Source organism: Pinus tabuliformis, chromosome 2_1, assembly GCF_031772625.1.
Source record: "Pinus tabuliformis cultivar Carrire ecotype Pingquan chromosome 2_1, CPIR1, whole genome shotgun sequence".
NCBI classification, from domain to species: domain Eukaryota; kingdom Viridiplantae; phylum Streptophyta; class Pinopsida; order Pinales; family Pinaceae; genus Pinus; species Pinus tabuliformis.
This window is the reverse complement of record NC_142299.1, coordinates 454,157,732-454,229,820: the sequence shown is the minus strand read 5'-3', so window position 1 is coordinate 454,229,820 and position 72,089 is coordinate 454,157,732. Positions and strand designations below refer to the sequence as shown.

Genomic DNA, 72,089 nt, shown 5'->3' with positions numbered 1-72,089 from the left:
CTCTACCATCCTCTTGTTGAAAATTTGAACCTACTACTTCAAGTGTTAATTTTCTTCTTGAAGCTAAGCATTTTTGGATCTTAAGTCTTCCAACTTTTATTTACTTTCATTACCCATGCTAAAGTATGTGATGTTCTCTTTAAAGTTGTAATAATTATGTCATGCCCAAGGATGCAACTACTATGATACAATCTTATCCATAAATGGTAGTATTAAGGTTCATATATTTCACCAACATGGATCTTTTACATAAATATATGTTTATTCCTTTTCTCAACCTTGTACAAAGAACTTTATCTACAAAAAAGATATTATTTTATATTCCCTTCCATGTACAAGTATCTCTATCTTCTTCTTCTTGTAATGACCATAAGGACCATTCTTGGGTGTGACATTCTTAAAACATATTTGAAATTACTACCACTTCATCAACTTCATATGAATCACCTTTTATGGCATCTTTGACATATATTGTATTTAATAGCTTCCATAGTAAACAAATTCTATAACATAAAGCTTCTGAAGTTAACAAAATTTGTAAAAAGATTTTGTATCAATAACAAAGTATTCCACTCTACACTAACAAATATTATACTATAGAAGTGACTATATTCTTCACCCACAAGTTTTTCATCATACTGAGGTAACCATAGAATCCATGAAAGAGGTAATCACTACTTGGCTATGAAAAATGATTTTTGTAGTGCACATTGAAAATAATTGACCAATGAGTGAAAGAAACACCTAAGGGATGAATTAAATCAACCAACAACAAAAGGAACATCCAACGGATAGATAAACACTCACTAACATCTGTGTCAACCAAAAATAAAAGAAAACATTCAGTGGATGTTTTTAAAATGCTTAATGGTAGGGAAGAAAACCAGGGTAGATCTATACACCTAACAGCTACCAAAAATTCCCAAGGGCATATTTAGACATCCAATAGTTGTAAAATATCCCATGGATGTTTTATAGTCACAAAAACAAAGAAAAAAATGTTTGGGGTGAAACTGGACTCTCAACAACTTGGAAAAGCATCGAAGGACATGTTTAGAATTCCAACTGCTTGGAAAAATGTATAGGTACATTTTTGGACATGAGTTTGAAGTCATAAAAACTTCGAAAAACATCTAGGGGCATGTAAATTTTCCCACGTAATAAGTAAAAATCCCAAAAAAAATAGAAAAATGTATGGGAGAAAATTTGGACAAATTTACAAGAGAGAGAAAATGTGTAGTAGTCTAAAAAAATAATTTAGCAAACTCTACGCTTTTGTAACAACATCATAATGGGAACTATTAAATTCCAATCTTTGAAATTAACTAATGGTGGAGAACAAAGAGTTTTTGTAATAGGAATGTACCATTGAACCACTATGCTATGAAGTAAAAACCCCATCACACTAAAAAATAATCAATGCAAAGCTCACGAAATTTGCAACAGAGTTTAGTAATCTATAGAGTAGTCATTATTATAGATCCAATAAATTTAATGAATGAAAAATGTGAGGTAAAAGTGTAAATTACTCTGCACACAAAAGAAAATAGTGCACAAGGAGACATGATTTACACTAGAAACCCAAATGTGAAAGCAGGCTTTGAATAGGGACTCAGTATTTCATTTTGAAAATCTCTAGTTATAATGCAGTGATGCACTCTGTACATCTTCCTTTCCTTAGCCAAAAAACCCAAATAAAATACCCCTAGAGAATGAGATTGGTGAAGGAAATAGAAATATTTGTGGTGTAGGGAAATAGCCACAACCCTTCATTTGATCTTCCTTAGCTTTCTCTCCTATTTTTTTCATATTACTATTTTCTTCGCACATTCTCATTTTGTGTTATTAAACCTTACATAAGCAATGTTTTACAATGTTTACTAAATTTTATTATTTACCAACTTAACTTGTTGGTAGTAAGTCGTACACCCATTCATTAGTTTGGATCCATTTTGAATCATCTTGTTATAGTGAGGAGAGATAAGCTATAGATATTATATCCCATATTTGACTTATTTAAACTTGCTTGAGTTTTTTTGGTGCTTTTACATATTCATGTGTGTATGAATCAATTTAGTAGTTGCTACACTTATTTTATCACTCCATCTAATCAGAAAAGTCCCACTCCAGCATGATAGGTATTATAGAAATAGTTAGTTATGCAAGGTAACAATTTGGTAGCTCTTACTTAACAGTTAATGGAATTTAAGAACTAAGAGTGGTATGATAAATTCATTTTTCCTATATATTATTATCATGAGAAAGTGTGTTTCCTTCATAGATATGAATTATCATTTAATGCTTGAAATCATGTGAAGAATTGTGATTTCCATTCCTTGTAAGATCAATGTTTTCTTGGTAGATAGAGTTATAGTTCTTTCATAGATCAGAGATATTGTCCTCTTTAGAGCTATCATAGCTTAGTATGTTTACATCTTTCTTGGCTCAAAGTTATTACACTTAATTACATTCATCTAGTAGAGTTATATTTCAAATTTGGCTTTACAGGACTTACATTACTTTGATCAATTTCCCAAATGAATGTGCTTAACCCAATAAATACATTTACTATGGTAAGCTATAAACAATGATCATATTCGAAAGGGATAGACTTTAATTTCTATTTAGTTTGTATTCTTTCAAGCAATAGTGAATTTCCTTTTTGGAAAAGTGTGGATTTCCTTTCAAAAAGTGTGAATCTTTATTTTCTTGCAAATTACCTTTATTCCATTTATTCCTGCAAGATTGTTTGTTATTTCCTTTTTGAAGCTTGTACAGTTAAGTAAGACCTTTCCAAAACTTGTGGAACTACATATGCTTTTGTTATAAAGGTAATTGTTGAAATTACAACTAGAGAACAAATCAATGGAAGTAAAAAGTGTATTCTGCATATATAGTGCATGATAGCTCACAAATTATATTTTATCCTTGGGTTGAAAATTTAATGTACAAGACCCTTGATTACCTCGTAATTAGAGATGTGATAAAAGAGGATGTCACTAGCTTTGTCTGTTCTTTTGAAATTAGGAACATACACTTTGATTTTCTACATAAGTATTCCATCTTCTGTTAGGTTATACTCTTTAAAATTATGTGGTACATACACTGATTGATAATGTTCTATAACAACAACCTCTAAAATTATTCCCTTTAGATATGATATGCATATTGATGGCTGTATCATGCATGACATGTTCCCTTCTAAGGGCATTAAAAACTTTATTCTCTTACCTTTTGGTACACTGGATGTTAAATTCATATTAGCTTAAAAATTCCATCCATCATATTTGTTTAGCATTTAAAGTTAGTTGTTCAAACAAATATTTCATCCACTTTGGTCTATTTTCAATTCAAATTTCTTCCCCCATTAGGTAATGCCTCCACATTTTCAATGCATGTACTATGCTAGAAAGATCCAAATCATGTAATGGCATAATTTATATCCTACTCTTTAAGCCTTTTTGTTGTAGGGAAAAGTATCTGATTCGGATGACCCTATCCCACTCTAAGGGTGATAGTACCTCAGCGACAACTGTAAAGAAAACTACTTAAGGTTTACTTCTTTATGAAAGCAAGAGAGAATGAAGAAATGCACTAACCGTTGCCTTGCGCTTAATGTCGAATCCAAACTCTTCTCTTTGCTTGCTTGCTCCCAGCTCCTTGCTCTTTTACTGGCCCAGCTACAATGAGATCCTGTAAAATAACAAAGAAGGAAACTACAAGAAGCATGCAATCATAACTGATTCAAGGATTAGCATAAATCAAATATACAATTATCACAACACATCATTGAAACAAATGTATATAGAAGAACCTCAATAGCTTTTATTAATAGAAGAAGTAAAGTTCTGAGAGTGTTACAACCATTGAAGGCCCCAATCCAGCAACACCTCCCAGCAGAAAGAATTTCTCCTCTTCACCTCCTTCAAGCAATCACCCAATAGTTCTCTAGTGAAACCAACAGCATATCGTTACTATGCACAAAATTCCAGCCTCCTGAGCTCATAGGAGAGAGCTCAATATATAGATGAATTGAGAAAGGATGAGTCAGCTTGCAACTGATGTGTAGCTGCCTTGTGTCCTCTCTCTCTTCAGTTGATCTTCAGTTCTTGAGTCCACTTGGAGAACTTTGCTTCCACTTGGAGAAACAGAGCCTCTGACTCATCACAAGGCGAAATCCCTGATCCAAGTGTCATTTTTGGAAGATTCCAGAGCAATGACTCAGTGTGCCACTTGTCCCATCTCGCTCAGCGCAGGTGGCCTTTGTTCTACCTGCTTTGCAACGCAGGTACACCATGGAGGAGTTGAGTTTCAGCGCAGAAGCCTAGTGGAGCACCTGCTTTGATTTCAGGATTGCTTGTTTTTTAGTGTTTTCAGGTGGAGAACTGATCTGAGAGCTGTTGGTTTGCTGACCTTGTTCCTCTAGGGGTAGGAACATCATGTTTAGGGACTTTGGATCCCTTGGATTATTGACAATTCATGCAAGGCACAAAATTGTCTATAACAGATGCCCCCTAAAGTATGAGGTCGTTTATCGGGTGAAATGCTTTATTAGGAGGATCCGAAGTTCATTCAATCTGCTGAGAAGTGTCATGTAATAAGATACAATACAATACATTATTCTTTCATACTTTTTCATGATCTAGCTGAGGCGGGCATTCCCATGCTCAGCTTTATAAATACATTTTGGTACATAGAACAGACGATTGTCTGATGATAGACTGATAATTCTCTGTTGAAATTATCATCCTTTGAGAAGGATGATCATCTGCTGCAATGATGTACATATCAAATGTCTTTATATCCTGAATATATATCGCAGCCCGGATGGATGAAACTAGATCCGGGGTCTTCAATCTCTTCCGATCTTCACTCGATGTACAAGTCGATCCATGTGAGAATTTCTTGAAGTCGAACATGGAAAGACATCGCTTGATTACCGGTCAATGATGTAAACCGTTAACAAGCGCGAGAGGAATCACCGATAAGGATGATGACCCTCAAGGCACGGCAGTACAATTCACATGGTGGGAATAAAGGACTTGGTGTCGACCACCATGCAAAATCTTCTGGTCGAAGGTCATTGATGTATACCTATCGCCGGAAGTGAGAAACTTGCCATTGAGGCATGCAAGCTTCAAAGTACTGAAGGGGTTGTTCCTAGATCAACTCCTTGGATAATGAGCTGATGTCGACAAGGAGCGATCCGTCAAAGGAGGGCCTTAATGAATCCCACATCAGTGACACGGAACGGAGCTAGTGATTGTGATGAGGTGAAAACAAACTGTGATGTATGATTCAGGGTGGCGGTCATGAAATGGATGAAGGACAATGTATGGCAGTGGATGGGACACGGTTGACTCTTTGCAGAACAACATCTCTTGAACATATAACGACACTGATGTGATGGATCGGTAGCATTACCCCAAATGTGGATGGTGTGGCGAGGACCATGGTGATGAGACCGGTGAATGAAACAACCCAACCCGATGTGATACGGAGGACAAAGTGTCATGTTCAAGAGCGACTTGCTACCATTAAAGCTGTGAGGTTCTCCCAATTTTTTCCCCAGTCATTGCTGACCAGTACCTCTTTATTTTTGTCAAGCTTGAGGAGGATAACATATGCTTGTTCTATAACCTGCCCTTCGGGCAAGCCCATCGCTATGTTTTAACGAGCCTAGCGATAGGGAAACTCGTTCTCGTCTAAAGACAAGTTTGTCGCTATTTAATGAATTTAACGAGTCTAACGACAAGGATAACTCGGTCCTTTTCATTTTTAGAGAGTCTGAAAAGGTACGTAAAGTCAACTCCAAAATTCCTTTTTCGTCATCTAATCCCTTAAGTCCGAAAAAGTATAAAACAATACAGAAGGGATGAATTTTCGATTGCTTTAACGAGCCGAACAAAACAAGCGCTCGATCTTTTTGTGCAATAATCCCTCAGGTCCAAAAAGATTAAAATCTAGAGGAGGGATAGCTCTTCCGGTTGCTTTAACGAGCTGGAAGGCCAAAACTCGGCAAACTTTTCATATTTTACGAGTCAGTGAAAAAAGCTCAAAGAAGACTCGTCTTTTGAGGAACGAGTGATAAACAGGGATAGCAGCAGATTCCAGGTACAGGTTGGAATTTTCCAATCACGGCAGTGTCACAAGGATGGCTAAGTGAAATCACTCTTCGCAGCTGTTCCTCAAAATGGGTAAACAAACATATGGAGATGAACGATTGGCCAAGTGAACGGATGGAGGTGAGACTGCAAGAACACGACCAAGGGCTTTAATATGGCTGTCAAAGGTTACATTTACCAAGGTTATTTACCGGTTCATTTTTTCTGGGTGAGCTTGAACTCTAGGGGAAGATTGCTCACAACTTATGTTTATTTTTTAACGAGCATGAACTATGTGCTAAAACTGCTCGGATCTTGCGTTTATTTTTTAACGAGCATGAACTGTGTGCTAAAACTGCTCGAATCTTGCGTTTATTTTTTAACGAGCATGAACTGTGTGCTAAAACTGCTCGATTCTTGCGTTTATTTTTTAACGAGCATGAACTGTGTGTTAAAACTGCTCGATTATACCAGTCTTAATACAAGGAACGCCTCAGGTGAGGTATTCTTATTTAAGGAGCTATACCTCACTAGCTACTCCAATTTGGCAAGTTTTAACTTTTGCCCCACATCCTTTCTTTATGCAAGCTGGAAACGGCTAATCCTACGAGTTTAACGGGTTAGACCTACAGGTTTAAAGGGAGGACCTAAAAATTTAAAAAAATAAATAGTCGTCCCGTGCTTGCACTCCAAAAGGCTTGCATGCCCCCAGGTATAAAGTATAATTTCAAGGCTCTTCTTCTCCTCTGTCCCACCTCTGTTTTTCTACTTGTCGTCTTGCTATATTTTTAACGATACTTGTCTTCTCGTTATTTTTCGGTGCCGACGGTACTTGTCTTCCCATCAGTTCACTTTTTGATTTTTGCAAGATCGCAACAGATAAAACATTGGTGTTACGGAGGGAGGTCCTCTTACTTATTATCCGAAAAATGGTTTTGTTTGCTGCCGCAAACTAAACTCTCTTTTCGACGATGTCTATCATTAGGTTGCTAAGGATGGTGACTACTTGTTGCAGCAATTTCATCTCTTTCTTTGGAGACTGCCCCTACTTATCCTTCAAAACATATGTTTTAATGGGTGAGGCTTGACTTCAAAGATGGTGGCTACTTGCCGCCACAAATGGATCTCCTCCCTTAGGAGAGCCTACTTTTTTAGACAAAGGGAGCCTATTATTTCGCTCACATAACTTTGACAAAAGAATTTTATCCTAGAACAACCCTCTTTTGACGGGGTACGGACTAGTCCATTCTTCTGCGGAAATTAACTTTATACCCAAGGTTTCCTCTGCCCAAGGCAGGCCAGGGTGCATGCCCCCTGGGTCCCAGTTCTTTCTTTCCGAATCACTCGCATTCATCGGGAAGTAGAACCGGGGGTGGAGGCATTCCTTGAGTGAATAAACCGTTAAGGGATGGTATTTGACTATTTGCGATGCGTGATCCTGGAAATGAAAGTTGGTCTACGAGCTTGACCATTCTTCCTTCGTGCGGAAAACACATGACTCTAAAGAGTGAGGACACTATCGCCTCCATGCAATATATATAGTCCCGTCCAAGGAGTAGGTTATAATCCAAGGGTCCTTGGACGACCATGACGTTCATATGAACTGTCTTCTTCCTCAATGTAATCGGAACATTGGGGAGGATCCCTAAAGGGCGACTGGTTCCTTTATCAAAACCTGATAGATTTCTCATCTCAGGTAAAAGCGCCGGGGAACCCAGTGCTTTCCAAGCAATAGAGGAAAGGATACTCACAGATGCCCCTTCATCAATGATGGTTCCAGCCATTACCATTCTATAGATTTGGACAATGATTCTGAATGGTATACTGGCTGGTAACCGGGGTCTGCCTAGTTGATTCCAATCAAAGGATACAACTAGGTTGCTTGGTGGTGGGACCGAATACACGGCCGGATACGACCCTGACGATGTTCCTTCCTGCGATAAAGGAATGGGCGCATTGCCCTGATGCTCATCAGAGTCTGTGTTGATGAAAAGAATCTGGACGGTGTCATCCTTATTCTCTTCAGTGAGGGTGTCATTTGAAGATGAATCTTCAACGACGGTGTCATTTGAGGATGAAACCTCTGAAGGAAGAACCGGGTCAACTGCCGTTTCGACCTTTAGACTTTCGTCTGGTCTGGATTCAGTTGGTTCATTCTCAATGACCGACACTTCAGCTGACCACTTGAGCGGGCCAGCTGGATTTTCAACTATCGAGGGATTAGGCACGAGTTTTTGGTATCCAGGAGGAAGTCGTAACAGTGATACCGGACGATCTTCCAAAACTCTCTTCGCCTCATCTAAGAATGGACATCGGTGGATGGCGTGATCGCCTTCACACAACATACAGGGTGATCTTGGTCTCCCTTTTCGTCCTTCACTCTCGCTAGTTGATGGACTGCAATCAACATGACTACCAGAGGTTGATGCTACCGGATTGTGCAACCTGGGGGACCAGTCCCTTAGTATCCGGGGAATACAAGGACAATCACGATGGAAGTGGGTCCCTTTGCAAATGACACATGGCGATTTAGGCCCGGTCGGTGCAGTGTGTGGATTTTTGTCAGATGTCTTTTGCTTGCCCCCAGTCGCCTTCGCCATAGGCCCCTTCTGCTTCTTTTCTTTCTTCTTCTTTTCCTTCTTCTCCATGGGAGGCTGACTTCTGCCGGCTCTACCTTGTGAAGATGAAGGATCAGAGGAAGAATTGTAAGAAGTGGAAGGCTGGTGGGCAGCTCTAGACTGGTCTGACTGTTGATTCGACTGCTCAGGATTTGTGGCGATTTGAACTACATTAGTTGAAAAGAGCCATACAGGTAGGCCAATTGTCAATCCTGGAAGTGACAATGTGGCCATATGAGGCGCACCAACATCTCCCCAAGAGGAGAAGGGATTGGGATTTCCACCAAGGTGACTTCCTTGGTTGGTGGGCTCCATACTTTTCAACTGAAAGATCAACGTGGGAATAACAGGTGATTATGTTCCGATTAAAATAAATTTTATTAACGACGCTTTAGACACAACTTTGCTTTTTCATGTTTTAAGAGTCGAGAAAAAGCTAAAGATGACTCTAGTCTCCTTCGATGTATTAACGAGCCCGAAGTGACAAATGCTCGGTTGGACCTTTTCAGTTATAGAGTTTGAAAAGGGCCAAAAGAAACTGCTCTGGAGATCTAGGCAGAGGGTGTGCCAAACCTTTCGCGAAACCACAGAATACGTTTTACGGTACGGGTGGTCGATCTTCGTGAATGCTGTGTTCACTGCATCGCGATCAGTAGGGCGGCCGACACGGCTTCCTAAGGATAAAGGATAAATGCCTATAGGGGTCTCCCAATATATACGCGACGGTACGTGGGAGCACAAGTCCGTATTAGTGCCACCGACTCTCAGGAGGAATCACCCACCTTCGTAGAGATCGACAGTCACTACGTTTAACGACGCCGGAACACGTCTCTACCTAGACCTCTATGTGTTTGTGTTATGTTACAAAGCGTTGTTATGTAAATTGAATTTATTTTAATGTTGATCTTGCTTAGCAGTTTGCCTTTAAGGATCACCACGAGATGTATGTAACAAATTCCTGAATGCAGTCTAAGATGAGAAGCAAACTTTTCAATCTTTCAACTTTGAAAATCTTAACTACTGAGGAGAAGAAAGGCAAATCTTTTCACACAGATCATAGAGCACACACTAATGCAAAATTTCCTAAATCGTCATGCAAACAGTCAAATGCAAAATGCACAATGCATGTATTTTCTTTTCCCTTTCTTAATGTTGATGTATTACAAAAAAGAAAGTTGTTATATAACTTTGATTTCGATTTAAAGCGAAAACAAACAAGTTTGTCCAAAATCAAAAGACACCTTAAGATTTACTTGTTTAATCACTGGAAATACATGAAATCAAACCATAATGACGAAAGTAAAAAGACTAATCAGCTATGGACAGCAAACAAGCTAACTCTTTAGACCAGCAAAATGCCTAACACAGGTTCAGATCTAAGAGGCCAAAGCAAGACTAGTTCACTTTCGTTATGGGAAATTGTAAATGATGTAAGAAATACAAAAGAACAAGTACAATTTCGTTATATAACAGAGGCGGAATGATGGCAAGTAAGGTTGGTTTCAGAACAGGTACAAGACTGGTAACTGGTAGCCAAATCTATAGTGAAAACAGGCAAGAAAAAGGGAGGAAACCCCAACTGCACTAGGCAAAATTGGGCCAACGCAGGTGCTGCACAGCCAGTCTGGCTCTCAGCGCAGGTAGCCCCTTCGGGACCTGCGTTGCAAAGCAGGTAGCCTGTGTACTACCTGCTTTGGAAAACGAAAGTTGCGTTTTCTCAGTTTCCGGGTCACAGTTTTCTCAAAAATGCACAGTTTTTGCTCAAATCAGAAGCAATCAGTCAAGCACACACAAAGGGATGATTAGGAAGATGAAAAGCTATCACTAAGAGCTTACAAGGATCCTTGTAGATCAGCTCTTCAAATCATGAACAAGCTCAGAAATGAGCTAGAGTAGCTGCCCTCTACTTCGCTTTTGATATAGTCAAAAGCTTTTCGATTTGGTACTCTTTTGTTCAGGAAATGAATAGCAAAATACTACAAACAATCAAACAGATACGATCCCCAGCGGAGTCGCCAGTTTGTTGTAGGGAAAAGTATCCGATTCGGATGACCCTATCCCACTCTAAGGGTGATAGTACCTCAGCAACAACTGTAAAGAAAACTACTTAAAGTTTACTTCTTTATGAAAGCAAGAGAGAATGAAGAAATGCACTAACCGTTGCCTTGCGCTTAATGTCGAATCCAAACTCTTCTCTTTGCTTGCTTGCTCCCAGCTCCTTGCTCTTTTACTGGCCCAGCTACAATGAGATCCTGTAAAATAACAAAGAAGGAAACTACAAGAAGCATGCAATCATAACTGATTCAAGGATTAGCATAAATCAAATATACAATTATCACAACACATCATTGAAACAAATGTATATAGAAGAACCTCAATAGCTTTTATTAATAGAAGAAGTAAAGTTCTGAGAGTGTTACAACCATTGAAGGCCCCAATCCAGCAACACCTCCCAGCAGAAAGAATTTCTCCTCTTCACCTCCTTCAAGCAATCACCCAATAGTTCTCTAGTGAAACCAACAGCATATCGTTACTATGCACAAAATTCCAGCCTCCTGAGCTCATAGGAGAGAGCTCAATATATAGATGAATTGAGAAAGGATGAGTCAGCTTGCAACTGATGTGTAGCTGCCTTGTGTCCTCTCTCTCTTCAGTTGATCTTCAGTTCTTGAGTCCACTTGGAGAACTTTGCTTCCACTTGGAGAAACAGAGCCTCTGACTCATCACAAGGCGAAATCCCTGATCCAAGTGTCATTTTTGGAAGATTCCAGAGCAATGACTCAGTGTGCCACTTGTCCCATCTCGCTCAGCGCAGGTGGCCTTTGTTCTACCTGCTTTGCAACGCAGGTACACCATGGAGGAGTTGAGTTTCAGCGCAGAAGCCTAGTGGAGCACCTGCTTTGATTTCAGGATTGCTTGTTTTTGAGTGTTTTCAGGTGGAGAACTGATCTGAGAGCTGTTGGTTTGCTGACCTTGTTCCTCTAGGGGTAGGAACATCATGTTTAGGGACTTTGGATCCCTTGGATTATTGACAATTCATGCAAGGCACAAAATTGTCTATAACACTTTTGGACTAATAGAAAACGGCATTCCCATTCCAATTAAATCTAGTGACTCCTTCCTTGCAAGCATTTGTACATACCACAAATTCTCTATTTGGATCAATAAGTTTTAAATAGGTGCACTAATAAATAACTCTTTCAATCACTGAAAATTTTGTTCACACTCTTCTATCCATTCAACTTGGATCCCTTCTAGAAAGAAGTGATCGGATAAGAAATCCTTGAAAAAAATTTAATAAACATCCTATAATAAACTGCAATTCCCATGAAATACCAAACCTTTGAAAAAATATTTGGTGTTGGCTATCTACTAATGGCTTCTATATTCTCTAGATCAATTTTTATGCATTTCTCTCAAAATGATGTGTTTGTAGGAATTTACAGGGTAAATTCCTTAGACAGAACATCAAAGGACACCGCTCACAAACAGATCACAGATCAATACACTGGTATTCTTGACATGGTTAAAACCCTCAAAGAGGGAAACAGTCCACGGCTTGAGCCAACGCAACCACTTCAGGCAATTTATTAATAAAAGAATGAAAATTTACATAAGCTTCTCTCACTGTTACCCTACAAATGACGCTCCATGCTCTTTAAATAGATATCATGGACCAATCAGGTGTTAAGCCACAAATCAAGTGTCAGCAATCCCGATGAGAGAATATACCGTCGGATCACTACATATCATGACCGTTGGATTGTAAGTTACAAAAGTACATAGTAAAGAAACACATTTTACCTAACTCTACACTAGACCAAGTTATACTTCACTATTTCATATGTGTCGAAATATCCTAACAATGTTCCAAATAGTGAATTTGCTATAGTAGAAAGAGCACGCACTTAGATTGGAATATAGTTGATGCTCCCTTAGCAGGTGTAGCACCAATTTCAAGTGCCCCTGGATTGGGCCTTATGCAACCAATCTGAGCTTGCCACATGTTGGCTTCGGATTGGACCAGAGTATTCCCCAAATATTGCGACATGTCACGCATTGGTTGCCCTGCTAGATGTCGTATTACTAATGTTAGTTGTTGACCCTACTGCCACATGGCAACCTGTGGGGCTACCATTTAGTAGCCTACCTGCAAAATTTTTACTGTTTGGCAAAAACTTCAACAAGCCATAACTTTCGCATACAATGTCGGATTGAAATTTCGTTCACGTCATTGATTCAGAACAACTAGCTCTTCAATTTGAGATAGCTTTTGCTGAGTTTCGAGGACTTCCACATTTTGGCCTACCTCCTAGATCAAAATGGCATAAGGTGGATTGGCCTGCAATAATAATAGGTCCAATCACCATAAAAATATATAAAAACCAAGGATAGGGGGCATTTTTAGTTGGTCCAGAGGAGTTGGTCCAGATTGGGCCCTAACCAATCACAAACAAGGATCAGACAACAAAAAGAGGGGGAATGGAGTTGGGAAAGGACAAGGAAAAAAATGAAGGGAGTTAACAATGAAAGGAAAAGAGAGAGTGGAGGAGAAAGCAGAAGAAAGAAGGAAGACAGTCGAAAAACAGAACTTGGTAGAAAGTTTGTTGTTGGGAGTTAGAGGTGTAAGGCACAAAAGAGCTGCAAGGCACAGATTGTGTGCCCTGTGTAATATCAAGAAGTATCATTGCACAAAGGAACAACATAATATCCAAGTAATCAGCACTTCAACTCATGGCTCTTGGTGTCACGCCTTCTTGGGTAAAATGTGCTTAGTTTGTTTAAAACATATGAATTTTCTTGTATTCCAAGTTCACAATCAGCTTAATCCCCTATTTGTTTTGTAAGGTCACTATGTCAATAAGTTGGGGTGGATGATTCATCCAACATTACTTTTTCTCATTGTTGCATTTGTTTGTATGTTTGCATAAGCCATATGAATTTGGCATTTGGGCAAACTAAAGTTGATACACTTTGTAGTTACACATTCTCAATGTTGCATTGCTTGTGCATTTGCATAAGCCATATGACCTTGGTGGTTGGGAAAACTACTGTTGATAAGATTGTATGTTACCACCTTCTTTCTTTTCAAATTACATTTTAGTCTCCATGTACATGTTGGAGATGATTTCTTTTACAAAAGCCTACAAGGAAAAGCTACACTTTGCAAATCACCTATCAATATATTTCTCTGGTACTTAAACTAATTTGTTTGCATATAGTAACCTCGTAATTGTGAATTTGCAACTCTTGAAGAGTTGTTTAACATTACTATTGAAGAGTTATTTGACATTACTATAATTGAGATAGGCATACAAGGTCAATTGCAACTTGGGAATAATTTTGTGATGTGCATGCTCATGGAAAGAAGTATCTAAAATTCCTAAATTAAATGATGGTGGAGTCTTTCACCTCTAGAGTCCCTCAATGGCTAGTAGGTGGAGGAAATGGTTGTCTTGGACTAGCCTCCCTTGACTGGAGTACTCAAATTTCAGTAGAGTTACTACGGCAGCAAATTAAAGGTGGATGAAAACCTCTAGAGCCCCTAAACTACATGTGGGTGAAGGTTTTCACCTGTGGAGTCCCTCATTCGCTGGTGGGTGGAGATGACCTACCTCTAGAGTCCCTAGACTGTCTTGAATCTTAGTGCTTTAATACTATAAGGGTGGAGGTGGGTTAGACCTCTGTAATCCCTAGTATATAAGGTAGTGTGGTCATCTGGAACAATCACAATCTAGGGGGTGACAGTTGCATGATAAGTTTGATAGATACCTATCTATGGTTGGCTAGTGAATTTATGTCCCTATTCCAATGCTCACTCATGTGAAAGTTGTTATTTCCTTGGAAAAAATTCCACAATAAGTTTTACTAGTTTGAGAACACTAAATGTAGAATATGATGGCTTACAGGTATGGCTAAGATGTTGGATACATGATTATTGTTATCCTTGTATAAGAGATATGTTCCTTTACATCAGATGTACTACAATGTTACTGCTACTGTTTGGCTGTTGTTTGTAAGTTGGATATATAAGTAGAGTACACATGAAATATGGTCATCACTGACCCTAGGAAAAGGTAATAGTAAATTGTGTTCGAAAGGTTGGGACTGAATCCAATAATCTACTACAATGTTCAAGGAATTGTCTATGTTGTCGGTGTTTTGGTCACATGAAAAATTTTCCTAGATACTAAGTGTAGTGGGCATGGCATGTTATATGCATATGTGTGTATTCTTGAAGCTTCATGGACTATGTGCCAATAGTATAGTGATAATACATGCTTTAGTGAGGAACCCTGGGGGTATTTTTTGAGTTTATCTCATGGTTTTGACCCATGTATTGACTAGCAGAAGTTGTCTTATCACGCTTTGTAAATATTTTGTAAGGGTTGCAAACTTTGTCTGATTTCTATTGTTAGTCGGAAACATCTTCAATTATGTCTTAAACAACTGTGAAACCATGTAAATTATCCATTCGGCACTTGATTGCTCATTTATGTTGTGGAGTCCTTATAAATCGTGATATCTCACCTTTGTCAATGGGTTTAAGGAAATATAAATTTGAGTCGTGTTTTTTGATTGGAAATTGTTTTGTTTGATCGGTAAGCTTCCAATTGCATGAGATGAAAGGACTCATTCCATTTTTCCTTTTAAGGGTCACGTTTCCCTGAGACCATATGTGTAATATAATCATTACAATAGAAAAAATCGTCACTAGAATTCCAACATTAGAATAAGTATGAATGAATCAAGTTTTCTTCGTATGCCTATCAGGTTGGCATGTTTGTCTATTGGTTCCACCTTAGATAGGCATCTCTATCCGACCTAAGTTTGAGCCAACATGAATTTTGGATAGAGAAACAATTGCATGGCATGAACAATGTCATTAAATGATCGAATAAATTATGCTTGTTGGTACTTTTGTGATTTGACAAATTTGACAATGGTAATTACGGTAATAATCTCGACAATGTGTCTGTGTTCGATATTGTTTAGTGAGGCAGTTTAATACACGAGCATATCTAACCACTCGTTATATATTGTCAACATTGCCTTGAAAACTTGCATTTAATTGAGGGTTTTACATTGGTTTATCTTAGTAATGGAAAGATGACGTATTTTCCCAATTATTTCAAATGTATATGATATTTAACATGTGTCAATTTGTTGTGGGTATTGGCTAGATATAATTGCTTTGTTCTTGAATGGTGACATTACCAACCTGGTTAATATGGATGTCAAAAATTTGATGGCAGCATCCCATTGAATGACTCATCTTTAAGGATGAATATCTCGTGACCATGTAGTTAACCTCACGATACCACAAATACAATGTCGCTACATCATCATCACGCTAATTTACTAATGATAGATATTTGCATTTGAGAACCGGGGTAAGTTACAAATTTCCCTAAAAATGATTTAGTTCATTAGTTTTCTCATATGTTAAAATTACCTCTTATAATTGTGTGTAACATATCACTATTTAACTTTTGTGCTAAATGAGGAACACGATTGAGGAGCTGGCATATTCCTTGATTTTAGAGCATCTTTGCAATCCCCATACTATAGTGTCTATAAGGCTCTTCTAATGATTGGAATTTTTTAGAGAACATAAAATGGATTTAACCATTTTATGAGGCTAGAGAAATGAACCCAAGTCTAGTCCCTTTAAGGGTTAAAGTATAATTTCTTAAAGATTTTCGCAATTGTTATAGCACATATTTATCAAGCATCACTTTTTTTTTTTTTAAATTGAAAGTTTTCTATAAATTTCATCCATGTTTGTTGTTTGTTGTTTGTTGTATCTTGATGAGTAACAATTATTTTTCTCAAGCATTTTTTAGCATGTAAGCCTTAGTAGTATGCCAAAAGTAGACAATGAAAGTTGCAATGATGTGATCAATGTTTGATAAAACCATATTTCCCTATTATATGATTTGAAGACTAGAGCTTATGACCTTGAATTTAAGATGTTTTCCTAAAGGGGTGAGTTTCCTCAAATTGTGATTGTTTGAATCAAACATTTCGAGTCTATTTAGTGCCTTGTTGCTGCAGATAGAGATGCAAATAAATATTGCTTGTGTTTACTTTAGAGCTAGTGGATTAGAGTACCATTATTATTAACTTAAAATAGCATGTGGAAGAGCCACAAACTAAAAGAATTTTGGCTTTCTATACTGGGAAGCCATGCCATCCATTAGTAACTTAGATGGAACTCATCCTTGGGAAGCATGCTTTCATTATTCAAGAGTGGAGGTTGTTTTTGGCAAATGTGTAATTCACTTGTATATGTCGCTTGTTCAAAGGAACTGTGTAGTTACCTTGGTACACAAACCATGATACCTAAATTAATAAAGAATTGAATATTAAAAGAACAAAAAAGAGGATAAACCCCATCCTCATAACCGCACCTTGGGTCTTGGGTTAGTTTAGTGATCATCTCTAGTTCAAGGTAGTGTGTTACGTTGCCCTTTCCCTTCAATAAAGGCACAAGTGTGTTAATAATTCAATAAAACAATTGTGAATATTATGCACTCTTGAGTGGAATTTACAAGAAAAATGGTTTCATATCTTCCTAAATCTCGTGTAAAATGATTTCAACCATCATGAAATGGTATAAATGATACCCAAAAGGAGAATTTACACACAAACTTTGTTGCATCAAAGTTATCATCTATGCAAAGCAATTAGATCTATCCTTCCTTGAGGTTTTTATGACCACCATCTCCCTGAAAGTCCTTGTTTTCAATTGTTTATGTCTCCCATTCTACATGAATGAAGCTAAGATACATTTATCTTCCTCCCTTGCATGGAGAAAAATATTGGAGGTGAAGCAGCGATGAGTGGCTTGGGGGAAGAGGAATTCAAATGATGGTTACAAACAGTGTCATTTTGGTGGTTGTAATTAATTCATAATTCAATTATTATTTCCAAATGTTTTGAGGAAGGTTATTTGTTGTGTGTGTAGGTCTACAAAGTCTAAGAAGGAGCAAAAGGGATTGGAGCAAGGAGAGTTCGCGAGATTCATCTCCAACCTACTATTCAACCTAGTAAGTCCTTCAACCAACTGGTAGTTATTTTTGGATTGTTGTAAGCTAGTCTAGGAAAAGTTGAGCATTTCTCTTCAAGCTCTCCAATCTATTATGGTTTAACCCTACCCATATGATAGATAGAATTTATCAGCAATAGAATTTTTTCTCTGTGATTAAACAAATCCTTACCTATTTTACGTATTTTTCTAGCTATTAAATTTTCCAAGTTTTATGTTACTTTCTTCCAAGTTGTCCCCAATTTTTTTGATAAGTTGCTCCCATTTCTACATCATTTTACCATGTTTGAATGCACGTTGGACAAGTAACCTTCAATATAATCATGATTATAAAAGACCAATGGATTAAGATGATCTAGTAACTACAACACTAGAAAGCTAAGATGTAATTTGTTTATACTTTCTATAAAAGAAGTCATAATAAAAGCATTAAAGCCAATAATTCAGTTTCCTACATGAATAGAGATGATAAGTTTGTTTGATTGAGCATCACCTATCCCAAAATATAGAACCAAAAAAAAAAAAAAATCAAACCTTAATGTCCATTAAAGACAATTTCCATAAAATAAAGTACTTGAATTGTTTTGCATGAACTACAAATTTTCCTCAAGCAAAACCTAGCAACCAAAGTTTTCAAGAAATCAACTGTTATTTGTTTAAATTTTGGTGGTTGCATTTGTCCTTTTGTTGTCAACGAACTTGGTGAATCCTCTAAACAACCTTATTCTAGTAATAGATTATAATGATGCAACCAAATCCTCTTGCAAATTTTCTCAGTTAACAATTCAATCAATTTTGATATTAAGGAATCTACAAGAGGTCTCTAGATATTCCAATTTCCAAAGAATTTATTTGTAGATTGAACCCAAAGAAAATATTTTTCGATAACACTAATCAATGAAATAAAAGTGAAACATTCTTCTTCTAATTTGAACATAAAACATTTGACATCATTTTTTGAGGAGTCCTTCCAAACCAAAGAAACCAATTCCTTAAATTTTATTTCTTTAATGTTATATCTTTTTTTCTAAGTTAATAATTAAGTATTATACTAATTCCTTGGCTATTTGATAATCACCCTTGAATAACTATAAACATGGATTTATGAAACTCCCTTTTCAATGAGTAGTGTAGAAGCTCTAAAACTGAAAACTCATCAATGTTGTTTTATTTTCTTCCTACACCTACCTACCTACCGTGAATCTAACATAGGGAGTTCCATTTAAGTAGAAAAGCATTCCTTCACCAAATCATTAAAAAGAGCCTTGGCTTGCTCCAATAGAAAAAATCCAAGCACGAGGCTAAGTAGAAATCAATTTGTCAAAACCTTAGAGTGATAAAAAGAGGCTTATAGTTTTCAAATATAACCTTACTCCACATGGTACTTTGAAAGGGATGTATTACATTCCTTTTAAAAATGGCTAAATTCCTAGCAATCCAAAAGCCCTAAGTTGTGATTAGGGAAGGAGGTTTGAAATTTGTAATTTTCTATAATCATTAATCTATAAGAAAGTACAAGTGAGGTTAGTTAAAACTAAAACTTGTGATGTAATTTTCTAGAATCATTCATCTATAAGATAGTACAAGTGAGATTATGATCATAGTTTATATATGCATACATATATATCCTAGAGGGTTTGCCCTTTGAAGAATGGGTAGCGAAAGATCAGCAGCAAGTTTTTCTTGAAAAAGTTGAAGATAAGGAGTTGGACAGTGTTTGTGGCTGCCTTGGCCAAGAGGATACTAGTCAGCAGACTGCTCATGAAAAAGAGGCAACTGCAAGATTTCCTTGTGAATTCCATGACCCCGTGGCTAAGTACATGAGCATATTTGTAAGCCAACAACAGAGGTTGTTTCAGCAACATGTATCAAGTTCCTTATTTGAAAATTCTTCATGGTGCATGCTTGTTTTAATTTTTTATTTTTCAGCAGCATGAAGGCACTAGGTCCAGCACCCAAATGCTAGCCTAGCTCCATTGGAGGGTTGAACTCACTTAGATGAATTGAGCCCTGTGCATAAGTAGGAATGTATATAAATAATTTTCTAATGGTTAGAATTTTTATTTCTGCATTTCAGTTTGAGGAGGAAGTCACTCCTTGCAGACAGTTTCTTGGAGATTTTATGTAAGTTCATATATTTCTGACTCCATGCCCAATGGTGAAGGATACTGGTCTGCATGTTCTCAGCACCTTGCCAGCAAGGTACAGTCCCGAGTAGGAGCCAATGTTTTCACTCACTACTAAATATGCTTGCAGCTATGAAAGGGTAAGAAAGAGCAGTGAAGTTTGAAGCCCCCTTCCAAGCCACGAGAGCTATCATAGCTTAATCGAACCCTCTCCACTGCATAGTGCTCTGGAAGAGCTTTCCAACAATATATGGAAGTCCGAAAAGGGACTTCGGGAGCATGAGATATGGCATGTTGAAGTTGCCCATGGAAAGCCAGAAGACAAGAAGAGGGGATGATCTAGGTGGATGTTGGTGGCCACCCACCTATCCCATTTGGACCCCCACGACTGTTTCTTTTAGTTTTTCAGTTTCCGTAATTGTAGCACAATTTACTATTTTTAGCAGTTTTTTCGGGCCCTGAACTTATGGAGCCGTTTTGAGGCCCTAAACGACGTTTTTTTGGGATAGAATAGATCTTTCTAACAAGCTATTGTACGCGTCAAACGGAGATTAGGTGCCAAAGTTACGACCCAGGGAAACTGATGTACCAATTTACCCAAACGAGGCCCACAATTTGGCGTTTCATCTTCTAGGGTTAGGTTTTGGGATGTTAAGGGTTTTCCATTGTTTATTAACAATAAATAGGCCTTCGAGCCTCATTGCAACACAGTTCAAAGGCATGTAGCCGCCACATATCTTCTCAGAGATAAGCTACCATCGCCCTCGCTGGTTTATTTCCATTTTTGTTTGTAAGCATATCTCAGTATTTTACATTAATGAAATGAAGTATTATTTCCGCTGCATATTTGTGTACATGGTTATCTTTGTAATTGGTTGTGTTCTTATTTAAATCTGGATCAGTGGTATTAGAGCGGTCTGCTTTTTCTCTGTTTTTATTTGCATATCCCCAACGAGGTCGGGATATAAGGAGTTAGGGCTTGAACTGGTCGAACCTTTGCAAGACCAGCCTCGCAAATCTCAACGGCCTCCCATGGCGGATGAAAAGAAAGACGAGGGGTCAGGAGATCCTATCAAAATCTTGCTCAAAAGAGCCCTCGAGCGGCAGAGGAACGAGATGATGGATAGCTTTGCGCAGATCCTTCAGCAGCTACCCACAGGCAACGCATCGGCTTCCAACAGCTACTCTGGAAATGCCACACTGTTTAAGATACAAGTTAATTTTGAAATCCCCATCTTCGAGGGTCAAATAGACGCAGATGTCATACATAAATGGTTAAATCTGCTAAATGGGTATTTTTATGTTCATGAATTTTCGAGTCGGAAAAAGATTGTTTTCGCTCTTTTCAAAGCAGCCCCCCACATCAAGGACTGGTGGGAAACCTACTGCGAAAAGAAGAATGAAAGTAAAGGCTCACGATTTTCAACTGCACCCACTTGGGATTCATTCCGGGATGTCGTCAAGGAGCAGTACTACCCTGTCAAAATCTATGAGGACAAATACATCAAATGGACCACATTGCGGCAGGGACGAAACTAAGATGTGCTAGAGTTCACAAACACTTTTCATACCCTTTGCACACAGTGGGGTATCAAGGACTCTGAGCTGCATTTGGTACTCAAATATCGCGGCTACCAACACATATACATCCAGGAAGAGATGGAGTTCCTGAACATCTCCTCGCTCGGCACGGTGCACCGATACGCTGTCAAAATCGAGCAAAAGTTCAAACAGAAGAAGCGAGACTTCGAATTTGCAAATCCGAAGACCAAAGGACAAAGTCAAGACGGGGTGACCCAAGACAATCCGTCGAAGCCGGAAGAAAAGAACAACACCACGAAGTCAAAGAAGGACATGGGAAAGTGGTGTGAGTTCCATAAGAGTCCCACTCATAACACAAGTGAGTGTCGGACCAAGCAGTCCCTAGTGGCCGAGTTGAAGGCTTCAGAATTAGATGCATGTTCCGACCCTGAGCCAGAACCTGACAAGGGGAATGGCAAAGGGAAGCAGATCATTGATGCGGAGCCCAGCATCACTGTTGCCACTGCTAAAATCCAGAAGAATAAGCCCAAAGATCTAAAGGAGGGGGAACGTTTTTTCCACTCACAGATGTGGGTGAAGGGTTCGCTGCTGCAATTCATTATCGATAGTGGCAACCAAAAGAACATCATTTCAGCAAAGGTCATGAAGCGATTGGGTCTACCGACTACACCACACCCGCAATCGTACAGTATCGAGTGGCTTCATGAAGGACAAGATCTCAAAGTTTGCCAGCAGTGTCGCCTTCCCTACAGCATCAAGCCCTTCACAGACGAGGTATTGTGTGATGTTACACCTCTGGACGTTCGTGATGTATTATTAGGCCAACCATACTTGTGGAGGCGACATGTTGTGTATGAGTCAAGGCCTCGTGATGTCATTATTTCTTTGTGTAATTCATTATACAGGATACCGGAGGTAGCCCCACCTACCGCCACCTCTTTGATCACTGCCAAGAAAGGCAGCGAGCTCATCTCACAGACTAGGAAATTTATTTTCTGTCTGGTTTGCTCCCAAAGTAAGGGGAAGATCGTTGCTACATCCATGACCCGCGCGAAAAGTTCCTCCACGCAGTAGTAGCAGCAAAGGAATACGGTCATGACAGAACACAGGAACAACTTCTCACCCACAGGGGTACCACACAAGCTTCAAGTGAGCAACAAATTCTGGTTGCATATACAGAAAGAACGCCTTACAAGAGCCCATCAGAAGCTCCGACCACGCCGACATGGTCCTTACACCATTACTAAGGCTGTGGGAAATAATTCTTTGGAGCACAACATTCCTCCATTCCTTCGCCTGCACCAAGTGTTCAATGTGTACCGCCCTCGACCATGCTTCCCACCATTACTGGACACATCCGAGATTGCAGAACAGCTCACCAGGGACCAAGTTCAGCAGATGGAGGAACTCAACGCAATGGGGACCATTGCTTCCTAAAGGGGGAGGAATGATCCAGGTGGATGTTGGTGGCCACCCACCTATCCCATTTGGACCCCCATGACTATCTCTTTCAGTTTTTCGATTTCAGTAATTGTAGAACAATTTACTATTTTTAGCAGTTTTTTCGGGTCCTGAACTTCCGGAGCCGTTTTGAGGCCCTAAACGACGTTTTTTTGAGAAATCTGGGAGAAACATGGACCCATGTTGCTCTTCCAAAAGTTATAATTCTCGAATAGATCTTTCTAACGAGCTATTGTACGCGTCAAACGGAGATCGGGTGCCAAAGTTATGACCCCGGGAAATTGATGTACCAATTTACGCAAACGGGGCCCACAATTTGGCGTTTCATCTTCTAGGGTTAGGTTTTGGGATGTTAAGGGTTTTCCATTGTTTCTCAACAATAAATAGGCCTTCGAGCCTCATTGTAACACAGTTCAGAGGCATGTAGCTGCCACATCTCTTCTCAGGGATAAGCTACCATTGCCCTAGCTAATTTATTTCCATTTCTGTTTGTAAGCATATTTCAGTATTTTACATTAATGAAATGAAGTATTATTTCCATTGCATCTTTGTGTACATGGTTATCTCTGTAATTGGTTGCGTTCTTGTTTAAATCCGGATGAGGGGACTTAAAGAAAATCGCAAATAGAAGGTCTGAGAGTTAATCTCATCACACATCAGCTATCCTGCATCTCGCATATCGGTGATCTCGCGGTCCCGCAGCCCCGTGATCCCGCAACCCTACGATCCCGCAGTCCCACAATCCCGCAATACTACGAACCCGAAGTCCCACAGTGTCACGATCCCGCATTATCACAACCCTGCAGTGCCACAACTTCACAGTAAATCCCGCATATCGGCGATCGGCGTGGTAGCGGGGTTCTAACTTTAAAAAACCTTGCAGTATCATTGATTTGTGATAAAGTGTTAAATCGTTGAGGACAGGTCAATTCTATTTAACAAAGGATTTCATGAAAAAACCAAGGTCGGGCAAACCCTTTCTCTCTCCTCCATGTGGCAGTACGGAAGGTGATGTGGCCATACGGGGGACATGTGTCACTCAGTTTCGGCATTTTCAGGGGTCCTATAGGGGCATTTCTGAGTGACACGTGTCACCACTCACAAGGTGACATGTGGCAATGATGACATCACCCTGCTGATCGTCAATCGGTGATCACACAGGCTAAGGCACTCCTGCACCTCGATCTCTCTCAGCATGCGATTGTGATAAGCGAGGATCCTCCCGAACGCGAGATATGATGCAATTGAGCCTATCAAGCTCCCGCGTCTGGACAGTCGACCAGTGCTGAGAAAGAAGGTCAAAGGTCCCCCTCTTCGTGGTTGCGATTGTGAAATCTTTGGTGGGCCCAATCCCGCAGATCGGCGATCGCAAGGATAAAGGGAAACGCCACATGTGAAACACTATAACTCGTCGGGATTACGGATTTTGCACTACAAAGGAAACATACCCCCAAACACGGGCCTAAAGGCCTTAGCGCCCGAGGACTCAACGCTTGGTCGTAGCCCCTGGTCATATGAAGGAAATAGAAAAAAGGGAGCTATACCAAAAGGGGCCTAAGGAGAAATCAGAATGCACATGTTTCGTGATATTTCAGTGATAAAGGCTCGCCCTGAAAGACTTCCTGTTACATCGTAAATGCATCCCCAGGCAGACCATGAGCATGATACAGAGCTTTTAAAGGTGGATGGGTCGGCAGCTGGGGCATTGAAGGAAGCATGGCACAGCGGTGAAGCTAGTATGGGGGGCTCTGTAATGACTTAATGGTTCGGTACAAGACTCCGCTCCAACGCACAACAAAAGGGCTGCCGAGACAGACATTTACAGCCAACTCACTCCCTACTTTAAAGAATTAGTCATTCACGCAGTAAAGGCAAAAGCAACAAGGAACCAACTAAACAGCAGAGGGGCGCACGATGACAGAGAATTGGCTTGACCAGAGGCCATTCACAAGCACAGCAGAAGGGACACTTCCTTCATCATCCTCCAGTTTTATTTTTAGTTCTGCAATTTCCATTTATTTCCAAGAAGGGATGAAATCCCAATTGTAATTGTTTTGGGCAACAGTGCCTTACATGGGCCGAGACAACTGGAGCTCTGGCTCAGATATTTTGTAAACTGTAATTCTAGCTCCCCCTCTTATTATAAAAAGGGGGAAGCAACACTTTAACAAGGGTTGGCTGGTCAGGAAATTTTCACTCGCAGGGTCTAAATTCTGAGATGCCATTTTGGTTCAATTTGTTTTTCAGGGGGGCTTCATTAATATCGTGTTGAACGTATGGACTAGTTATTTGAACCCTTTAAGATAAATGGCATTTCCCTATTGATTCCAAGCATGATCGATGTACAATATGTTTTCTCCTCTGTAACCTCATTTCATAAGTTGTTTTTCCTTCTCTGAAATAGTGTAATGAGATTGTTGGTTTCTCCTTGGTTCATGGATTTACCCTAGCTGCTAAATAGAGAACAGTGCTTGTGTGTATTACAGATTTACTTTGTGTTGTTCAATAGCCTACAGTACCTGTAGTAACTACAGATTTACTTGTGTTATTAGATTAGTCTATAGTACCTATATGAGCACAACCTTTCTCACACTGTTTGGTGATAGAGGTACCCATGTCATAGGCATGAAACCTCAATAAGTACTATGTTCTTCCTATCACTCCACCTCCTCCCTCTTGCATATTTCTATTGGAAAATCTTTGATTAGGATTCTTTGTTTACAGCCCTATACATCGAATTCCATATTTCCGCTGGAACATTACTGCTTAGGATTATGTTTGTTACAGCGCTATGCATCTACTTCTCTCTTCCTTTCCTCCTCTCCACCATGTCTACAACTTTAGTTTTAAGCTATCTCATTGTTGTGTGTCGGCCACCAAAAGAAGAGGCCATTTCTCTCTGAGCTTGCCCCAATATACCCCCAACGTTTGGATCCATGTGTTGGCTTGAAACTATCTTAGTGAAGGCTTATTGAACCAAGCCCATCCTATTACCTTTTTACGTGACAATGGGAGTGCTGAAAATCCCTCACAGATTATCTCTTATGCACTCCTCTCTTTAAGATGTCCTAGGGGCTAGTCTACAATCAACCCAGAGGCTGTCTCTAAGAGGCTTTTTATCTCCCTTGCAACACTTGTGCTACTGGTGTGATTTGGAGTTACAACACTCACTAAGGTTTGAACTAGGGTCATATATATATATGAAAAGTGTGTTTTGACTTAAAGAGCTCTATATATTTATTTTATGCAGTGTGTTTATCCTCAACTCCATAAAGGTGGTGTCTTCAATGCATTACGTTATATCACTGATTGCAGTGTGCACCTATGCACAAACATGGAGAGACAGGTTGAGTATCACCTCCTGCATTATCTTGAATGCATGAAACTTGATGAACCTGCAGAATTATCCACAAGTATACTTGGATTTGTTCTGAAATGAACTAAGTCTGCCAGTTTTGGTCAAATTCAGTGAAATAGATTCAGATGTGCCAAAACTCAGAGTATGACCAACACTCGAAGAGTTTCACCAAATATCTTGAATGCATATGCATTGAAACAAGACTTGATGAATCTACCAAATTTTGAGCAAGGCTATTTGGCTTGGCTCTTAAAAGAGATGTCTATGCATTCTAGTCAAAGTTAGTCATATCTGATCAATTTTGTCAATATTCAACAAGTTTAACCAAGACTCGGTGACCTTGACCAACACTCAAAGTTTGACTAAGTTTGACACATATTTAACTATTTGGAGTATAGGCCAATCTTGTAGCAAAAATGGCCTTTAATTTCAAGCAAGTTTTCTTTATAATTCCGGCAAGATTTTTGACAAATTGTTGAATTACAAGTTTTAATAATTAAAAACGCAATTTAGAGTTGTTCCAATGAGAATTGGGGACAATCCAACTACAATGTCAGATTTTGCAAAATTGCAGAATTTTATTGCCAAAATTGCTATTTTTCATTGCTAGATTCCATCTAATAACCTACATGATATGAAAGTTTGCTCCAAGATTACGCAGCACCTTACCTATTTTAAGTATTTTTCTAGTATTATATTTTCCAGGTTTTATGTCAGTTTCTCCCAAGTTGATCCCACATTTTTTTCTGAGTTGTGCCAGGTCTGCATCATTTACCATGCTTGAATGCACGTTGGACAAGTCACCTTAAACAAAATCGTGACTGTGGAAGACCAAGGGATCAGGATGATCTAGTAACCACAGCACTAGAAAGCTGTGATGTAATTTGTTTATATTTTCCATAGAAAAGTCATAAGAAAGGCAGTTCAAGTCAATAATTTACCTTCCAGTAAATGAATAGTGATCATGAGTTTCTGTGAATGAGCACTGCTTCGTCCTGGCATAAAAATTTTGAACTTAAACGTCTGGTCTATTAAAGACCATTTCTATAAAAGAAAGTATATGAATTGTTTTGCATGAACTGCAAAATTTTCCTCAAGTAAAACCTAGTAAGCAAAGTTTTCAAGAAATCAACTCTGATAAATTTAGATTTTGGTGGCTGAATTTTTCCTTTTGTTGTCAGCCAGCTTTGGTGAATCCTCCAGAACAGCCCTTTTCCGGTATAGATTGTAAAGATGCAATCAATGCATCTTGCAGAGTATTTTCTCGGCTGTCAATTCAGTCAACTTTGATATTGAGGAACCTATCAGAGACCTCTAGGGATTCCAATTTCCAGAGAGTTTATTTTTAAGATTAAACCCAATGCAGATAATTTTTGGCTGAATTAATCAATAAAATAAGAACCAAATACTTAGTTTATCCATCTCCAAGTTTTTTGAAATTGTAGTTTACCCCTATCCAATTTTTTGGAAATGTTATATGCTGAATTATTCTACTGAAGGGAGCGATGCTATTTTCTGTGGGATTCAAGGAACCTCTTGTCATTGTCTGGCTAGTTTGTTGTGAGTGTTGACAAATTTTGTGCACAAATGGGATGATTTCTCAGGGTTTGGTGAGTATTTGGTCTAGTCACGTAACTATTCCTATTGGAAATCATGTAGTGTTAATATGGAAAACAATACGAATTTACGTCCTACAACTATTTTTTCCTTCATAATCTCTGATCATTTGTTTTCCCAGATATATTTTGGAATAAGATACTGTGCTTGAGAGTTTGAAAATAGATGGCACAAAATCTATACCCTTTCAATTTTATTTCAGTAGAGCCATCACATGTAAAAAGTTCTCAATGAGAAATAGAATGCTGAGTAATTAGAAACGCCTATTACCTAGAGTGTTTTCAAATCACATGGACCTAGAATTACTTTTATATAATGGGTTTATCTAAAAAATTGCTTAATATCCTCTATCCGTAACTGGACAAATGCTTATTGCGGTTCATTTTTTCTGAATGAGGCTTGGGAGAAAGCCATTTTTTCATTGGTTGTTTCTTCTGTCTGACCAGAAATGAAAACATCCTCAGATAGAAAAGCAATCAGAAGACATGGTATAGGATCTGATAGTCTACAAATGAGTCTCTAAAGGTAAAAGGAATTAATCCTACGAGTAATCCAAAAAGAAGGTTGAAGTAATACTTCTTTCCTCCAAGACAGCCTTTCATGAAACAATGAGGATCAGATCCAGTCGGGGGCCACCAGACCCCAGATGATAGAAGCTAAATTTTGATGTGGCCTGGAATGGGAGGTCTTAATAATTTTTATGAAATCTTTATAAAGGACACTAAGAAAGTGGTTCAGGTTAATGCTCTAGCAAATAAGGCAGTTTCCCTACGTGTAGTGATTCGATCAGGCTTAATGATGAAGAGATGCAGGATGCTTTTGACGAGATGGATGGTTAATGACAGAAATAATTTCATCTTGAAAAGGTTGCCACTTCTTCTCGGCTCCTTGATAGTAGCTCAAAGCTTTGAAGGAAAGCCAATAGTAACTGGAAGTGGTTTCTACTTTGAAAGCAAGGGAAAGCATGGCTCCATCTGTGCATGGAAGAAACGTAGCAGCTTTTTCTCAGCTGTAAAACAGAAAGGTTTCGCACTGATAAGATGGCAAAATACAGGAAGCAACAGAGGAGTACTTCCAGACCTGGAGCTAAGCAACTCAGAAAGGTGGCAGAAGAATTTGACAAGAACAGAGGCCTTGATAATCCTACTAGCCATACATTGATGAGAAAACTTTAAAATAAAAAGCAAAAGATTGAAGGTGGATCTCAAAGAAAGTCGAGGATCAACCTGGAAAAGGAAATATCTTTATCTTGGCACCAGATATATGTCAAGAGGCCAGACAGTTGTTTGCCAGCCTTGAAGGATAAATCCAAGACCTAAAGGCGCTGCAGCTTAAGCATGATCCTGAAACCTAAAGAGGCAAACAAAAGTGGAATATGGGACAAAGTTCAGAGAAACAGAATATATCAAAAGCCCACCTTCTTTCTATAGTTAGCAAGAGCTTTAGGAAATCTCAGGAGTCCAAGAATTCAGATTGAGAGGCTGTGTTTAATCCAGCAGAGAATCAAATATAGTATGGAAGATGGCTTGCATCAGTTGAATTAGAAGATGTTTCAAATGTTGTAGCTGATGAAAAACTCTACAGAGTTTATAACTTTATTTCTTAATATTTGAAGAGACTCTTAGGCACCATAAAAAGACAAACCAGCAGTCACACGTTAGTGGAAGCAGCAGGATCTTCCAAATGCTCCCACCCTAAAGCATGAACTGCGGTGCCTTGATCTCATTTTATTTTTGACAATAAAATAAGCACGTCATTAATGACAGTATTACAGGCCTGGACGCTCAGAAATTTTTGAAACAGTTTGAAGCAAAAAATTCATATCCAGATCACTGGTATTTGAAAGCTGGCAGACTAATCTGGATCTTCATAAAGTGCTGTAATGCTCCTTATGTGTCAATAGCAGAAGTCACATATGGTGCTTTAATGATTGTTGGGGTGATGATAGACCTGATCTGTTGAACACTGAGAGAGGCTGGTGAATCAGTGTTAAGGTAGCCCAAAATAAATTTTCAGTTAACTCTTTATCCTTATTTTGTTTGTGAATTTAACAGAACAGCGTCATATAATTAAAGAAACACAAAAGACACCAGACATTTGATATGGAAACCCATAAAGAGATAAAACCACAAAGTTTTTCTTTTCTTTAAAATGGTGATTATAGGCATCCACCTACTGAGAACACCATTCCCCAAGGTTTACTAAGCACCCACCTACTGAGAACACCTATCCCCAAGGTTTAGTAAGCACCCACCTACTGGGAGCACCAATCCCCTCTTTATCTCTGAATTGAGTGCAATTGGTGAAAATCTGATCTATTTTCTGTTATGTTCCTTCTTTCTCTCACTCTGTGCTCATTTAAGGAACTGCTATTACTTGACAAACACCATTGCTGCAAACATACCATCCTTACTGTTTGTCTTACACATTTACAAAGGTCCCAACGTACACATACTGTTTGCTCACTCTCTCTTCTTTTCTCTATCTTGTGATCTTTCAGCCACATTTCTTTTCTCCACATCAGCAGCCTGTTGAGTCAATATTTTGATATATATATATATATATATATATATACTTTGATCCCTCTTATTATCATGGGTATCAATCCATGGTATTAACCCATGGAATCGTTTTCACTATGACTGGATCATGCAGTCTTCTTGACCAGATTAGCACGTCGCACTCTGTTCACCTCTATATTCATCAATGAGGCGGGAGTGCTTAAACTCTTCTTTTTGGTTAGCACATTGCTCATATACTAGACCATGGGCTAAGCCTTTTAATCTTCCATCACAGCTTCGTAAGCTTTAGGAGTTGTGCTGCCTAGCCCCAACGACCGTGGGGTGTGACTATAGACTTAGCCACTGCTCACTGCTCTGTTAGTCAATGTTCATTTCCAGTTACAGCACCTTCATCCCGACAGTCTGACAGACAGAACCATCACTTGATGGTGCAACAATGGATCTAATTTCTCCGTCAATCAGCCTGTTGCTCACCGTTCGTCGACCTTCATCTACATCTTCATGTACATCGCTTGCCAGCCATCAACCTTTGTCTACACCACTTCTTGTGTCGATGGCCAATTATTATTATTATTATTATTATTATCCAATTTTAAGGTCACGGCCAAGTTAAACACCAAATTGGTGTATGAAACCCCCTTGTTTGTGGGACAAGGGACCCACCTCCGCATAGTGATTTGATGCTAAATCTACAAAGGCATACATACTCTACCCCCCTCTTGTTTTGAACCTGTGGCCTCTTAGGAGGAAACATATGCTCTTAACCATTAGGCCCACTCAAGCTGTATTACTATTTGACTGCTAATTACTATTGGGTAGTGTCTGATGGTCCCCACTTCATAAAAACGCCAAAATATCTTAACATTGCACAAGCCTTATAAAACAACCTCCTAGTGGGAATCCCTAGGCTTGCCACATCCTCTGCCATATCATCTGCCGCATAACCTACACGTCATCTACTATGTGTCATCCACATCATCCTATATGACCAATTAGAGCCTGCCATGTGTCCTCTATTGACATGTACCTACCACTATATTGCCACGTGTCACTCACCAAAAATCCACTTTGCCTATCACAAACTACAAATCCACTTGCCACGTGTCATCTCCTCAAGGTGTCATTACATCACCTAAGCCACGTGTACCTACCACCTCGCATCTACATGAAGGCACCACTTGTCCTGCCACGTGTGCTAGCCACTATTCACTGCTTGTTGCTACGTTGTGTGCAAATCAGGTCTCAACCAATGATCCACTAAACACCTAGGTGCTTATGCCAAGTTCCCTGTGACCAGGAGCTATGACCGACGGCTAATTCTGTCGGTCATTGCCCACCTCTTTGTCGGTTATGTTCGCCATCTCTAGCCGAGTTATCGGATAGATACCTGAGCGCTTGCTGCCAGCTCCCTGTGATCACGAGTTGTGACCAGCGTAGTTGCCACTCCATTGCTCGTCACTCTTCCTCCTGAGCTTGTGTTTTATCATTTGGTGTTGGTCCGATGCGGGCCAACGCTAGAATCATGACCAGCTGGAACCTTGGTTGTACTTCAACACTTCAACTTGAGTTTTCTCTTTATTCCTTGGGAGTTAGGTCAAGTGCCTTATACCGTTGGAAATCTCTCAAAGAGAGCTATCTAACCAAACACTTATTTTCCTCATTTGAGATAAGGAACTGAAGAAGAAATGCCTTCAAAGATATCACTTTCATTCATAACTTCAAGCTAGGCATCAACACACATTAACAAATCATTGACAACATATTAACACATCAATGACCACACACTTACCAAGCTCCCCCTGAACTAGGCATCAATGACAATCCTTGACATCAATGACAACACATACTCAATAGCCTACCAACATACTCAACATGATCATAGTCAATATGTAAAGGATGGTTTAGCAAAAAGTATTATTGTAAAGCGGTAACTTTTTGAGTTTGTATACTTCAACTATTTTGAAGGCTCATCAAACAAAACAAAAAAAGAGGATATGTTCATAACCTCCTTGCATGGCCTTTTCTTAATTATTAATGTCAGTCTATTTTGATATTGTTTTTTTCTGTGGTTCACATGCCCCGGAGATTGGCGACCGCTGCAGACACAGAATATTTGTACTAGGAAGATCCACCCGAACGGATCACTTCTTGCTGGCTCAACCACAGAGCCTGACCCCAAGAGTGTTGAGAGAATTGTCCATGTGACCTTTCAATAGCAAAGGTGCTTTAATGACAGAGACTCAACCAATTGAGCTAACCCTCAGGGTTGTCTATTTTGATATTGTTAAACTTGTCAGTATACGAATTCTGCAGTTTTTCAATTTCTGGAGAGTTTCTCATTACTTCAATCCCAAAGAGGGAAAATTTGGCAGAAGCAGACAATGAACTAAATCCCTAAGGTTTACTTTGTACTATCCAATTTTTGTAAAATGCTATATGATGAGGTTGCGCCACTAATGGAAGTGATGTCCTTCCCTTTGACGTTCAAGGATCATTTTGTTGTTCGCTAACTAGCACATTGTGGGTGGGCAATCTATGCGCAGAAAGAGGATGATCTGTTCACACTTGCCATGAACAAGTCCAAACAGAAATCATGCACGGCTAGCACAAAAGGTAGTACTAACTTTAGAGTCCTACAACTATTTTTCCCTTCTTATTCTTTGGTCATTCTGTTTTTCTAGATATATTTTGCAACAAAGATGCCATGATTGGTCGTTTGATGGGCAATAAGTGGCTTTTCATGTCAGCAAGTTCTTTAGAATTTCGTTAAAACTTACACTAGCAAATCCCTTGTTCACCATGCATAAGCAATGAGTGTTTTCTTTCCTTTTCCTTTTTGAAAAAAGATACGTTATATTTCGATAAAAACGTAACAAAATGACCGTATGAATAGCATCAGGCTTAAACTTTACCCATGCCCCCTCCTCCCCCTCTGGCACAACGTATGCACGTAGGGCTAGCATAACTGCCTTAGTATGAACTCTAATCGTAATGTATCAATATCTGAACAAGAAACACGTATTCTAGATGACACCTAGTCAACAATTCAACTTTGAATGCTTAAATTTATCCTAGATTAAATTTGGACACATCACCACTAAAGGTACAGTTGCATCTCGTTCTCCATAAAAGGAAATCCCTGCCAAATAAATAGCACTTTACAAACCTCTGCACGGCTTCTTGATCATCTAGCTATTTCCAAGAATAGCACCCTTCAACATCAAAAGACCCAAAAATAAGATTAAAAATTATGTCTCCATCCATCTACAATTATAGTCTCTTCTCTATGAAAAATTACACACGATCCTTTTCAGTCCCAATCTATGCACCTAGCATTAATTAGTAGACTAATGAATTATCGTCCACCATATTACACATGACTTTTAAGAGCTCCTAACTTTCCAAACAAAATAACAATGCCTGAGCCACCGTTTCTCAGAATCCTGCAGTTCTCATCTTTTTTCTAAGCCTACCAAAAATGTTAGGACAAGTTCTTATCGTTGCATAAAGCTTCTTGTATCATATCTAACGGACGGTTTATCATAAGCTACATCTCCAAGCTTTCCAAATGGGGCCCAGAAGCTCTATCTATATTTTAAACTCTAAATATATAGGTATTTTGCACAACTCTAAGAAACTGACATCAATTGCAGCTACCAGCAGATGGGCCAAGTAATTGGCCTCCAATCTTTCCAAGTTTAGCAGGTTTTTGTACCATAAATCTCCCCACATGTAAAAACCTTTCTTGCACAATCTTCTTAGACAAAAGAATGTCTCCCATATATCATCTTAGAGTTTGAAAGGTCCAAAAGAATCTCGCTGCTAGATCCCATGCATTTTGTAGTTCTTGAAATTCCCAATTAAGTTTTTCACCTATCAAGCTTTCCAAATTCCTTTTTGATATGTTAAACCATTAACTTTGAAGGATACTACCCCAACAACAACATCACATATCCCAAAAGGGCGGTTCAATCCATTAACATGTGAGGGCGATAACCATCCACTTGGCAGCCAATGCAATCCTTTCTGCATGAATACTAATCAGCCTGAGACCTTCCTTTTCTCTAGCAATGTTGCAAATGTCCAAGGCTCAAGCTAACTGATGGTTGACCTTTTTCCTCATCTTTTCCCCACAGAAATGAGTGTAGAGTGTGTTTTACCTTTCTATTCCCCGAGTCTGAAAGGAAGAGAAAAGACAAGAATAATGGAAAACATGTTTAGCTGCAACAATTCTGTCCAAAAGTGATTTACATGGCCCCATCCCTGGCCCAACATGTGCACATAGGGCTAGCATATCTGCCTTCACACGAACTCTAATGTATCAATATGTCAACAAGAAACATGTATTCTAGATTACACCTAATCAACCAACTCAAGCTTTGAACACTTTAATTTACCCCGGATTGAACTTCGGCACATCACCACTAAAGTTACCTTTGCATCTCCTTCTCCATGGAAAGGAAAGACCTGACAAATATATAGAACTCTACAAACCTCTGCCCTCCTTGATCATCTAACTATCTCCAAAAATAGAACCTTTCAACCTCAAAATACACAAAAATAAGATTAAAAATTGTCTCAATCCCATCCTGAATCATATTCTCCTCTTTATGACAAATCACACATGATTCTTTGCAGATCCAATCTACGCAGTCTAGCATTAATCAGTATACTCTAATGAATTATCACCTACCCTATTGCCCATGATTCTAAAGAGCTCTGGATTTTCCAAACAGATTGACAATGCTCAAGCCACCTTTTCTCTGAATCATGCAGTTTTCTTTTTTAAGTCTAACAAAAAATCTTAGGACATGTTCTTATCGTTGCATAAACCTTCCTTGTATTACACTAATGAATATTTTTCATAGCTCCATCTCCAAACTTTCCAAATGGGACCGAGAACTCTATCAACATCTTAAACTCTAAATATACAAGTATTTTGCACAACTCTAAGAAAGCGATCTCATTTGCAGATATCAGAAGATGGGATCAAGTAATTGGCCTCCAATATTTCCAAGTCAGCAGGTTTTTGTACCCAAAATCTCCCCACATATGAAAACCTTTCTTATACAGCTATAAATGTCTCCCATATGTCTTCTTGGTGTTTGAAAAGTCCAAAAGGATCTGGCTACTAGATCCCACGCATTTTGCAATCTCTGAAAATCCTGACTAAGTTCTCCATCTGCCAAGCTTTCCAAATTCGTTTTAGATATGTTGAACCATTAAGTTTAAAGGAAACCACCCCTACAATATCATCACAGGTCCAAAATGGTCCCTTCAATCCATAACATGTGAGGTATGTGAAAAATTCACCACTGGAAATTCTATTGCAGCAACTGATAATTATTCTTCTAACTGTAAATTAATTAACAGTTTATTTGATACAGCAAATATCGAATAAATCACAGTGCAATCTTCACAAACAAAAATACTGCGGAAGATAAACTAGAAACTGAGAAAACACTGGCACACAGACACAAAAATATGACACAGTTCTTTTGGATTAAAGTCCCCCGAAAAACCCAACTTGGGAAAATCGGTGCGGTAGCTGAGGGTTTTTATTATTAAGCAGCAGTGAAATAATCTGAGTACAATCTGGATGCCGAAAACTAACAATCCACGGCAAGAAAATCTGGCCAATATTATCCGAGGGAATTCTCCCCCTTCACAAGCAACCCCGACATAACTCAGCTTCAGAAACTCGTCCTCCTGGACCCTTTGCGCAGACCCTCTGACGTCTAGCCTGAAACTGCCTTCGATCAAGTTGTTCTTCTTGAATCTACTTTTGGAAACGATTCTCTGGCCTTCTAGAAAACTTTCCCGGCCTCTGGATGCTTAATTGATTTCCCTACAGCTAAATCGAATTGCCCTCTGAAGTTGGCTGCACAGTCCTCTACGCAGCCTCATTGGGAATAACTCGGACTCTTGTTGTTGCCTGTCCAGAACTGGAAAACTTCCTTGAAATCACTGTCCCTGCCCCTCTGCCTCTGCTTCCCTTCTCTGGCTCGAACTCTTCCAGCAACTGTTGTTGCTCTCTAGAGAATTGAACTACCTAAGGAAATTGATCTCAAGTGTCTCAAGTGTGTTTCCCCATCTACCCATCGACTTCTTCTTATAGTCTCACTATGGGACTCCAACAGCCAAGATTAAATCTTAATCAATAGTTGAGATTATTTCCTAGCCGATCTATGTGAGTTTCTAGATGATTCACACATTTCTCATTAATACTAATTAATTAACCCCTTTTCCTAAGTTTAGACTTAGATAATATTTAAAAATAGGCTAATAATATAATTGAGACACTTCTAGGTGGAATTTTCATAAACTATTTCTGGGTTATGGAGAACTCTTGTGTTTTAGCCTCTCCACAAAGTTTTGAGACTAGAACACCTCCAATGCTACAAAAACTAACACTCCCTCTTAGCGAGGAGGGTGTTCTAGTGTTGCACTGCTACAACACCCTATCTCTGTATCACAATCTATCTCGTTGCTGATGTCTAGCCACTGCGCAACTCTAATGTTGCATTTGTGCTGCTGCTGACACTGCCATACTACTGCCAACTCTGACTTTGCACTGCAACTCCTCTCAATTGTTGTTGTTGCTACTGCAACTACTGCAACTGAGAAGCATCCCAAATACTGAACCAACTGTGTCTCATGCTGCATTTGTCTCCTGAGCATCTGACTATTACTAGCCTCTGCACGTCCACTAAAGAATCTATGTTGTTTTTGACTCTGCTATAAATACTGTATTTGCGCTCCTCAGTACTTTACTGCAACTAGTCAGCAATTGTCACTCTGGAATCTGACTGCATTAACTGACATCGATCCATCTTGCTACTAAATGTTGTGGGCCCCTGTAGCAAGGTATGATCCATGAGGAGGACACCTCAATGGACCATACCCAACCTCTACGTTGCTCTGGGACTATAACTCCATATTGCCCCACCTCACTCCTATAGGTATAGTTGCAAACATGGTGAAGTCTTCCTCTAGTCTGGAGGACAACTTGTCTGTCTCTATGGACGTTGTCGCTTGGTCCTGGCTCTCTTGCTTGTCCTTCTTCCTAAGAAGACACTGAGTATTGTAGTGGCCAAACTCGCCACACCTTAAAGCACTCAACCTTAGATAGGTCCTTCTTCTTCTTCTTCACCCCCTATCACTGACTAGGATCCTTTGATGCAAGGACCACATTTTTCTACTCCTTCTCACCCTTCGACCCCTTGTTGTTGCTTCTACTGATGGAGCTCTTTACTAGAGCTCGCTTCATCTCCTCTTACTGCAGGTCTGACCACACCCTGTCCCACCTAGGGAAAGTGTCTCGGCCCAAGATACTTTGGACAAAGACTTGCCACTCCTTTGAGACACTGTTCAGTGCCAAACGCACAAGCTCTATAGGTTGAGGTGCTTCCCCAATGGCTGCAAGTTGATCCTGGATCTCCTGAATCCTGGTGAGGAAGGAATCTATGCCTTCACCCTTTTGCATCTTCATGTTTCTTAGTTTTTCTTGGAGGAACATCTTCCGTTGCCTGGAAGGATTCTAATATAGCTGAGCGAGAGCATCCCACATCTCTTTGACCATTCTATGGTCCGCTATATGTAAGACTATATGGTCTCAGAGTCCATCCAAGATCATCCGCTTCGCCATCGCCATCACTTTCCTATATTGAAATATTCCTTCAGTTGACCTGCATCTTGAGGGACTACCACAACATTGTCTGCATAGATCTTTAGGTTGAATTCATCTAGTAGGAAGGATCTAGCAGGAAGGACATCCTGACCTTCCAGATGACATAGTTGGAGGCTCACTCCAACCTATCTTGATCTCTAAGCCCAACTGTGGCCACCTCTGAATCTGAACAGGAAACTTCCTCTTTCCCTTGCTTGGTTGTTGAATCTGTTATTCGCACTCCCTTCTGGAGTGAGAAAAACTGTCTGCAGTGACTGCCGACTGCAACTGGAAAAATCGAATTTCTAGGCTAGAAACCCTTTGAGAGAAATTTTCCTTTATGTGTGTTCTTCCTCTTTCACCCAGAGTTGATTCTGCTACTGCAACAACTGCAAAACCCTTTTGCACCCCAACAAGGAATATGTCCAACAAAAATACTGAACTGCTACTCCCTTTGCCTACTGGAATCACTCGTTCTGGCAAGCTAAATTTTTCTGCCAACCTACACAAAAAAATCAGTTTGCCCAAGCAATTCACACTACCTAGCTTAGGCTTTGTGTAACCCCCAAAAATTCATCCTACTGCTCCCTCTGAACAACGAATTTTTGCTTCTGAGCTCCCCCGTCTAATCAAAATCGCTCTGATACCATGTGAAAATTTCACCACTGGAAATTTTATTGCAGCAACTGGAAATTATTCTTCTAACTATAAATTAATTAACAGTTTATTTGGTAAATATCGAATAAATCACACTGCAATCTTTGCAAATAAAAATATTGCAGAAGATAAACTAGAAAATAAGAAAATACTAGCGCACACACATAAAAATATGACACGGTTCTTTTGGACTAAAGTCCCTGGAAAAACCCAACTTGGGAAACCGAGGTAGCAGTTGAGGGTTTTTATTATTAAGCAACAGTGAAATAATCTGAGTACAATCTGGATGCCAAAAACTAGCAATCCATAGCAAGAAAATCTGGCCAAAATTATCTGAGAGAATTTCCCCTCCTCCACAAGCAATCCGAGCCCCAACACAACTCGGCTTTAGAAACTCGTCCTCCTGGACCCCTTGCACAGGCCTCTACGTAATGCTTGCACAAACCTCTGACATCCAGCCCAGAACAACCTCTGATTAAGTCGTTATGCCTGACTCTGCTACTGGAAATGCTTCTCCGACCTTCTAGAAGACTTTCCCAACCTCTGGATGCTAAATTGATTTCCCTACTGCTAAATCGAATTGCCCTCTGAAGCTCACTGGGAATAACTCGGCCTCTTGTTGTTGCCTCTCCAAAACTAGAAAACTTACTCCATATCACAGTCCATGCCCCTCTCTGCCTCTCCTTCCCTTCATTAGCTCGAACTCTTCTGGAAAATGTTGTTGCTCTCTGGAGATTCAAAGTGCCTAAGGAAATCGATCTCAAGTGTCTCAAGTGTGTTTTCCCATCTACCTATCAACTTCTGCTTATAATCTTACTGTGAGACTCCAACAGCGAAAATTAAATCTTAATCAATGGCTGAGATTATTTCCTAAACGATCCGTGTGAGTTTCTAGATGATTCACACCTTTCTCAATTAATATTGATTAATTAACCTTTTTTCCTAAGTTTAGACTCAAGAAATATTTAAAAATAAGCTAACAATCTAATTGAAACACTTCTAGATGGAATTTCCATAAACGATTTCTAGGTTATGGAGAACTCTTGTGTTTTAGCATCTCCACAAAGTTTTGAGACTAGAACACCTCCAATGCTACAAAACTAACAGTCACCAATCAATGCCCAATGAAAATTTGTTGTGTTGCCACACCCTTCATTGTCATACAATCCACTTGGCAGCCAATGCAATCCTTTAGTCATGAATGACAGTCAACCCAAGACCTTCCTTTTCTCTAGCAATGCTGCAAATGTCCAAGGAAACTGGTGTTAGGCCTTTTCCCCTTGATTTCTCCGCAGAAAAGAATGTAGAGTAGGTTCTAACTTCTTATACCCCGAGTCTGAAAGGAAGAGACAAGAAGAATAGCAAACATGTCTAGCTGCAACAATTCTGTCCAAGAGTGAATTTAACATTGCACCCCCATTCTGGCCCAACATATGCACATAGGGTTAGCATATCTGCCTTTGCACAAACTCTAATGTATAACTATCTGAACAAGGAACATATATTCTAGATGACACCTAATCAACTAAGTCAAGCTTTGAACACTTGAAATTTCTCCCATATTGAACTCGGGCACATCACCACTAAAGGTACCTTTGCATCTCCTTCTCCATAGGAAGGGAAGCCCAAAGAATAGCACTCTACAAACCTCCGCCCTACTTCTTGTTCATCTAGTTATCTCCAAAAATAGCACCCTTCAACCTCAAAAGACCCAAAAATAAGATAAAAATTTGTGTCTCAAACCCATTCTCAATTGTAGTCTCCTCTTTATGACAAATTAAACATGACCTTTCAATCCCAATCTATGCAGCCTAGCATTAGTCAGTAGACTCAAATGAATTATCATCCACACTATTACTCACGATTCTAAAGAGTTCCTGATCTTCCACATGGATTGAGGATGCTTGAGCCACCTTTTCTCAGAACCCTGTAGTTTTCTTCTTCGCTGCATAAAGCTTCCTTGTATTATATCTAATGAAGATTTATCATTACTCCATCTCCATGCTTTCCAAATGGGGCCCAGAACGACTTTCTACATTTTAAACTCTAAATATATACAATATAAGTCTTTTGCACAACTTTAAGAAAGTGATCTTATTTGCAGCTACCATCAAATGGGACCAAGTAAATGGCCCCCAATCTTCGCCGGTCAGCGAGTTCTTGTGCCATAAATCTCCCTCTTGTACCATAAATCTCCCTGCACATATGAAAACATTTTTTATACAACTAGAAATGTCTCCTCCATATGCCTTCTTGGTGTTTGAAAAGTCTAAAAGGATCTCGCTGCTATATCCCATGCATATTGCAGTCTCTGAAATTCCTGATTAAGTTCTTCACCTGTCAAGCTTTACAAATTCATTTTAGATATGCTGAACTATTAACATTGAAGGAAACCACCCATAACATCACAGGTCCAAAATGGCCCCTTTAATCCATTCACATGTGAGGCAGTCACCAATTATGCCTGCTGAGAATCCGTTGTGTTGCTTCACTTTTCATTGCCATAACAGTCCACTTGGCATCCAATGCAATCATTTCGGCCTGAATACTAGTCAGCCCAAGACCTTACTTTTCTCTAGCAATGTTGAAAATGCTCAATGCAACTGGTGGTAGGCCTTTTCCCCCTTGTTTTCTCCACAGAAAAGAGTGTAGAGTGGATTCTAGCTTCTCATTCCCCAAGTCTGAAAGGAAGAGACAAGAAGAACAGGAAACCAGAAAAGAGTGTAGAGTGGATTCTAGCTTCTCATTCCCCAAGTCTGAAAGGAAGAGACAAGAAGAACGGGAAACATATCTAGCAGCAACATTCCTGTCCAAAACTGATTTACTAGCCAGTGGTATGTCCCGGTACAACCACCCTTGAAGTCTATTTTCAAACTTAACTAGCACCCAGTTCCATCTCCCTGGCTTGCGAGGCCTTAATATCAAAAGGAATGCCTAAACAGATGATAATTTGCCCTAGTTGGATAACTTTCCATGGCCTTGTTAAACAATCGACATTCCTGTTATCCAATAACAATTACTTCCATTTTTTCCTCCCTTCTCACTGCACCTCTGGCTTTAGCAAAAATGTCCAAACAATTAAGAGCCCCTTTCACCATCTCTTGAGTTAAATCTAACCACTGAATTATTTGCAAGTGAACTTTGAGAAGTTGTGTACCTTTTTCCATAGAAATACCACTAATCTGATCCATGATACCTCCAAAGTGCAGCCAAGAACAACTACCACTATCTCACACAAAAAAAGTGTCAATGGACAACCTTGATGACAGGAAATTTGCAAGGGGATTGAATCGAAAAAATAAAGATTCATTAGAATTAGGATGCCTGTCATAATGGTCATGTTAGGACCTCTGTAAAAATTGTTGTTAGTATTTAAGTTTGTGTGTTGTCCATGTAAGAGAATAAGGACAAGTTGGTCATGTACAAGGGTGATAGGTTGAAAGCCACTAAGAATATCAAAAGTCAATAATTTATAAATTGAAGGAACTGAAGGGCATGAATGTAAATGGTGACTTCTCCTACTTTCATTTCACAAATAAAATTCCACTCTTAACTTTTCTCTGCATATTGTGATCCTGTGTGATGTTTTGTTTCATTTATGACAAAATGGTACCGGAGCAGTCCATCAAGTTGGTTTGCGGGAGATATCCAGTTCAGGACATACGGGGAAATGTTGCAAATGAACCAAACAATGAATGGACACCAATAGCAAACCCTTTGTGCTGTAAAATTAAAAAATGCTATGCTCGGGGGAGAAATGTCAGGCGAGAATGGAGAAAAATGCTGAAGAGAAATGCATGGGAAAGAGAACATACAGAACTAGTGATGGTCATGTTTAACTGAAAAAATTCGTGAAGGCCATCTTCATTGTGGGTAGCCGAAAAAGTTTGTTGGTCGGCGCAAGGTGGAGAAAATTAGAAATGCAGTGCGCGTTGGACCCTGCAGAAGAAGCACGGCACGTGGACAGGAAGAGCAACATGTAAAAAGCCCAAAAGCTACCGTGGTAGGCCCGATTTGGCCATGGGCTCGGATAACAATAAGTTAAAGAGGATTAGCTACTCGTGTGAGAGCCACATCACTAAAAGAGGGATTGTAAAAAGCGAGAGAAGGATCTGGCCCAAAAGAATCAATATAACTTTGCGAATGAGGATGAGAATGAGAAAAAAGACGAGGCATTTGTGTTTTGTCCCTCATAAGATGGTGTTAGGATTGCGTCTCGACAAGGATGACATCATGGAATAAGGATGCATAAACCCCAAGGATACATCCCAAACTGACTTTATGTTTTACCACCACAGGCTACGCTGAGCACAGGCAGGATGATGATCAACTAACGTTGGCTAGGAGAAGAATAACAATGATGATATTGCACAACTACATGTACGAGGCATAGATGTTACTGCACGCTATAAGTGTAGGTACCGAGGATAGGTACAAAGCATGGGCATCATGTAAGATGGTGTTAGGATTGCGTCTTGACAAGGATGACATCATGGAATAAGTATGCATAAACCCCAAGGATACATCCCAAACTGACTTGATGTTTTACCACCACAGGCTACGCTGAGCACAGGCAGGATGATGATCAACTAACGCTGGCTAGGAGAAGAATAACAATGATGATATTGCACAACTACATGTACGAGGCAAAGATGTTAGTGCAGGTACCGAGGATAGGTACAAAGCATGGGCATCATGTAAAGGCACAGGTGGTACAGATTCGGGTATAGGTTCAAGACTGAGGTGACTTCTTTCAGTTCCACAGGAACAACTCAGACTGGCAAAAGAATCAACAGCACTTTGTTCTAGTGTTTAGCTGCCTCGGAAGGGATGCTTTTTGTAAGCCAGCATATGCGATCATTGAGTGGGGTGTTAGACTTAGGATGTTTGTCCTTTATTGTTGCCTTAGCACAATTGTAAGTATCGTTGGAATATTAAAGCATAAGTGATGTCCTTGAAGTGAATATGAATAAGTTTTGTTGGTTTGTTTTTTCTAATTAAGATATTTGAGTTCAGGTTTAGTTTTTGTTTGTTTGTTTTTTTTTAATTAAGATATTTGAGTTCAGGTTTAGTTCATTTATGGAAGCATTTTTAATGATCTAATTATTGGTAAGATGTTAATTTTAGGATTGTGCACAGCTGGGATGTTTGGGATAGTTTAATTTCCCAAAATAATTTTTATTCTTAACCTTTCTCCATAAAATTTAAACTTAAATCTAACTAATCTGCACCGAATGAGTAAGTGAATAAAAATAAATTAATTACATAAAAATACAAGAAGATGCTAAAAAGTCACCCAGCATATCAAGAATAACGGTAAATTAGGTTATAAATTGAAGGCCATGAATGTAAACGGTAACTTTCCAACTCCTTATTTCACAAATAAAATTTCATTCTATCGTTTCTCTGCATATTTGAGATCCTGTGCAATTGTTTGCTTATTTTTTGACAAGAAAAAATACTAGAAACTTCAGCAGATGCATTGGCGGAGTGTTCGATCAAACATTGTCCATGTTGGATTTCATCATAGATCCATGAGGGATACCTTCCAGATCTGTGGCGGAGTGTTCGATCAAACATTGTCCATGTTGGATTTCATCATAGATCCATGAGGGATACCTTCCAGATCTGTGGCGGAGTGTTCGATCAAACATTGTCCATGTTGGATTTCATCATAGATCCATGAGGGATACCTTCCAGATCTGTCCAGGATCTTTTAAAGAGTTTGGATCTATTTAGGATCGATCATGGATCCTCTCGAGATTTGATCAACTATACTATAGGCCTTTAACGAGATGTCCCAAGTGTTAGTCCCTACATTAAAAAGAGTGAATGAGACCTGGTAGAATGAGGGGAGATGATAGGAGATGATATATATGATAAAACAGGGGCAAAATGCTAATTGAACTTTTTAATTACATTGCTTGAGGACACCAGGGCGGGCCTTGCTTCCACTATTCATCAGAGCAACTAAAGGGTTCCTGGCTTCAACTTGATATACACAGAGTTGTTACACCAATAGTGAGGTGCATCGGCAGCCTTGTAGCTTTATATAATAGAGATGTTATCACATTTGTTAAGTGTTTAACAATTAGTTGTTGACTTCAAAAAAAAATATAATATTTATGAGAAATGATAGTAATACTATATGTGATTCAGCTATAGATATAAATAAAATTAAAAATCTTAAATCTTAATATATATATATATATGAAATATAGAGAGATTTGATATGTACACTTAATATAAAAATGGTTATATACTTAATATAAAAATGGTTATATAAGTTTTAAAGATACAGAGAGTGAGATACTATATATATATAAAAGTTATGTTCCACCAAGTCTTTGAGATAGGGGAGCATGAGAGTGGGGAGATGCATAAGGGGAATGTGTGGGAGCATCCCCAAATTTTAGGTCAATTCATGTGAGATGGAGATTATCAAAGGCCCTAGTATAGGGGTCCCTATCTCTAAAATTATAAAATAATAATGAAAAAATTCTAATAATAACAATTCATCCCATGCAAGCTCGTCATTGTGCAATCTGGTGGAAAAATATAACCTTGCCAACCCTAAGATCCTGAAAGCTGTTAAGCCTACTAAATTTTGAATTGGATATGAAATTTTGCTTTCTCCATACAAAGTCCGATAAAGTTAGAACCACTCTCAAACATCTTGAAACAATTAATGGTAATGTTAAAAATTTAAGGCTTTCACTTTAAGAATTTAATATTACCATTAATTACCAAGGTCACAAACTCCACATAGCTCTATCCCCTATCTTTATTCTATCGCAAAGGGTTGTTGGACAAAAATTCCAAGGGGGGGGGTGTGGTTGGTGAAACACGTCCCCCACACCGGGGAAATGTTTCCCCATGTGTTTCCTTGAGTTCCCCAAAAGGGGAACGTGAAGAAATGTTTTCCCAAACACCCCCACCCCCAAAACATTAGAAATGTGGGGGGGTGCACCCCCCATCCAAACGTATGCATCCTCTTGGAACACTCAATATAAGTACTATGAAGATGATATTTACATAGAACACCAATATCGTTCTCTCCCTGTGCACTTAGATCCATGTTAAATGATCAAAAAAATTAGATTTCAATAGATTTGATCCCTCTTACTGTTTAATAAATCCAGAGTTAAAATGGATCTATATTGGTCCTAGAAACAATGTCACTATTAAAAAAAAAAAAAATTAACTAGATACCACCTTCAATCAAACCCTATATTAAATCATTAAAAATGAGATTATCAAACCCAATGGATTTTATAGCCATGGATGGTATAAAAAGTAGACCATATGGATTCTAGTTGTTGTACAAGGCAGTTAGTTCTACAATAGCAACACTAAATTATAGTACAATCAGTTTCATCATTCAATTTTGTGAATTTTTTTTTACCATTGTAAATGTGATGTGTATATGTAAATATATAGGGAGAGAAATAAACTTATATATTTGATCATTCAATTTGTGAATTTCTTTTTTATCATTATATTATAAATGTGATGTGTATATAGTAATAAACTTATTGATACACACGCTCGTTCCTACCATTTTGGTCCCTTGTGCAAATCTTTCCTTCTTTCTTCCCAAATCAATCAATCAAGTCCTTTGATAAGCACCAATTCCAACTTTAGGCCTTAGTACTTACTATGATTATTTTGGCCTGAAAAATTACTCGCCTTAGAACTAATGAAGTCCCCCCAGTTTGATAGTACACTCATTAATTCCACCATTATTAGTTTTTTCCTTAATGTTGTCCTCGAACTAGACCAACAAACAGCCCCTCAATTCCCTAATTTAAATACTTAGATGTGTACCTCAATTTGAGGTCCAACTGGCATTCTTTAAATACAAGAAGTTGCTTTAAACATTCTCTTTCCTTATAACTGGCTCTATGTTGGTTAATTCACTCACTTCCTTGCGGATTCATTTGATAACTAACAATAATTTTATTTAACTATAACTGACTCAGAAAAGCTCTAGTGTTTATTGACCTAATAACACCCTATGCAAATGTTCCACACGATGCATCTTCAACCTTGTGGAATTGGCTGGTGAGGACCAGTCCTACATAATATACTAATACCCATCAGATGCATAGCTAGAAAATGAAAATTTTAAATTCATATGAATTGGTGTTATCTTTCCATTTGTGTAAATGATCAATTTTTTATAACTCGTTTTCAATAAATGGTGTCGGTTATAATTAGATTAAAAAATTTATATCAACGAGTTTAAGCAGACTGATTAGGAACAAACACAGAAGAGTCAATCGCCATTAATTTCGGAATCGACATTCTTTGTGCTGACCCTTTCTCAATTTGAATTTTGGGCTTTGTTACATCTTAAAGATGTAGCACCCATTATAAGTGAAATGGAAGATCATGCTAATGGTTATACAGTTTCAATCTTTGCTTATGTAAATCATAAACCAATGATTATTACGCTTGTTCCTTATGATTGAAACTTAAAACACGAACTAAAGGAGGCAAAAGGTAAGCTTTATTCCGTCTTCAAAATAGACAATTAAAACTAATTGGTATAAATAGTTGCTATAATCGATTAAATTATCCATGGATGTTGCCAGTGAAAGCAGTTTGTTGTTAATTTCCACAATGCCTGCCAGTAACACGTTCACCCCTTGTGGTCTGGCACACCTCCACAACAAGGATGTTCATTGCAGATGGAACCAGGTACAACTCCTAGGCAACTTTGGCAGAACAGATACCTACCAGTCATGGCTGCTTGTGAGACATATCTACCACATGGTAATATCTTATAGATCAAATAGATAGCACTTGCTGGTGTTCATCGGAACATTTTCAAACAAACAAAATCTCCATGCGTGAAGAACGATATGGAGAAATTCATAACAAGGTATAGGCAGTGTGAAGTTGCTATGACGTTTAAATAGTAGGTGAGAAATTATGGAATATGATAGCAATTCCTATGACGTCCATGTCACACAGGTCTCCTGCTACAGGGCTACTTCCCGTTAGCTAGGACAATGCTAACCTTAATTCTAAATCTGCTTGTTTTGCTAGCCATACCATAGCAGTTCAGATGCTATGAAACATATACAACAGTGTATTGGTGATATAAAACCTTTACAACCATATTTTAATCTTTCACCAGCTATATTCATAATCTGTACTATGCTGCAAAATTTTCATATTCAAAAAATAATGAATACTTTGTGTTCTAGGATGTCTTTTCCTGTCCTAAATTTTAATTAATACATATCTAATAGATGATTATGTCAGTAAATAGAGGTATCAAGCCTCTAAGAGACAGATGAAGAACTAACAAATTACAAACACATTAAACTTTATTACCATCCATACTCTGTTGCTATCCTTACGCTGACTTGACTTTGGTGGTTGTTGATATCAAAGAAGCGGGGAAGCCCCTGGTCATGGATAACCGGACAAAGAATGCTTAGTGTTCTTATGTTGTGCGTTAGCATGTCTGTTCACATCAGCAATTGACTGTTTCTTTCCAGATTGCTCATTTTGAGAATTCCTTGGTGTGTTGGTTCTCTGCAACTCTTCTAATGTTTCAACCACATCATCCATGTCAGGCCTAAATTTTGCTTCTGTACAAAGGCACTGATAAGCAACCGTTGCCACTTTTTGGGCACTCTTCATTGAATACTGACCCTCCAATCGGGTGTCCATAATACGAAACCATTTATTTTTATTATTCAAGTAAGGCTTAGCCCATTCCACTAGATTCTGCTCACCAACAATACGGTTCTTATCTAAAGCACGACGGCCTGATAGCAATTCCAGTAAGACAACTCCATAGCTGTACACGTCACTTTTGGTTGTCAGATGACCTGTCAAAAAACATTACCATTTGGAAAAGAAGTCAATAATAATTTACATAAACTTGATGTATATTTATGAAAACAGGAAATGGAAAGCATCTTCCTGCGTCAAATTCAGTAAACTACGTATAATTGTCAATACTAACATACTTAATGCCTAAAAGCCTCTGAAGTTAGACCTAGTCACCTGTTGCTACGTACTCAGGAGCAGCATAACCATGAGTTCCCATGATCCTTGTAGAGACATGTGTTTTATCACCAGTTGGTCCATCCTTGGCAAGGCCAAAGTCAGAAAGTTTGGCATTGTAGTGCTGCAATGACCAGGTGGAAAAAATGAAACACAAACATGATTGAAATTACTCCATGATAAGAAAAATCAGACAATTGGAAGTAATACTTCGGTTGCAAAATAGCGGCAATGAAATTTAACATACTGAATCAAGAAGGATATTGGATGTCTTGAAATCACGATATATTACTTGCTTTTCTTTACTGTGTAGAAAAGCAAGCCCTTTGGCAGCTCCAATGGCTACTTTCATTCTTATAGCCCAAGAAAGGGGTTGATAGCTAGAACCTCCTGGAACATAAGAAATGATAAGAACATTCGATCCATATCATCCACCTAAATAACTTGGTTGACAACTTGACACTCATATCTCAAGGATGAACCAAACAATGAATTTTTGCATCCCTGACCAACAGTACAAAGAGATATCTATTCACTTGTGGCAGGTGATACGTTTCGAGAGAGTTAACAACTGAACATCGAATTTAAATACTGATCACCTATAAGCGGCTAAAAAATTGAGATGAGCAAGTTACAACTTTGACCAAATTCAAGCTTGAGCAGAGCGTTGTCTCAAAATTGTCAATGAGTTAACTAATAAACCTAAAGATGAATACTGCCAAAACATACAAATAGATGAAGCTGTGATTGACCAAATTCAAATGGCTAATGTGATTAATTTTGATGCCACGGTAAGCAACATCTGTCTCAACCTGGCAGGACACTCATGAAGAAGCGATATTGAGTAAAGTACTCACTTCTAAAGAGTTGATTCTCCAAACTCCCTTTGGAGAGAAACTCGTAGACTAACAGACGATGATCATCTTCCGTGCAGTATCCCATGAGCTTCACAAGATTTGGGTGGTGAAGTTGACCCAGATAATTCACTTCTGCCTATTCACATGCCAAAAGTAAAATAAGCCATGCCCTAAAAATAAACTGAAGTTATATTTTTCTGTCTTTTAATCTAGTTCAGACTTCGGTAGATGTACCTTGAGAATGATTTTTGCTAAAGTCAAAATTCAGGTCAAAATCAAGAAACGATTCTGTACTGTAAAAGTCCATGCCAAATGAGTACTTACCAACCATTCACTATGACCTTGCAAACTATCCTGGTTTACATACCCATGCCTGGTTTGGCTGCCATGGTTCCTTGTTCATCAATCCATCCCTTGAAAACACAACCAAAGCCTCCTTCCCCTACAAGACTGTCTGGACGGAAGTTCCTTGTAGCGCTTTTCAGCAGGTTAAAGTTGAAAACCCTCAGATTGGCTGAAGGCAGAATTTGACCTTCAGATGTCAGATTTGACGAGTTACTTCCATCTGTCCTAGTGCTGACAGAGGACATGCTTTGAGAAGTAGTAGAGGATATGACATCTCTGCTGGTAGACTTTGAGATTCCTGCAACAAATTATAGTACAAATTAATACAGCCTGCTGACAAAAGGTATGTGTGGATGTCATCCGGAAGGAAACCCATCTGACTTAACAGAAAAAATGATACAGTGGCATCAGCACGACTTGAGGTAGAAAGTAGGTCACTTTGACCAAAAACTATATGCTTGCCAGTAACATCTCATGTTAAAGGATAGTGTTAAGTAGAATAAAGGACAGTCGTAAAGACTGACACACATCTAGGTTTACATTCCTATGTCACTGAGTATGATCTTGTGCATGCAACTAAGATGAATTCATGGAATTTATAATATCATTGGTTGGAAATTGCCACCCAGTAACCCCTACCCCTAACAACAAATCCAGTTCAACTATTCCTCAATTCATGGTTTCAGATATATTTATAGAATATGTAATTATTTCTGTTTGTAGTTTATTACCCTGTCTACAACATCGAAATTTGTATTTCACAGATTTTTTATTTGAGTTGGAAAAATGCAGAGCTCAAAAGCAGTTATAATGCTTACTAGGTGACTGATCATCACATGGTTTGAAATGTCCACCCAGGTCACTTACTATTATAACAAATTATAACATAAGTCAATATAACCTGTCTACAAAAGTCTCTGGAGATGTCATCACAGAAGAAAACCCAACTGGCTGAACATAAATTCCAATATAGGGCAGAGCATGGGGTGGAAGCCAGTTAAACTTTCACAAAAAATGGCCTACTTGTCAGCCGCATCCCATATTAAAAGACATTGTGTTCAATGTAACAAAGAGCGTGCTAAGGCTCAATAGCTACCCAAGTTCTCAATCCTATGGCATTGAGGGTGATGTTGTGTATGCAACTGAGATAAGTCTACGGGATTTATATTATCACTGGAGAATTGTCATCAATTAACCTGTGCCCCCTACCACTAACCCGCTTCAACTACACTCCAAATTTACAGTTTCAAGCCTATTTTTATTAGGCACGTGATTATCTTTGCACACAGTTAATTATATGTTTACAGCATTCTAATTTGTGTTCCATATGTTTTTAGATCAGTGCTCAAATGTAAGTCTATGCCGATTAGGTACCCAGGGAAAGATGTATGGAATCTGGATGCCTTTTGAATTTTCGATCATCAAGGTTTCTCCATTTAAGCTTTCCATCCATAACAGTCCGAGTGATCTAGGGTGGAGCAATCTCCAAACCAACCTTCCCGAATCCCAACAAGATCACAGTCCATCCATTTAAGCTTCCCGCCATAGCAATCCTAGTAACCTGGGTGGAGCAGTCTCGAAATTACCCTTCCCTAAAGGATCAAACAAAGTTACTCTAGAGGGAAGGGGTTTTGAACTGCGGAAGCCCATAAGTCCATTAGTCCGTCTTTGTGTACCATGAACAAAGGATGACCAGCTCATTACAAACGGAAATAATGATATTGCAATCAAATGCAATGAATTCCGAAAACAACTTCAGAACAAAACGACTTCCAAAAAAGGTATCTTCCGTGACATATAAACTCCATTTTGCACAGAGGATGAAAAAAAATATATGGGTTTGCTGAACAGTATTATGGGTATTCTAAAGACCATAATTCTCAGACAATACAAGGCTTGAAATAGTGCAAGTTTGAGCTTACCAGATGATGATGAGCTGAATTGAAATGAAGACTTCTCAGCTTTGTCCACAAGAGCCTTCTCAGCCTTTTTCACAAAAGATACCAAACAATTGCCCATCAAATCACCCACAAAAAGAAAACTAGTTGGAAGCCTTTCAGACCCACATTTACAGCGACCATCAAGCTTGGTATTTCATATTAGATGTGAGGAACAACAGTCGATATGAGGAACTAAAATGAGATTAAACATCAGAACCACTTGGAGCCGTGTTTCACCATTCATTGCCGTAGACTCAATGGCCGATTGCAATGAAGGTAGGCAAAATTATCAAACAAACAATAATGAGATAGGACCATGTCCTACACAGAGCAAATCCCCAGACCTGATTTTCTCATCTTGCTTCCTCCAAGACCCTAATAACAGTCGTGTTGTTTCCCAACGCCTTGAAAGTCTTTGCAAGTCTACTTGTGAATAGATATCCTGGTTTGAGAGTGACCTGGGCAGACTATCAAAGTCAAGAGAGAATGTAGTTGCCTTGTGACTTTGTAAATTCATTTTCTAAAAATCAGTAGCGATTAAAATTTGTACTGCAAAATGTTTAAAATTATATAAGATATTAATGATTGAAACTTGAATGAAAATCAGAGAGTGAAATTTCAACTTTTTCACTGGCCGAGATGATTAAGGGTTATAATAACAAAATTGCCTTGAATTTCGGATTTACTGTAAAGTTATGCTTGAGATTTTGTCAACAAATGAAATATTGATTTGGGATTGCGATTGTACATCCCAATACAAATATTGCTAAAATGGTGGAACCGTAAAAAGATGAAAAATGAAACCAGCGAAACTACTTCCCAACTCGCTAATAAGACGCGAGAAAAGTTCAGGTGGGGTCTATCATCTAGTTATCCCAACCAGCACTTTATCGGAGGTAAGTTATAGCCTTCAAACGTGCAGGTACATTCCTCGTTTTTGTATCCCTCGGAGTCAGGTCAGGGTCCCGCCACAGGCCTCTGTTCATGGCAATAGTACCGAGCACCTCCTCAGGATCAAGGCGAGAGATAGACTGACCATTTTTTATTCTATTTGAAAACGTGTTTTTCTGTACCAAGTATTGGTAGAACTGCATATCAGTCGCACATTGGAGGTTGAAATTTTCTCCTCTTTGTATCTGGCCTTCTCTTTCTCTGTATGCAGCCTTCATTTTGTAAGTTTGGCTTGTCTTATTGTGTGGAAAATAAAAATTATACCATTATTAAATGCTTTTATAATTATAAAATTAATATATTATTTAGCAATTGTTTTTAGTGAAAATTGATGATGTATTTGTTATAATATTGTTCCAAATTGATGATGTATTTGTTATAATATTGTTCCTAATTTTAAATTGATGATGTATTTGTTATAATATTGCTCCTAATTGTATTGTGATGTTTTATTTATTTTTAATATTTGTTTATTAATTTTATTTAAAATTATGTAGATAAGATAAGATAATTATATTTATTTTATTTTGAAGGTGAATCACACTTGCTAGTTCGAAACGTGTCGATAAATGAATTTTGATGTGATTATCGCCAACAACTTTGTTGATTAAATTGATATAGATCATAGCAGCCTAAATTCAATAATTGTATTTATGTCCAACAAATGACCATAAAGTAGGTCAAAGGGACTATTAAGTACAATGATGTTCATAAAATGCAGGAGAACCAAGCGGTCTCCTATAAAAAAAAATACAATGCATGAATATAAAATGGACTATGCAGGAACATAAAAGATACAATGTACGGAATGCCTCGTCGGAGAAGATCTAGGGGCTAATGGGTCTGAGGATCAAACTCATCTCTCCTAACATCTGAGGCTAGCTGAAGAAAACTGAAGAAAAAAAAATCCACAAAGTTTGTTGGCCTAATGAAGGGTCAGTGGGAGGTGCGGATTGTCCACTAACTCGTTGTCTAGGGGAGTTTGCACACTGTTGAGGTCTAGAGGACCTAGTCCGTCTCCCAAGGACGGATCTGAGACGGTTTCGTTGCTGAGGTCTCATGTGGCAAGGTGAGGTCCCATGGATCCTCACTGGTCTAGAATATAGATATTAAACGGTATCAATCGTTCTCTTTGTGCCCATGTTTGAAGGTAGTACCCTAAAAAATGTTGTGATCCTCTGTGTGGGGTCTGGTCTGATGGGGGGTTGAAGAATATGCGATCGGAACCTGAGAGTCTCCTGCATATATAGGGCCAGACATCTCTGATCGAAATACCTCAAAAAGTCTATGAGGGTCTGAGAGTCTCTGAACAAGCAATGGAACCTTCCTCTGACCTCATACTAGATAGGGCATCCAAAAATGAAGTGCACCTCAGTCTCTACTTCTTTTAAATGACATACCTGGCAGATTTTGTCTGGTCTTTCAATCTGGTGGTCCGTCTCTACCCGAAATCTATGAGAACCTACTCTGAATTGGCCTAGAGGAATGCGAAGAGCATGCATCCAGTGGTGAAACATATACTGGGGTCGAATAATGAGCCTGTCTCTCAACTCCAAGAAGTGTTCAACGTAGAAGGCCATCTTTGGGCGCAAACTTCTCGGAGGATTGACCCAGGTGACTTGGACGAACTGCCTGTAGATGTCCTCCCTGATGGTCTTGTTCAACTCTTGTCTAGTAGGTATAAGGTGACCAAGAGCATCCAAGGAATATCGAAAAGGAGCGAGATGATCCAACTGAATGCCCACTGATTCTGAGAGAACTGAAACTCCTATAAACCAGCATCTAGCCCGACCCGAGGGAGTAGAACGAGCAATAGTCTTAGAAGAGCAATATGCCAAGTAAGGGTAATAGTCCCTACTCTTTATCGAGTCTGCAAATCCCCAAACATGATGCAAGAATGAGACCAAACCGAAGATTGTCTCAAGCTGAAAGGGCTGAGCTCCAAACTCTGCAAGGAGGATGTAGAGATTAGCCATTGTTTTCAGTGAGAATTGGTGATTTATTTGTAATAATATTGTTCCTAATTTATTCTGTAGTTTAATTAATAGATGTTTAAGTTGTTTTTAATAGTTTTTTGGTTAATTTTATTCAAAATTTAATAGAGATTTTTCAGAATTACAAGTTAGAGTTGTGTAATCATTAAAATGTTTTACGACTTTTCAAGGCATTGGTATTGAATTCATTTATACATTAAAAATAACTCCAAAAATATCTAGAAAATTAAACCTATAACCTTTTAATAACAAAAGTATTTTAATAACAAAAACTTAACCAACTAAATTAACTTTTAAACCTCTTTAAAATTAAATTTTGTTAAAAAAATGTATAATTATTCTTATCTTAAACAATGAAAAACTTGAAAAAACCATATGCGAAATTGCTCCTTTTGAGTTTAATCAGATCTAATATACCTAGAAAAAACCTCTACTTAACTATTCTGAATATCGATCGCTTTTTTAAATATAACTTTAATATTTAAAAATAAAATTAATAATTTTGATTAATAATATAATCAAAATTATTAAGAATAAATTTTAATGATTAAAATTAAGAAAAACCTTAATTCTTTGAATCTTTTCTTTCACCATTTTTATAATATTTCAAAATATTCTTATTCTTATTTTCTATTAGCATTCATGTACCCCTTCACTATTTTTTATTATCATTGAAGTACCACCTTGCATTATTTCTATTATCATTGAAGTACCACCTTGCATTATTTCTATTATCATTCAAATCTGACCTAGCATTAGAATTCTAACATTAAAATTCATCCCAATATCATTTTGTATAAAAAAATCCAACAATAAAAAGATAATACGACCTAGCATTAGAATTCTAACTTTAAAATTCATCCAAATATCATTTTGTATAAAAATTCCAACAATAAAAAGTTCATATTGATGATGGCAATTTTATTGATATAATATTAAATAGGTTATGAAATTTATATGTTTGATTGTTTCTTATTTTTTTTCAGCATTTTTTTTATATTTATTTATAAATGTATATGAATATTAAAAATTAAATATATAATTTATATAAATTAATTTTTTATACATTTTTATTTATGGAATAAATTATCTTTAAAAATATTAAAATTTATATAAAATAAAATATTATAATTGAAGTTATTTTCAATATGAGAAACATTATAATTTTTTAATTAAATTTGTAAATAAAGATTTATATTTAAAGAATAATTTATTTATTTAGTAATTTTTATTTAAAATTCATTTAAAAAAATTATTTGAAATTTATTTTATTTTTCTTTCTATTAGAAATTATATATTCTTTGTATGGGTGAGAAGAAGATACATGGGAAGGAGTGATGGGCCAATGTCATTCAAAACAATAAGTGGAGAAGATGTATCATGCCCTCATTGATCAGCCTAATATGCAATATTTTACAAAGGACATTATAGTACACTTAATTATGAAGCGTGCAAGTTAAGGGACACTCCATTAACTCAACCTCATAATTGTCAACCTTCATTTGCTTGCTCCTAGTTGTTTCAAATCATTACTCCAGTCCTCATCATGATGGATGCAACTCTCTTCTTATCACATTATGCCTACAACATGGACATTCTTTCAGTATTTTACCACACGACTAAATCCTACGAGGTTGACAGTGTTTGTTTCCTTCCACTTATAGGCATTGTTTCCTAGTTCTAGGCATGGCTCTCAAAAGGACAAGCTCAGAATTAGCCCCCAGTTCTCCATTCCCTATCCTCTTCACGGCATGGGTTGCATACCTCTTATCCTTCTGCTTTGTTATCCCAAACATATCTTCTACTTCCAATTTCATCCATGACTAGGCAGCAAGCTCAATGTTGCAAGGGTAGTGGTGGCCATGGAGCTCTAGGTGGTTTGAGAGCTACGTATTGCATTGAATCCTCAACACATTGGTTTCATGATCAAACTCCACATGATATTCAACAAGAGTTGTAGAAGGCTAAGGTTGAGATCGCTCAAGAACGAGGTAGTCATTTTGACTCTGAGATTATCACTAACATTGCAACTTGGATCCCCGACATCGACCACAATCACAACTAGTACAACCAATACCTCTGCACTATTGATCTATTTTAGCACGTGAAATATTTGTTGGGAAAAATCTTGCTTGAGAGGAATAATGCAAAGGATGATATCCTTCTTATGTTGGATGACATGATATTACAGTTGTGGGACTTAAGCCACCATATGTAGCCAATTTGAGCCATCCTTGTCCCAGGAACAATAGGTTAAGCAGAAACCACCCCAATAGAGGCGATTCTCTCAAAATCTTCTTAATTTTTGCATGGTATTTATGTTTGTGCCTTATTTATCTCTTAGTTTGAGTTTATCTAGTAGCTCAAGACAATATAGGCATCTAAAGACTCCATGTCATTTTTTAGCCGTGCAACTATTTTTTGTGATATTTTGAATTTGAAATTTTGTAAGGCAAAAAAATTGATACATAACCAATGATCTGATTTCCACTAGCAGTTAAAAAAGAATACATACATCAAGTTATTGCAAATATAACTATTTTGAATAATTAATGAAATTAACTTCGCCCAAAATATTTATTTTATTCTTTTTTCTCACTATTGTATTAATATTATGAAATATTATCTCACAACTAAGCACTTACTAAAGGTATTAAGTTTTTCATAAAAATGAAAAAATCACCTTAAAATTTTAGTGTAAATATTTTGGATATCTCTAAACCGATTAAAAAACAAATAACATAATTTTTAAAATGAATCATTCACAAAATAATTAATATTTACTTTGAATTTTTTAAATAAATCATTTAAAAAGTAGTCTTAGACCACTAGCAACGTAGAGTTCATTAGGTTTTTCTTTTAATTGGCCTCCTCATTTCCAATCCTTTTTTGGATGTTGGGGTCAAGAACTCTATCCTAGTCATTGTTTATTTGAAGTAGTATGTCTTGACAATGCATGCATTGTCGTCAGGAGTCTGGGGGCAGGGGTCCTCAGGGTTGACTGCGAACCCAAGCCTAAGCCTAGGATGTTGCAACCATTTTCCACTTTGCCACTCCCCCTAAAATACAAGAAGAAATCTGCCAACTTGAAGCATTGATCACTAGTGACCGATAAGCCTATTCTGACTCAGAAATTCAAGTTGAGGTAGCCAATTAGGTTCCCGACCCTAGACACACTAGGGGAAGACGGGGCAGGGGTCCTCAGTGTTGACTACAAGCCCGAGCCCAAGCCTAGGATGTTGCAACCATTTTCCACTTTGCCACTCCCCCTGAAATGCAAGAAGAAATCTGCCAACTTGAAGCCTTGACCACCAGTGACCGACAAGCCTATTATGACTTAGAAATTCAAGTTGAGGTAGCCAATTAAGTTCCTGACCCTAGACACGCTAGGGGAAGACGAAGCCAATAACTAAAATCCATCACCCTTCATTGGTAGATGAAGGCACTCTTGGGCAAGGTCCTAAAGGAGAAACATGAAGATTGCAATGATATAATCTCTTTTCTGAATGAATCAAGCATGTGCAATGTTACCAATGCTCCTACCTTACTAGTTTGGATGCTCGGCTTGCTCACCTTGAAAGCCATCTACAATGTGAACTAAAACCTCATGCGCCAGATGGAAAAAACACTCAAGACCCGACCCTAGTCACTTCAGTGTACTCTTGATGTTATGCTTCACCAATTGGCTATTGTTTTCTACTTTATATAGTCCAGTCTTTGGTAGTTGCCATAAATTTTTTAGTGTTAGTTGTTATCATTTTATATTATTTGAACTCTGACCAATAGTTAACAGATCTCGTTTCCCTTGAAATAGACTAAGAGTGAACATTGCATAAATAGTAATATTTTTTTGTGAGTATATGAAGAAATTTTAAATCACTACAATTCAATTAAAAAAATAAAAACAATTAAAAAATATTTAATAAAATGTTTAAATTAATATTAAAAAATAAAGTTTTTTATTTAAAAAAATAATAATTTCAAAATTATAAACATGTTGATGATAGTAGTGGTGGTTATAATTTATTAAGAACAATTTTATTTATCACATTTTAATAGGAAAGAATTTTTTTTTAATTTATTTATATATTTAAACATTTTTATACGAATATTTCTAAACTATTAATATTTTAATAAAGATATTTCTAAACTACTAATAAAAAAAATACACTATTAAAATTTTATTAATGAAAAAAAAAATTGAATGGAAATGTTGAAAATAATTGAAAAAAAGAAGAAGATAATTTTCATCATTTATCTTTTTAATATCACAAAAATAACAATTTATTTATATCATAAAAGTAGATATTTCTTTAAACTAACAATATAGGTGCTTTCCAGCGAAGTATGGTAGAGATGTTGTAATGTCCTATCATGTCATGTTTAATATTTTTCACTAGGTAAATTTACATAAAAATACAAATAAAAATAGAATTAAAATTAAATTAAATAAACTATTAATTAAAATAAAATAGTTATTTTAACGTTGACATTTTTTGGATTTGAATGTAATATTTTAAAATATAATATAATATTTTTTTTTTTGTTTTTGAGTCGAGGGGCTCATTCTACAACCCAATATGAGGGTGATGTGTAATTCCCTCTGCTCAACCTAGAGTTGACATGTGTCATCTTAAAATAAAAATAAAATATTCCCTAATAAAAAAGCAATGTTCGTTATAATAAAAAATAAAAATGAATATGATATGCATTTTGTTAGGTCCCTATAATATTAGTGTAGCCCCTTTATTGTTATTGTTAATGTAGGCCCCTATTGTTATTGTTGTGTCCATGTAGCCCCCATAATGTTATTGTTGTGCCCCATAGAAGCCCACTATTAACATTGTTGTGTCCTTACATTATTATTGTTATGTGGGCTCTAATTATATTGTGACCCTTAGACTCCTATATATATGAAGGGGGACTTATCATTTGAATCATCCAAGAATTGTTCATTTATGTGACATAAAGGAATTTGCCCCCTCAAAGAGGCTAGTTTTCAAGTCGTTGAGTTATCTTTCTATTTTGTGATTTGGTTGCATAACAGTTGGTATCAGAGCTTTGGATTCTAAGGTTTCGCTGCTTCAAATAGGTCATCTTGGCATTTTTGCTATAATTTTTTTATACAAAGCTTCAAAAGAGGAAATTTTGACCACATGGAGAAGGAACCTTATTGAACGTCGTATAGAAATTTCAGATCTTTGTTTGCTATATTTTCTGAGATATGGTCCAAAGATCTTAGGATTTCTGCATGTTCCAAAATTTAGTCTCAAACAGGCAACCTAAGGAAAATTATCATAAATTTATCTTCAAGCATCATATTTGAATTTCATAAAAAGTTACAGAAATTAAACGGACTTTATTTTCTCGTGTATCGATTTCAGGGCCAAAAGCTGAAAAAGGCACACATGAGTTTCTGTACAAATTTGCTCTATTGAACCAGTCCATAATTAGGTCATTGTGGGAGACTTGGAATAACTTTATCTTTAAGAACCCAATCTTTGTATGACTTGTGGCATTGGAAAGACAACTCAAAGGGCTACCACAAAACAAAATTTTAGACCTTGGGAGGCAAAATTTGCAGTGTAACACCCTCCTCCCATATTTACCCAAGTTAATCGGTTTTTTGGGGTAAACATGTGATGAGAGGCTACTACAATCTAATTGAACTCCCCATGTATAGTTAAGGAAGTGGAATCAACACAACACAACCAATCTAACCTTCTACACCTGCCACAAAACCTACAAGAGCCAACCAACCCTTCCAGGTGATCAACACCTTAGAAAACTTGAAACTTCACTGCCTTAGAGCCTTAGTCACTCCCACGACATGGGCATGCATGAGACTGGGGCCCTCCAGTCACTCTCATAGCATGGGCATGCAAGTTTGGGGTCTTTTTCAGCTAATTATGAGCTTGCGACTCCATATATTGTGTCATTTTTTCAGGGTCAGGACTCATGCCAATGCCCGGAACTCCATGAAACCTTCAGGAATGAAAAGTAACATCGAGACAACGATACAAATGCAAATATTTGAACAAATACTTGACTGGACCCCTATTAGCCTTGACAAGCATTTTGTCAAACATGTCACGAATATGCAATCTACAGGTCATAACAACGTAAATGAGCATAGGGGTCTCATACTTATCTGATAACAACTAAGAAGAATTGATGCCTCATCACATTAGTTGCAATATCATCTATTAGGTCATATACTCATTGTTCATTCATTTATCAACCAAAACATGATGAGATCCATACATCATAACTATCATAAATCATGCTCATAACGAGCATATAACCAACATGAATAACAAGGATACAACAACCATAAATACCACATATGTACCAGTGCATTTACAGATGAAATACCAAGGATAAGGAACTCTTATTAATGAATGCATAAGCCAACCAGGTTTGGGACTTCCATGTACCACCCGACCATAGATTAGTTGAACCAAATCTTTCTTTCAACCAATCACCCCCTTGCCATATTCCAAGTATGAAAGTGGGACTCATAACCAAAATAAACCAGGACTTCCCAAGGCTAAACCACCTCACCCTCATCAATAGAACTAGGATTTACCATGGTCCTCACCGAGTCACTAGGCCCTGAACAATAAACATACAATATCAGGCTTTACCGCAATCCCCATGGAATCGCTACGCCATAAACAAGCATGGATGCCACCGAATTTCTCCACCTACACCGTGAGAAATTTTCCTGTCTCCTAGTCTCTAGGATTTACCACAATCCACACTTGATCACTAGGCCCTAACCGAGACTCCATCCTCCATGCTTTACCATATATCCCATCCTAGGATTCCTAGGCCTAATGGAGAGCACCCACCTCTAGGATTTACCATATATCCCGACATTCACTGGTCGAGGATTCGTAGGCACACAGTGCCTAGCTTTACGATAACCCTCAATCTGGTTTAGGGGTTATTGGGACAGTGGCTTTACCGCAATCCATGGTCTGGTTTAGGGATAACTAGGCCATGTGTTCTTTCTTTCAAATACCACCTCACTCAATTTTGACTCCATCCGGCAATCCAGCTCAACCAAAACATGAGAACCCATCACACCATGGCTATCTAGAAATGGCAAGGCTAGGATGAAAAACACTGTCCCACTTCGAAAAACTCATGCCATTGACAGCAAGAGAACACAAGAACACACATGCATAACCATGCATGCCTAAACTAGTAAGGAAATCATACATGCAAATAGATACCTGCAAATAACCTCGTTGTAGCTTCTTGATCTTGCTCTTCCTTGCTTGATATGTGTTTCCTATTGCCTTCTTTGCTTTCCTTGATCAAATGTTGAAGTGTTCCAAGAAAAATCTAAGTGTCCAAGAGAGAGAGAGAGAGAGAATAGAGATAGAACTCCAAAATTGAACTAATAAAAGTCTATGAATTGATCCTCAGAAGCCTTTTTATCAATGAGGCATCTATTTTCTTCAATTTTCCATTATTTTCTTTCATTTTCCTCCTCACATGTATCTTGTGACCCTTCACCTTCCTTTTCTCCTAATTTCCTTTATTTTCATAAATAAATGCCAATTAATGCCTCATGCCTTTCCAAAGCATTTTCCTTTGCCAATTTCCTTTAGCCATAATAACCGAAATGAACACCCACTAGGATGTTTTTCCCACCATTCAACTTGGAATATGTGCCCCATGACCTTGGCCTTATATTTTTTTACATGAATTTTTAACTATGGTTGTTACAGAACCCTCCCCCTTTGGGGAACACCGTCCTTGATGTTCATTGACACCTACAACCAGCAAAACCATTGAAAAACAAAATCAACTGCCCATGGAGATTTATACACAACTCGTTGCAGTATTTACAATGACCATTGCTAAAACATGACAAACATAACGTTTACTGGAGCTTTATACCACAACTTATTACAATATTTACAATAACAACCGCACATACTTATGCACATTTTCTTCAACTAGTAAATAACCATATCATTTATGGAGCTTTATAAATCTAGCTCAATACAATATTTACAATAATATACACATATACACATTTGCACATTTGCTCAGCCAGCTAATAAAAGGATATGATACCCATATCGGCAATAAGGGAATCTAGAGGCTTACACCTCCACCCTCAAAAGTAGTACCAGGATTCAACTCCTTCCCAGGAAGTCCAGAATCCACTGCCAAAGTCAAAGTTGCATCCAATGTCATGCATTGTTATCCTCTTAGTGAATAGTTACCAAATCATTGTTCCAAGGCACACTCCCAATTTGCATCTGATTCCATATGGCAATGCTAATGACCAAAACAAATCCATCCCGGACCTTCCCTTCTCTGCTAAACAATCCCTCGGGCAATCTGGTCACCTCCTTCTGTGCAGTCACTCACGTTCCAAGTTCCTCGGCATCCTCTATCCTGGGCGATCCATCCCTTGGAAATGCTTCCTCGCATCGGAAGTTCAACAACCAAGGCATATACCTGCCTCAAAAGCATCATATTGATCATAGCATGCTCATGGCAATCAATGGACACTATTGGGCACTAGTTTCCCACAATGGCCCTGCTCCTAAAGAGCTTTACTAGCATATTGTTGCTTGTTCAAATTCCTTTTGTTGTTGCTTCTAATCCTTGCAGTCAGTTTCAACCACCCAACCAAGCATTTCCGTGCTTCTTGTACCAAGCACATAACTTCATTAGATTTAAAATAAACTGAGATAAATTCACATCATACCTCATTAATAGCTCGTTAATAAGGTACACTTGCAATCTTGTTTATTTCATGTCACAATAAGTCAAACTAGCATATTTGATCAAATCATTATGTATAAACATATCACATTCGATTAGCTCAAAACACAACCATCATATATCAAAATCATGAATCACGTGCAATCATCATAAACCAGAATCATAGATCACATATAACCATCATAAATCAAAATCATAGATCACATGCATAATAAAGTTGGAATAAGACATTGATACTTATCCTTTAATCAATCCTTAGCTTCTACCTTTATCCTTTGTCCTTTCTGTATGCACACTGAATCAGTTTCCACACCCAGCAACACCCAATGCCTTTTCTTTTCCTCAATCACGTACACATACACAATGTACATCACAACACATACACCTACACTCAATGTACAACACGACACATACACCTACACCCGATGTACAACACAACACATACATCTATACCCAATGTACAACACCACACAATACATGTACCTACACCTGGCATACAACACAACATAATACATGTACTACATAGAGTACAACACAATGAATACACATGTCACAATACCACAACTACATAATACACATACATAGCTCGCAACACAACATGTATGACATGAACACAATACTACATGTACACCACACCATACATATAGCATGTACATAGTACCACCTGTACATAGCACCACATGCACAATGTGTGCACAACATCACATATACATGACACCACCTGCACAATGTGTACACAACGCCACATGTACACTACACCACTTGTACAACGTGTACACAATACCACATGTACACAACACCACATACACGACATGAACACGACATGTACACGGCACCACCTGCACACAACACCACATGTACAATCATGCACACAACACCATATGTTGATCTGAAATGACCATATACTAAAAATTGATGTAGAATTGATTAGCCATTAATGAGTTTGAATGTTAACTGAAAGCACAGAAATCGAGGAAAACTGCTTGAATTGATCACTTTACGACAGCTGATAAACCATGATTAAGATGCTAAACAAAAGTGAAAACAACGAATACACAGATATACCAGACAACAAGATTGATTACGGAGTTCGTCCCTGAAGGACTACGTCTCCAAGTTTGCTTTCAAGATGGGCGACCGTTTTTATTAGGAATGAGAAGAAAGAAGTCAATTACACAGTGATTTTGACAAATTAATCTTGCACACAAGCAATTCTGACCTCTGTCATCAAATGGTTCTCTGAACCAGCTTTCCAACGCCGCTTACGATTTCCAAATCTGACTCTGGATGCTCCGGAAACACTGAAAACAAAATTGCTTCTATCCCTCCAGAACCTGCATACAAAAGCTGAAAACCACTCCCCCTGTTCTTCATGGAAAAAATCCACCTTTTAAAGGCCTTTGGATGCATGAAAACCAACTCAGGCTGCATTTGAGGTGAATGTACTGTCTTTTAGGCTTTTGGTTAAGTTTATTTGACACCTTAGATTTAGTTCCCATGGTCCTCGAATTAATTAAAAACAAATTAACACATGAAAACCCACCTGAAAACCTTATATTAGCCCGAAACCGTTAGCTGGCAGCTAATCGAGTGGAGGTCGTTGACTGTGTATGTGAACAGGTCATAATTGCGGTTAGGAGTCTAGCAGTTTCGCTGACCATTCACCATAACAGTTGTCGATGGCGGTTATCTTGGTGCTCACATAACGCTGCCACACCTAACCTTAACTACCCACCAAACCCGCTGCGGCTAACACTGACAGAGAATCCCCCACAACATTCACATGTTACCTGTCCCAAAGCGGTTTGATGGCGGTTAGCTCTAACCCTGTTGACTAACTCCGACAATTGCCATCGTTCACATGTTCCAGCTGCGGTCAAGCTACCCGCGCGGTTAGGCTGGACTGTTATGTAATTTATTATGTTTTGTATTGTTTTTACAATTAAACATAGGTCGAGGACATTTAAACATAGGATTAATGGTTTTCAATGTATTTTAATACATAGGTTAGGTTATAGCATAGATTTAGCTTAGGATTTAGGACTAATACATGGTTTAGCATAGGTTTTAGGGTTTGTACATGGATTAGGGATTATTTTAAAAACCCATATGTACAATTCTATCACAATGCAACATTCGCGAAATTCATCATATAATGACAAATAACCCATGCCTATCGTCGACAAATGACGATATCGATCCTCTACCACGACGACAACCATGTCGACATATCAATCCTGCAAAGTCAAACGACAAAACAATCCTAGCGGAACTGTCGATGAACATAAGTCGACAGCCAGGTACAACACCACATCAATTGAACGCCATGAAAAACTACAAACATTACTTGAACAACCTGATCATAACCAACACCATCGAAACTAAACTGAAGCAACGACATCGAACAACACCCATGAACACTGATGACGACACTTTGAACACTTGTGCAATTAGATCGAGGATCCTCCTGGATCATATGTACATAACACCACATGTACAACATGCACACAACACAATATGTGCATAACGCTGCATATACAACATGTACATAGCACCATATGTACACAACACTACATATTGAACATGTGCACAACACCATATGCACACAACACTACATGTCCATCATGTGCACAATACAATATGTACACAACACCGCATATCCAACATGTACATAGCATTATCTATACCCAACACTGCATATGCAATATGCACGCAACACCATATATACAACATGCACTCAACACCATAAGTACAATCACTGAATATACAATATGCACAACATATACACAACAGTAGCACTGCACATCCAAAACCACATTGTCTCTAACAAGCAACCTTGCTTCCAGTGTCTCTCCGCCATCCATGCTTATCCCAACATGTCACAGATCATGCTAGTTTCATTCTTTTGATGTATCCCTTAGTATAGCCTGTCCATAACATAGACATAGTATAATCACATTATATCAACTCATAAACACATGATACTAACCTCGCATATTTTTCAGGACTACTCTTCCCACTTGATTCCTCATAGCCATAAACCTCTTCATGTCATTCACTTGTATAAGCAATCGTTCCTCCACAAGAATGATCCCTGACAACCATGTCATACAGTGACACACACACACACATATATATACATTAACATAAAACAATCATGATCCATGATGACCCTGTCAGACATTACATACATACATACATGTATACATATATAGACATCAACACAACCATGATCACAACATTATTACCAGATACCAAAAGGTCAAGGTTAAGAGAGCTCCCTTTATCTTTTCACAACATGCACAACATTGAGAACAACGATTCCCAACATAGCCAAGGCATCTGATGCCTTAAATCTATTTACTTTACCTTTCCTGATTACTTTTCTCATGTTTGTACTACCACTATCCATTTACCACAATGGACCCAACCAGTAAAACCGACTATCATATTCTTACCTTCAACCGCCCTTATACATGCACCGAGCTTCATCCATGTCTTACATTACTTGTTGGGTTCCATTAAGCTCTCCCTGAGCTCCATTAACTTTCCTCTTTCCCAACCAATTCCTAAGACTATCAAAACATAAAAGGCAAGATCAAGAAGCAAACAAGAGAAAACCATGAAAGCCAATAGCAATACGACATCACAAACAAAGTGGCAAGGCCTTGCACCAGACGCAATTGAAACCCATAAATCAAGCTCAAACAAATCACAAAATATCGAAGGCACAAAACTAGCAACAAACATCATGAATCAACCCCACGAGTTCCCAATGCCTCTAAGGGAAATTCAACCTGAGCCTTCTTCAATATTTCATGGCAGTCCCTTTTTCCATGCAATCCCCTGCATCATATTGCCAGAAACACATGACTGTCAGTGTATAAATAAATATAACAATACATCAGTTACCTTACCTTGTTGTTCCAAGCACACTGCCTTGTAACTAAACACGTACACCTCTCAAGGAACTCCAATTCCTTGATGAATTCAACCATAGTTGGAAATCAACTGTTATATCTGTTAAATACATGTTTATGAATCTAGCACATATCCACATAATGTCAAACAAAATCAAGGTTAAGAAGACTCCATGTATTCATGCAAAGCATTCATTCGTTTGGAATTGCGATTTCCAAACATAGCCAAAGGAATCCTCACCCAATTCCCTTATTTTACCTTTTTACCTTGTTGCAATCAATTCTTACTATGTACTGTCACATCACCCAACTGTTAATTATATAAACAGTCAATTGTTACCTTGTCATGTTAATACCAAACATTTTCCCTTGCAACTGTTCACACATGCCAGTCACATGTTCCACAAATCAAGGCATCATGTACATGAATTTGAAATCAACCTTTACCAATTCTAACAACCATTTCATACTCAACAATCAACTCACATTCATCAGCTATAATACATAATGCTACAACTATCACCTACTTATACTCAAGTACATATCAGTTGTCTCAACACATATGTATTAGTACAACCATCTTAAAATAAGATCATTTCTTCATGAAATCTTATAGATGCATACTCATGTCATGCAAATAATCAAACATTCAAACAATAGATAAATGACATAATCAAACATTCAAGCATCAAGTAGACAACATAAGCAAACTCATACCTATCAGGGGAGGTTGTCTTGTATGCACAATCAATGTAGATTAGCATGAAATAAATTCACAACATATCAACTTAAACATAAATAAAGTCATGATGTCCATAACATTAACTAGCTAACATGTTCACAACATAAACTCATAAACGATTATCATTCATGCATTACAATCACAAATGCATAGGTCAATCCAAATTAGCACAAAACATAACAACATCATGACGTTAGCTACAATGACCACAACCATCATTCATATGACCACAATGCATATAACAAGAAGTTACTATTCTTCATGGCTATTTGACACATGTACATATGATCACACTGATTAACTAACATCTATCATACATGTAACCGCAATACAATAGAATGACAATCATATAAGTAACCCTAATTCTTATAACAACCATTAACCACATCCATGCATGCCAAACATACGAACCTATATGACGATCTGCTCTCATCCTGAAGTCTAGTGTCGCAACTTCACTTGATGATCTGCATCTCCTGCTCTATCTTAGCCAACACATTAGAATCATAACATGCCAAGAGCATCATGATGACCTAATTGCATACAATAACCTCATGATGCATGTCTGACCTACTATACATGCATAACCATAACCATGACAATGCATGCATAAAAACATATGGACATTGACATGCATAACAAATGCATATAGAAATGACATGTGTTCATGACAAACACATCCCATTATCCACATCATCAACCTATACATGACAACACAACTGCAACCATGAGCACCACCATGCATACATAAAAATCATATATACATCCTTCATGCATGCAAGACAAACAGATTATGCCCATTCGGTCCAAGTGTTGAACCATGCTCTGATACCACTCTGTAACACCTTCCTCCCACATTTACCCAAGTTAACTAGTCCACTGGGGTAAACATGTGACGAGAGGCTACTGGTATCTAATTCAACTCCCCGTGTATAGTTAGGGAAGTGGAACCAACTGAACACAATGAATATGACCTTCTACACTTGTCACAAAACCTACAAGAGCCAACCAACCCTTTTGGGTGATCAACCCTTGAGACAAATTGACACTTCACTGACATAGAGCCGCAGTCGCTCCCATGACATGGGCATGCATGCGACTGGGGCCCTTCAGTCACTCTCACAACATGGGCATGCAAGCGTCTGGAGTCTTTCTCAGCTAGTTCTGAGCTTGCAACCCTAGATTCTGTGCCGCTATTTCGGGGCCAAGGCTCAGGCCACTTTCCAAAACTCCATGAAACCTTCAGGAATGAAAAGTAACATCGATACAAATTCAAATACTTGAACAAAGACTTGACAAGAGGCCCAATAGCCATGACAAGAATTTCGTCAAACATGTCACGAATAAACAATCTACAGGTCATAAAATTATATATGAGCATAGGGTCTCATACTTATCTAAGAATCGCTAAGAAGCATTGATGCCTCATCACATTAGATGCATTATCATCTATTACGTCATATATTCATTTTCATTCATTTATCAACCAAAACATGATGAGAGCCATACATCATAACTGTCATAAAACATGATCATAACCAACATGTAACCAACATAAATAACAAGGATATAAAAACCATAAATACCACATATGAACCAGTACATTTACACATGAAATACCAAGGATAAGGAGCTCTTATTAATGAATGGATAATCTAAGCAGGTTTAGGACTTCCACGTACCAGTCGACCATAGATTGGTTGAATCAAATATTTCTTTCAGCCAATCACCCTCGTGCCATATTCCAAGCATGAATGTGGGACTCATAACCACTTCACCCTCACCAATAGAACCTAACTTTACAACAATTCTCACCAGATCACTAGGCCCTTAACAATAAATATACAATACAAGGCTTTACCGCGATCCCCACCAGACTGCTAGGCCATAAACAAGCATGGATGCCACCAGATTTCTCCACCTACACTGTGAGGAATTTTCCTATCTCCTAGTCTCTAAGGTTTACCGCAATCCACACCAGATCACTGGGCCCTAATTGAGACTCCAATCTCTGGGATTTACTACAATCCACACCGGATCACTAGGCCCTAACTGAGACTCCACCCTCCAGGCTTTACCGTATATCCCATCCCGGGATTCCTAGGCCTGATGGATATCACCCACCTCTAGGCTTTACTTTATATCCCATCATTCATGAGTCGAGGATTCCTAGGCCCACCGAGGCACATAATACCTGGCTTGACTGTAACCTTCATTTCGGTTTAGGGTTTACTATGCCAGTGGCTTTACCACAATCCACAGTCTGGTTCAACGATCACTAGGCCATGCATTCTTTCTTTTAGAGACCACCTCACCCAATTTTGAATCCATTCGACAATCCAGCTCAACCAAAACATGAAAACTCGTCACACCATGGCTATTCAGAGATGGAAAGGCTAGGCTAAAAAACAATGTCACACCTGGCAAAACCCATGCTAATGACAAAAAGAAAACCACAAACACACACGCATAACCATGCATGCCAAAACTAGTAAGGAAATCATACATGCAAATAGATACCTGCAAATAACCTTGTTGTAGCTACTTGATCCTGCTCTTCCTTACTTGATATTTGCTTCCTCTTGCCTTCTTTTCTTTCCTTGATCCAATGCTGAAGTGTTCCAAGAAAACTATAAGTGTCCAAGAGTGAGAGAGAGAGAGAGAGAGATCCAAAACTGAACTAACAAAAGTCTATAAACTGATCTTCAGAATCTTTTTTATCAATGAGGTCTCTAGTTTCTTCAATTTTCCATTATTTTTCTCCTCACATGAATCCTCTGACCTTTCACCTTCCTTTTCTCCTAATTTCCTTTATTTTCGTAAATAAATGCCAATTAATGCCTCATGCCTTTCCAAAGCCTTTGCCTTTGCCTTTGCCAATTTCCTTTAGCCATAATAACCGAAATGAACACCCACTAGGATGTTTTTCCCACCATTCAACTTGGAATACGTGTCCCACGACCTTGTTTTTATATTTTTTTACAGGAATTTTTAATTGGGGTTGTTGCATGCAAAGATCAAATAGTTTCAATATCGAGCTCCTAAAAGCAAAAAAAGTGTGTGTTTTTTAAAAAAAATTGCATAACTTTTGTTTAAAAAATCAGTTTGAAGTGATTCAAAGGGTATAGTGAAGCATATATATCATTGTTTGATTCTAAGATGTCTCGAAACAAAAAAGTGGATACACCTAGTAAGCAACCAGAAATCTCTACTATGATGCATGGATAAGAGGAATAATTGCAACATGATATATCAAAATTAAGAGACTAAGTGCAACAAATTTCACTCTCATAAAGAGTAAAAAATGAACTAGAAGCTAAGATGGATGGTTTAGAGACAAAAATGTAAAGAAACATGGAAGGTTTGAAGGATGATTTAAAAGCAGACATGGAAGCTAGGATGGATGGTTTGAAGAATGGTTTAAAAGCATACATGGAAGGTTTGAAGGAAGGTTTGACAAAGTTATTACAATAAATGCTTCCTAATAGTGACAAGGTACTCCATAAAAATCATGATGAGGACAAAAGGAATATGAATTATGATTTTATATACTACAATGCGGGGTTTAAGAACCACCACATTCCAAAGATAGATATGAGGAAGTTTGATGGCAAGGATCTGATAACATGGATACTACAAATGGAGCAATACTTTGATCTACATGATGTGCAACACACACAAAAGGCACACATCACATCTTTATATTTAGAACCCAATCAATTTGTATGGTATCGATGGATTTGTTCTCGTAAATCACTTTTCACTTGGTCAATTTTTACAGAGGAAATGATAGCACATTATGAGGATACACAGAGCAGCGCCTTCTTTATCCAA

The 72,089-nt window shown here is 38.1% G+C and overlaps 1 protein-coding gene across 1 annotated transcript; it reads right to left on the bottom strand.

Annotated features, from left to right (window-relative positions):
- Positions 1 to 47,874: 47,874 nt before the first annotated feature.
- Positions 47,875 to 52,439, bottom strand: LOC149200879 (putative serine/threonine-protein kinase PBL9). Its single transcript, XM_089402811.1, has 6 exons — positions 51,877 to 52,439; positions 49,934 to 50,252; positions 49,610 to 49,745; positions 49,000 to 49,142; positions 48,753 to 48,876; positions 47,875 to 48,574 (listed from the first exon to the last, which is right to left on the bottom strand). The coding sequence occupies exons 3-6, from the start codon at positions 49,692 to 49,694 to the stop codon at positions 48,150 to 48,152; spliced, it is 777 nt and encodes a 258-aa protein (XP_089258937.1). The 5' UTR covers positions 49,695 to 49,745; positions 49,934 to 50,252; positions 51,877 to 52,439; the 3' UTR covers positions 47,875 to 48,149.
- Positions 52,440 to 72,089: the final 19,650 nt, after the last annotated feature.

Coding starts and splice junctions, on each gene's coding strand:
- LOC149200879 (XM_089402811.1), bottom strand. CDS start 49,694: ATGGGATACTGCACGGAAGATGATCATCGTCTGTTAGTCTACGAGTTT. Junction 49,143..49,609: donor GGAGAATCAACTCTTTAGAA/GTGAGTACTTTA, acceptor CTTATGTTCCAG/GAGGTTCTAGCTATCAACCC. Junction 48,575..48,752: donor TCCTGAGTACGTAGCAACAG/GTGACTAGGTCT, acceptor GTTTTTTGACAG/GTCATCTGACAACCAAAAGT.